Here is a 67,687-nt window from a genome sequence, read left to right on the forward strand (position 1 = left end):
ATAAGGATTGTCCTCTATGGGGATGTTCCCAGCTCTATGGGGAGAGGTACAAAGAGCGTCGGAGAAGCAGGTCGGCCTCCAGGAAAGGAGGGAGCTGCGGACACACTGTAGCCTTACACGTAACGAGACTGAAAGGACAACGGTTATGGACCAGTAACACTCTGCGCTTAGTAACTGTAGCTCACAAAGTCCTACAGGAAACACTGTAACTCGCTTTTCTTTTTCCCTTTTCGCAGTCGCAGGCCGCGGTACAGCTGGATGGAACCGACCGGCCCAGCATCACCTCGATGACAGTTACATTGATTTCTGCGATTCTTCCACTCCCACAATATTGTGAAGGGAGACTCGTGTAAAATGCACTCACACAACAAATGGACGCAGGTTACAGCGCGTGTCTTCTCTCCAGAGAAAAACCATACCATTTTACTTGAAATTCATTTTTTCCCCTATTTCCCCCCGTGTATTTTCTTTCAGAAGTGTAGAAAACCAACGGAATTTGCTGCTGTTGTTTTTTAAAGCTGTCTGGCTCAACCCAATTCTCTCCCTTTCCCAGCTGCCACAGCTGCCCTGCAGCTGCCTGCCATGTCTGGCCCTGATGGCAGCGGCACGGACGGACCCTGCAGTGCTTGTGTTCCTCTCCATCCCTCCATCGCTCCCTTCAGCCTCACTTTGTGCCATGTCCTTTATTCACTTTACTCAGGTTTCAAGGAAAGCTGACATTCGTCCTCCTTATCTGGGCTGTAGGAAGCCATCTTTTCTCCCACAAATTTGCTTAGTTTGTTTTTACTTCTTTGCTATTTTCAGCTATGCTGGTCGGGGTAAAAAAGCAGAAACACAAGTTGTGGGAGGGGAGGAATATGTTTGCATCTGCATTTGATTTTTTAATCAATAGTAGTTAAAGAAATACATCAAGATTGCTCTAAAAGGGCTGGTTTCTCTCATCCGATTTTCACTTAGGCTCAGAAACTTAAAGCATAGTATCATAAAACACCCAGAGTTGGAAGGGACCTGCAGGGGTCACTGAGTGCAACCCCCAGCTCAACACAGAACCGCACACAAATCAGACCCTGTGTTGGAGACCACTGTCCAGAGGCTTCTTGAACTCCTGCCCATCAGGCTGTGGGCACAGCCTTTCCCTCACCTCCACCTGACTCCCATGACAGCTCCATGCTGTTCCCCCAGGCAGAGAGCAGAGCTCAGTGCTGCCTGTTTGTGCCCTGTGGGAGCTGCAGGACCACGAGGGGCTGTAGGACCACCATGAAGAGCTGTAGGCTGCCATGATGGCCACCCGGGCACTCTGTTGGCTCATGTTCAACTTGCTGTCAATCAAAACCCCCAAATCTCCTCCAGCAGGGCTGCCACCCAGCATCTCATCTCTGGTATTCTCAACAGTTTTGGGATTTATGCAGTATTGAACAAAAAACAGAGACAGAAAATATCCTGAGATGGAGGTTCTGCATATTCTAAAGAAATGGTAACCTGTTCCTGAGTTCAGAATTATTCAATATCCCCATTAACAATATAGATAATGAACTAGAGAGCATGCTGGTTAGATTTCCTAGCAAGATATGGTTTGCAGTGGTCACAGGTATGTTGTGAGAGAGAATCAGAACTAAAATCCCCAAAAGCTGGGCATGTAGTTTGAAAGAGCAGGACATAATGCAATCAGAAAGAGCGCAGGCTTTCAGACCGAGCCATGAATCAACAGCTGCATAGACAGACAAAGGAGAAACAGCCACAAGGCTGCTGCAAATATGGAGAAGAGCTACTCTGCATATTCACAGTGCAAGAACTAACAGATTGCAATTTCTCCCAGGAAGATTCAGATATGAAAGAAGAGTACAGCAGTAAAAGTAGAAATGTTCTGGGATATTTTTTCCAACAGGGATGGATTTAAACTCAAAGATGGCAGATTTAGGTTGGATACAAGGAAAAAATCTATTGCAGTGAGGATGGTGAGGCACTGGAACAGGTTGCTCAGATATATGGTTGATGCCCCATCCCTGGAGACTTTCAGGCTGAGGCTGGATCAGGCCCTGAACAACCTGATTCAGCTGTGGTGTCCCTGTTTATACAGGGGAGCTGTATTGAACAGCCTTTGGAGGTCCTTCCCAACCCTAAGGATTCTATGATTCTATGACCTCTATAACTGAAGGTCTTTAGGAAGATGTCAGACAAGCATCTGCTTTGAGTGATGCAGCTGATGCTGATTCTGACGTGGAGCAGGTCAGGTGATGAGCTGATTCCCAATGGTTTCTTTCACCCCATTTGCCCATTTGCCTCCATAAACTGCATGGAATTTAGTGAGACAAAGATGTGACCTTCTCTACCCAGAGTGGTTTGCCTTGATTAGCTTCACAGATCTGCTTCAAAACAAGTGTAAGGTGATCAAAAAGGGTCCCTTAAAGTTTTGGTTGTAGAAAAAGGACACGTATGTGACCGCTGCCAGTTCCCCTTGAAACTTACCAGGTACCATACAGCTCTTATACTGCAGCCTTTCACATTTTCCTTGACCTTCAACTACCATTCTGCATTACTGTCTATAGACATATCACTTCACGTTAGACCTTTCCACTGGGTTCTTAAATCTATTTGCAATGAAGAAATCCAATGAACAATTTGTAGCAAGCATAAAGAAAAAAAGGCTTGAAGTAGAGGCAGTAAAGAATAAATAAAAGTAAAAAAAAAAAAAAAAAAAAAAAAAAAAAAAAAAAAAAAAAAAAAGTTTGTTTTTCTATAGTTTCCAAACGTAACTGCAGAAGTAAGGAGATAATTAAAAACATATGACCTGATTATCGTAAGAGTAATCACAGACAACAGCAGGGAGAAAAAGATCCCTAATAATCTCCATCTACTGCCCCCTAGACCAAAAAAAAAAGGCAGGTACTTTATGGTACCTGATGAGAGTGATGTGTTGGGGTGTGTTTGGTGGCAGCACCATGAAGGATTCACTCACAGTCACAGATGGACCAAACACAGAGGAGGGAATTGCTAGGCCAGTAAGGCTGGTGCTGTATAATCAACAGCAGCCACATCATAGACAGACATTTACTGCACTGCACTTTAAGCCTCGGTCTTATTGGACAACTGCTTAAAAAAAAAAAGATCTCAGAATGACTTTTTAAGTCTGTCTGACTATTTGTCATTTGTTCTTTCATCAACTTTGGCCTTTCTTAAGCCTAACATTTCCAGCTTGGGGCATTCATTTACGGACAGCAGTCACAACCCACACTGTCGCCCTTTGCCAGGCTAAACAAGTGAGGCCCATAGGTGGTCTCTTCAAACAGAAATGCCCACTTCTATCATTTCATCAAGTTTTCTTAAGTCCTGGTTAATCTACCCAGAGCACAGGTAAACAGCACCATACCTATATTCTGAAAGGCACACCTATAGTGGTGTGGCATTGATACTTCTCTTACCAGCACAACCCTCTGTGAAACTTTCCATGATTCACAACCACTTTCCACAACATTATGACAGTGACAACTGCAAATTCCGCTGCAGTACATGTGCAGCAATACACAGGGTTGTTTGTCTCACTGCCATTAGGAAAGCCTTCAGCTCGCAGTGCTGACTGCTGCTACCAGCCCTTTAGAGCACAGCTGTGAGCTGCACTCTCATCAGAGACTGATTTCTGCTTGTTGGTCTTCAGAATCATTCAGTTCAGTGTGATAACTGAGTCTCCTGCTTCAACAGTCCCTGTATAGTTTGCATCAACACTTTTCATTGCTACGCTTCCTGTTATTTGTGCCATGGGTTCTAGTGAAAAATATCAAATGCCATTACAGCAAAGATCATTCCTGAATAGCAAGCAATGCCTTTTGCTTCATTTTTCTTACCTGCCTTGCCATTCTTCTATGATTCCCTGCCTCCTGAATCTCAGCTACGTTTTCAGATAGTGCTGTCTCAAGGGCTTCACTGAAGTCCCGTTAAATAAGACACACTTATTCCTTTTTGCTGAAAATTAGCCAGAAATCCACTAAATTAGTAAACTTACACAACTCTTTTATCCCATTTACCATTTATGTCCTCCTCATGCTCAGTTATTTTATTTTCCCTTAGGATTACAGCAGTGCAACTGCCCAGAGTGTTTTTGCCCATCTGCAACATAGGAAAACAAACTGGATTTCCTCTTTCCTTATTAGGAAAATATATTTTTGAAAGCCCCTTCCGATTAATAATGCTTTGATTATATCCTGGTCTCACTGAAATGGTTTGAAAAGAATCTATAGTTTGAGCAAATCAATAATGAGTAAATACTGAGGGATGCATTCATATACAAAAATATGTGAGACGTGACAATCTTAGGAAGCACAGAGAGACTGCGGGAGGCACATAACCAAAGAAGGAGAACAGAGCAATCTTGGCATACAGTAATAAATTCACCTCTCATTTCAGCTGCACTAGCAGAACAGTTATTAGGTGAATAAAATCACAACAGTCTGGGAGCACAATGGAGCTGAGTGGGATAAGTAATAATAGTAATTATTTTTTAAAAAAATTTTTAAAACAACCAGAAACTCTACTGCTAAACAAGCCTGAGTGACTTTTTAAATTATTTTATTTGGCAAAATAATCACAAAAGTATGAAAAGATTTCCCTTGAGAAAAGTAAATCCTAATCTCGAACAGGACATTATCACAGCAGACATCAACGGCTTCCAGAAACGGCAGCCAGTGGTAAAACAGCAAAAGAAACTTAAATGTATTGCAGGGAAATGTGCCTGAAATCCTGACTGTGAACATACAGCGCACAGTGTCCAAGCAAAATAAAACTTAGGTGAACGGTTATAAGCAAAATGTCACAAATACGATAAGGATGGGTGGAAGACAAGGAGCTGCCAGCAGCTCTGGGCTGTTCTATGCAGCTTTTTGTCTATTTGTTGGGTTTTTTCTTTCTTTCTTTCATTTTTTTTACCATCTTCAAAGATGTAGGAGGAGACATGGGGAAACTTTCACAGCCATTTGGGTCAAAAGACAAAAAAAAAAACCCAAATGACCATTAAAATATTAGGAGATTTTGGCTGGAAAAACACAAGACAGCAGTGGAAGTGAAGGAGCTGCGATACGCCTATAGCAGCAGGTAGGACATTTTCTAAACCTTCCAGCTTTCTGTTCTCCTGGTATATAAATACACTTGAAGTCAGGAATACAGAAATGCCGGGCACAGCTGCTCATGGCACAGTGACACGATTGCAGTGCTCAGGCTGTAGCTGGACAACGTGCTTTCAGATGAGCCTTTTTTTTTTTTTGAGCAACCCAGTGCTGCAAAAGCAGCAAACTGCCGCCTGCAGCACCAGGCAGTGGTTTCCCTCCTTATAATAGGCACGACATGTTGGCAGGCAGCAGCTCACAGCAACAAACTCCATTTGGCAATGAGGTCACTAAGCCGTATAGTAACACGCTGCCTATGCTCCCAAGGGGACGAGGAACATAAATGATGGCACAAGTTAGTTGTAGTAGACCTCAAAAATGCTGGGGTTAGAAGAAGCATTAGTGGAATCCTTCTGGTGTGCAGTGCTTTGCAAAATGAATAATTTACATTGCTTTTGCTAACAATTAGCCGGTAAGGCTCAGATAGAGGTGTTTCTATGTGAACTGCGAGGAGAAGAGCTACCTGCTGTAGGTTATATCACATAATTGTCACAGTTTTCACACTCATGGTAATCAGCTGTGACTCTGGCCCAAGATTTCTTGGTGGTACAGATAAAAGCAGCATGGTCTCTGGCCTTTGCAGTTTACAAATGAAGTTAGTAGATGGAAATAGCAAGAGTGTGCAAAGGGAGAGCAGCAGTCTCCATGACGGGCAGCGGACCCAGCACAGCAGCTGTCTTGCTGTGCTTGTTTTGAATGGCTACCAAGTTCCTTTGCTGCACACCCCATCATCAGCACCTGTTTCCTGACCAATTTATACTCAGCCTGCAACTTGAAACCATAGAAACAACGTGCTTGTGGGGAATTTGGACTGCCCTGCTCTCTCTTGGGAAGCAAGCATGCTTCATTCCTCAGAGTCGCCCCAGTGCTCACATACTTCAGACAAGCTGGACACACTGCACAGCAAGGCCGCTTGTAAAAGCAATAGCAAATACTAAGGAGTAAATATCTGCTAACGTTGTACAGGGGAAGGGATTTACAGTTTTAAGTTGTAAGCTCAAAGATACAAAAAATAGAAAAATATTCCTTTAAATTTCTGTAGCGAAGATCCCAGCCATTAATCTGGAGTATGACACTCACCTAGTCTAAGTATGAAACAAAGTTAAAAACATAGCATAAAGCTGATGTAATGGAAAGTCCGTCGCAAATCCTTCATAAGAAATAAGGGATGAGGGATATTGGAAGAGAAAGAACGCAAGCATAAAAACAACCAGTCATTGGCATTTAGAAAAGCTTCATTTGGTTATAACGTAACTGCTTCCTTTGTTGCTTCATCTGATTTGTCACAACTCTTCCACTTATCCAACTGTTTTAATGCTTTTTTTTTTTTCCTTCAGTTTCTCCACCTCCTACGGACATTGAAGTCCAACTCCTGCCATTGCACATCTCACCACTGCAATCCAATCCTAAAATCCAGTTTTTATGCATCATATATTTGATGACCTCACACCCTCCATGACAGCTTTGCCATGTGCTTATCATGTCACTTAACACCAACAAGTGCTGTAATTCATCAATCACAAATCCTCTTCAGAAACTTCAGCTATAGGCCTACAGCCCCTCCTTGTTATGGCCTTTTTAAAGGCTCTGTTTTTTGCTATTTCCCTCTTTATATGTTAACTTGATTTATCTGTCCACCAGTTCTGTGGATCCTCTTGCATGCTTGTGGGACACAGCTCTGATACTTCAAACCAGAGCCCAGAATACCTTCAGAAAATGACTCCATTGTGTCTGGCAGCTGCTGGACTGTGTGCAATAAAAATAGTTTCTAGCAGTTTCTAATCCTGTAGCAAACTCCCAGCATAAAAATGATGAGGATCCTGACTGCAGCTGGGACCCAAAGACAAAGCATGGAAGAGAACAGGTAGGAGTGAAGTACTTGAGCAGGAGCTGGGAGCAGATGGCCTCCAGAGGTCCCTTCCAACCTCAGCCATTCTGAGACTGTGAATGGTGCATCAGCTGTATGGGTCAGAATTAGCAGGCTGAGGAGCACAGGTAGTTTTATAGTCTGCCACAGAGGCAAACAACCTGAACAGTCCTCATATTTACAGGCCCTTATTCTCATAGGACACATTTACCACCCCAGTATCTGAAGAAGGGACAACACAGAAGGGCACAGGCAGCCAGGGAGGAGCAGTGTGAAGGTCAGGGGCAACCTTGGCTGTGACCAGGAGATGGAGGTGATCAGGAACATGAGTGAATGGAGCAGTGCAGAAAACAGGGTCACAACCCTAGACTTCAGGAGAGCAGACTCTGGCCCTTCTGAAGATCTGATTGGAGGATCAGTGGAGGGCTGCAAAGATGGTGGGGCCAGGGGCAGCACCCCACTATTCACAGCTGACTCCTGGGAGGCTCCAGGATCAGACACCTGACGTGTGGGCTGCCTTTGCTTCAGGTACAATCAAAGAGGAGCCCACAGCCCGCGCTGCTGAGCTCTGCAAAGAGCCTTCCCTGCAAAGCGCTCTGCATATTGCCATGGGAACAGACTCGTGCCTCTGCTGTTGCCGAGGAGACACAGCACAGCACTGAGCCTGGTGAACAGTCCCCAAAGCACTGCAGCATCCCAAAGACCACGAGCAGTTTCACACAAGCACCTCCCTCCCCGTTAACCACATCCATCCTCCTCCCCATTCTCATTTTCCGCCTGCTTTAAGCACTCAGACACAATGTTTCAGCGTCTCCCAAATAATCAGCTTTGATATCAGCTTTTACAATGACATTGCCCACCCGAACACCTCCATGTGCCCGGAGTCTGTCCTCCCCACAACTCCTTCCTTCAGTACAGATCTGCTATTAGCAGCTGGGTGACAAAACCAGCGTCTCTCTCCTCTGTCTCCCCTCACTTTCGCTATTTTTGAACAGAAAATCAAAAGAAAGGTCCAAACCCAAAGGGCTCAGTGAGCACTACAGGCCTCGGTGGGCGCTACAGGCCTCGTGCTGTCCGCGCTGGGCGGAGGGAGGCGCGGACTCCCGCAGTCTCCGAGCTCCGCCTCAGGCCGCGCTCACGGTCCCAGACTGCCGCTGTGTGGCCGCCGGCAGCGCTGACCGCACGACACCGCAGCTCTGCGCGGACGGCCGGGCGGGGGCGGCCCTGCGGCCGGCACGGCGCCCACCGGGCTGGAGCGGGATCGACATCCACATCCTTCCCTCCTCAGACAACATTTACCCGTTCTTTCGGATGGAAGAGAAAAAGGGAAGGCGAAAACAATCCATCCCCAGTAGTCTGCTAGTTGAGAATCGGCAGCTCGGGCAGCGACAAGTGATGTGGGAGCAGCGGGCCCAGCTCTTCCCATATGGGGAGGCAGAACATCTGGAGGCCACGCTCAGAGAGGCAGTGGATGGAATCTCCTTGAAACGTGGGATCTTTGGCAGCAGAAGGGCTTTTTCTCCCTTACAACTGAACTTACAGAATCAGTGCTAACAACAGTCCAGAGGAACGAGCTCCACGCTCCAAGGGAGATCTTAGAGCCCCCCGGGCTGGATCGTGCATTAACACCCTGAGAAAAAGGCAGGTCAGACCATGTCAGACCCACCTGCAGTTACCAAGGCAATACCTGCATGTGAGATTTGCTGTCACCAGAGGTTCGTTGTTGACAGATCCCGATCCAGAATGTTTCAGGAGAGCATTAAGGCTTGTCCAGGCCTTGAACCCACCCTGCCCTCATCCACAAACAGCTGCATTGACTCAGGAGCCCAACAAATCAAGACAATTCTGAGGCAGGTGTGAAGGACCAGGGACCCCAGGTCATCCTCCTGACCTTACAGGTACAGAGGAAGGGTTGGATAGGAGCAGATTTATCTATTTATGCTAAGTGCTATGTGATACGCATTTCAGATCAAGAGCCCGTGCCTTCATAAAACAACACGGCTATTTTCCTCACTGAAGTTCTCCAAAACAAGGACAAAACCCTTCTATCTCTCTCGGGTAAACTAAATATAGTGAGTCCTCGTGGCCACCCACTACAAAACAGCATTAACTACACCTTTAATCTCTTCACATGTCTCTTCTGAACACTTTCATACTCCAGAAGGCTTTTTAAAGTACAGCTATTTGAAATGGAATCTGTATTACTGTAAAATGTGGTCATGTCCCAAGAACGGCACCCTTCTTGGACCCTGTTTTCATTCTTCTATTACCACACTCCTAAAGGCCATTTGCACCTATACAAATTTGTCCTTGTTTATTTCTCACTCTATGATCCTTGCATGTTTCTCCACTAAAAATTGAGCATTAAAAGGAACCCAATGTATAAATCAACTATATAAAGAGTCCACATCGGCTGTTAAAATGCAACCCTACCCAGTATTCACCACTGCACTAATTCTATCATCTTACATATCCTTCCACATACTTCCACCTGCATCCAAGGACTCAGATTACTCCATAACATCAGTGCCAGCACAGCCCTGCTTCTGATCAACTGATGCAGTCTGTAAGCAAGGGTGTGAACCAGCCAAGAAACAGACACCACCCACCTGTGCACTGTGCAGCCCTGTGAGGTCTTCAGGGAGTGCACACAACAGCAGCTTTCCCCAAAGGGAGATCTGAGCCCCTGAGTACCTGAGCCTGTGAAACCTAAAAAATCTTATCACTGTCACTGGCTTTGCACAGAAAGATAAAATCCAGAAGTGGGTGGTAAAGTAAGTGGAAGTGTAACAACAATCTGTACAGTGTGTTGTCACAAGGTGGTACTTTGAGGTAATGCTGGAATGAAATGTGACATGTTGGGCACAGCTATCTGAACCTCACCTGATTTAAACTGAAAACAAAAAGAAACAAAAAACAGCCCACAATCAAAAAGGAAGCAGGAACCACAAATAGCTCGCTAGGAAGACAAGAGCTGGTGCCAAGCTGACAGTGCCTCATTTATGTCCTTACAACAACAAGTCCTGGATTTTAGATTATCTTTCACTATTGCTTCCTTGCTGGGCACCCAAGTGTCTCTGCTTTCAAAACAGAGATAGCATTATCTACCTTCCCTACAAAGACGAAAAGAAAACCTGAAGGGATGGGCATCTCTATTCCTGGCCAGCTGAACTGTGCTTATCAAAATGAACACACAGCATTACAGGAGCCTTAACTCACACCAAGTCTGTGTGACATGATCGCAAGTGTCTACTTAATGGCGTTCAAAGTGAAGGAACTCTTTGTGGGGCAGCGGATATCAAGAGATGATGGTAAGGAAATGCCTTTTAAAGAGAAAGATGCACCCACGCCAGGTGAATTCAAATATTTCTGTTGGAAGTGACCTACAGAGATCACCCAGCCCTGAGTGCTTCAGGGCTAACCAAAGGCTACAGCATATCACTGAAAGCATCACCCATCTGCATCCCGAGCACTGACAGGCATGGGGCACTGACCATCACCCCAGGAAGCCCACTCCGGTGCCTGAGCACCATTACAGCACAGAGATTTTCCTCCTTTTTTCAGGAGCAGAGCCCAAAGCTGCACAGTGCTCAAAGAGTGGCAGCACCTGCACCAAACCCAGCGGGACAGAAGGCTGTGCTGAGTTCAATACAACCCAAAATGCAGTTGGCTCTCCTGGCGGCGAGGGCATGCTGCTGGCCCACAGTGCGGCTGATGGCAGCACAGCCTTCTGAACACTGCCTGCTCCTCCCATAGGATAAACATAGACACAAATATCACACAGTGGTACATGTGCATATGCTCTTTCACTGACCTGAAGTAACATGACTTTCATACACACATATATCCTAAAAATACGAGCAACCATCACAAAAATATGCACAGTACTTTTCTTTAAAGAGCAAAGTGCTCCAAACTGAAAATGCTACATAGTAAGTATTGATAACACTCCCAAGTCACTCACATTTAAAAAGGAAAATGAGAGTAATACAGGGGAGCTCATCAGTCAGGAGCACCTACTGGAAATTAAAAGAAAAAAACACAAAACCACAATAAATAATAACAAAAACATTAAAGATTCTTCTTTTAGAGAGAAAAGTAATGATATAATCAAAGCAGAGGTGAGTAAATAAATAATACAAATGACACTGACAGTGTTCACATTGCAATCTCTGCTATAATTAGATTTCAGTTAAAGTAATTGACTCAAGACCAAAGATAATGCAAAGCTGAAAGCAACAGAAGAGTTTTACACAGCGGTTCAGTAACAGAGATGTCCCAGCAATGATTATGGTTCAGTTCTCATTCAATAGACATGAAAATGTAGGTAGCTGTTGACACTGAGCATTTCTGTTAAGTATTTAGAAATAAGTCACAGGAGATGCTCATGGTTTGTACTGATGACAAAATAAAGAAATGCTGATTAGTACAACTGCTCCTACACAAAGTTGCTCAGAACTCTTCAGGTTGGTGGTGAGGCCCTGGCTCTGCCCTGGAGGTGCCCATGCCATGGATGGGGCCCTGGGCAACCTGAGGGGGTGGGGGACAGCCAGCTCACAGCAGGGGTTGGAATAAATGATCCCGTCCAACCCAGCCCTTCCACAATCCTGTGATCACTGTACAATCCATTCTGTTCTTTATATTACAGAGTGGTGAGCCAAGCTCTCGCTGCAAAAGGAACCCATTGGGAGCAGTTCAGGTGCAGACACCTACAGTCAATCAGACAAACCAGATCTTCTTTATACCCTGGCAATGCAGTGTCAGAATTGAAACTGCAAAAGCATTTTGTGTAACAACTATTTAAGAAGCACAGAAATGCACAGCTGCAAAGCGGGTGGTGTATGAGAGCTGCTGCTCTTCAATTAGCTGCTGTGATAAAAAAAACTGCTGAGCAAATCCCAGGAACGGGGATCAGGTCAAGAGCTGTGCACACTGAGGAACGCTGCCCCGTTGTTTTAGCTGGGCCATTCAAACTGTATTTAACTCAGATTACAAGAATTTCTTCACAAGATGGATGTGACAGAGGAATTCTGTGACAGAACAGTGCTCAGGCTGAGGGCCAGTCTTAGCCTCATAGACAGGTGCCACAGGTGCCTACAGCAAAGCAGTGGAAGGGAGAGAAGCCACCACAAAAACAGGAATGAGCGGCCAGGACAGAGCAGAACTTGTAAAATCATGACTTCAGTGTTTCCAAAGATAGGAAGGAAGCAGAGCAGTTGTAATGATTTACAAACAACAACCGCGAAGAATATTCACAATTAAATTCCCTTCTGACTAGTTGCATTTGCAGACATTTCAAATAAACTAATTTTGATTAATCAGGAAGATTGCTAAACATTGCTAGCTCAGCAATTTACCTTTAGTAAGAGTGAACTGGGGGGTGAGGGAGGAAGAAAAGAAGAAAGGAAAATAAAAGAAAAGGATAAAGAAAGCCCTGGGGACCTTCTCAGAATGTCAGCAGTTCAAACGCCATCCATGTTAGGACACTCGAAGCTCTGAATCAAGGCCAGGTTGGATGGGGCCCTGGGCAACTTGATCTGCTGTGGGGCAACCAGACTATGGCAGGAGGTTGGAACTGCATGATTTTTAAGGTCCCTTCCAGCCTCAAGCACACTGTGATTCTAGATGAGGACTGCTCCAAAACTAATGTCTCCTATCTTATTACATTGGCCCACAGTATCAGAGGTGGAAGTTGATGGTATGGCAGTAGAGGGTGAGCCTTCCCACTCATATTCTGTGACATTCTTTTGCTGTGTGACAGATGGCAGCAGAAGGGCATCCTGATAAGATGGCATCAGGCATGGAAGTCCATATGAAGCAGAAGTGTGTCATGCAGAAACAACAGCACCCATGAACATTCATCAACACTCGTGAACATTTATGGAGATGACGGTGGATGTGAGCACAGTGAAGGGTGGGTGGCATTTCAGCAGTGAACATGGTGGCAGTGAGGCACTTCCACTGGTGCATATTGTTATGAGTGCGGCACACACAAGTCCTCATTCATCACTGGCAAAAATGCACAGCTAATTGGAGTGTCTGTGCTGAAAAACAGTAACCTGTAGCTGAGAACGTGCTCCATCAAACATGGAAAAATACAGAGCGATTTCATGAAGCTGCGGCAGGGGAGATTCAGGCTGGACATTAGAAATATTGCTTCTTGGAAAGGGTGGCCAGGCACTGGAATGGACTGCCCAGGGAGGTGGTGGAGACACCGACCCTGGGGGTGTTAAGGAACGACTGGATGTTGTGTGGAGGGACATGGTTTAGTGGGAGCTATTGGTAATGGGTGAGCAGTTGGACTGGATGATCTTTTAGGTTTTTCCAACATTGGTGATTATGATTCTATGAAAAAAATAGAAGGAATTACTTCTGGAGCAACTACATGCATTGTCGAGGTATCCTGCTGCACTCTGTCATTTTTATTAATGAGATAGTCAATCTTTTACAAAAACAATATAGCACATACTTAACATGTGTCAAAAGAGAACAAACCCTGAATAACAACAGCTAAACAAAGAGGTACGTGGAAATCATTCTGTACTTGCTTTATTTTCCTCTTCTTTTTTTTCCCTAATTCCATTACAGGATGCAGTCTGAGTGCATCACAGCTCTTTGGTTCATGTAAACCACACTCAGTAAACTACTACGAGTATCTCTCTGGGCCAGCCTTTACCAGCTCAGCCAGCAGCAAAGAGCCACACACTGCAGGCACCAGGCAGAGCCCATAACCGTGCTGCAGCAAGCTGAGCAACATGGTTGTTAACAGGCCAAACCAGACAGTGACTACAAGCCCGATGTCTCTTAAAACCAAAAAGTTATGAGCCAAGCTATTTAATTCCAGGACAAAACAGACTGCATTTTCTCACTTTACCAGCGGCATCTTTACTAGTGAAATGAGCTGTGCAGGCTGTAAAAGACAAAAAGGCACTGAATCTTATAGGCATCCTGCATCACTGACTGAGAATGGATGCAGCTGGGCACTTATAACTGGAAGCAACGAGAGCAGAGGAACTAATGCTAGAAACCCAGAGACCTGAGAAAGGGGGTTTGTGAACCTTATGATGGAGATGACCAATACCTTCCAACAGTAGCACCGGGGAAGCCTAACAGCTAGGAGTTAAACATGTTAATTTAAACATGCTGCGAAAAGCAGTGCAGTCCTGCAAATCAATGACTACCACATGAACTAATCACATTTACTGGTAACAACTGAAGCAGTAAACCACCACAAGGAACATTTGCTATCATTATTCCTCATTCCGCTCTTAGCACTGCATTCCCTAACATCACTTGCTCTGCAGTTCACTCTGCCTATCATCGCCTTCCCTGACAGCACCAGCAGAAACTATCAGAGCAAGAGCTGTGCAACAAGAAGAATGGCTGAGGGCAAGAGCAGCAAGCAAGTGGTTCAGGGCTTATTTCACAAACACCAGTATTTTCCAGATATCCAAAGCAATATATCTTCCACACCCAATGCTCACCACAAGCACAGTCTTCCCAGCTGGAACAGGTTACTTTTTAAAGGACTGACACCTACCTGTGCCAGACTAGGCAGATGGTGAACACCTAGAGTCACATGTGTGCAGACCAAGAGGAAACAACAACCTTATCCACAGCAGAATGGGGCAGGAAACCAGATACGGTATCATGATGAATGAGCAGCAGACATTCTAATTGAACTGAAGCAGGAGCAGCTCTAAGAGAGCACGTGGAGGACACACTTGGATCCAGCTCTGAAAAGAGAAGGTCAAACAGTGAGTGAGAGAGAAGAAATATACATTATAAATAAAAGCTTCCTAGAACAGACCAACTTACGTGACACTTCACAAGCAACACACCTTGAAAGGAAGGATGCAACTGACCATGACTAAAGCCCCCCCTGCACATCCATGTTGCCTGTAAAGTACTTCTGCCCAGGCACTACACCACACCTGAATAGCTTGTAAGCCAGTCAGCCGTCAGTCTGTAGCCAGCTTGTGTTCGAGGAGGTTGGAGGTAAGATGAAGTATACCTCCCTGTAATCTGTTGCCATGTTGAGGCTTACTCCGGTAAGAATCACAACATGGTAAAGTTTGGAAGACATCCCTGGACTGGTCTCAGTTGTATTTCTGCCATAGGACATCTCTGGAGAGCAGTTCCAGTTTGGGAACGTTACCCAACCAGCCTGCTTCATGCTTCAAAAAGGAGCTCTAAAGGCTCTCAGCCTTCAGGACATTCCCACAGGAGCTACTGGCTGCCCTGGCAGGTTGGTCAGTGCTTCAGAGAGGAAAACAGTGACCCCACAGGGAACAGTCAGGCAGCATCAGTGGCTGCACGTTCACAACAAGGACCAGAGTCGATGGGCCTGGCTAAGGAGGAAAAGGCCACTCCTTGGAAAGGAACATACAAGAGCATGATTTTGTTTTGTAACAACCTAACAGCCCTTCGCTGCAGGTGATGAAGGGCAGAAGCATTACAGCATAACAAATGTGCACCCACAGCACTCACAGGTGTAAGCTCACACCCAGCCATGCAGTTAGAAGCAGCTGTTCAGAGAACAGACAGACAAGAACGGAAACATGAGCATCGTGGTGCCAGGCTGGGCAGCCCAGGGCAGCAGAAGAGCAGACAACCCCAGCAGGGCAGTAAGGGCTCTCAGCTCTGCAGGGTCAAAACAAGGCAGGAACAAAGGGCAGAAAGACTGTGGTGAACTGTGCCAAAATAGAGTTAAAGTCAAAGAAGGACGAGGTCTGGGACAGCAGTGGCTGAGTGCAACAAAGCAACAGAGGCAGTGCAGGTCAGACGGACTGGGCCAAGAGAGCAAAGAGCCAGAGCATGAGGTACAGAAACAGCCCTGCCATGCTGAACAACAGGAGATACCTGAGGCTGACAGCACTGAAGTCTCACCCTCATCGTGCCCAAGGAGTGAGGCCAGGCTGGGAATTCCTTCCCTAGTGCTGAAGGGCAGGAATCCTGCTTGGAAAGACCTAGTTCCTCACGGCAGTGTCCCTGTGGTGAACAGTTGGGTGTTGATTGCTACTGAGGCAGCACCAAGAAACTGGTTCTTTTCAGAAGGTTCACGACTCCTCCGGGCACGTCGTACTTTGAAGTCATTCTGCAAGAAGGGCACAACTGACAACCCAAAGCACAGTCTGAGACTGGACTGGTCGCTGGTCTCACTGCCAAGCAGACAGCGCAGAGCAGCAGCTTCCCCAGGAAACTGGGCAAATCCTGCAGGACCTGGCAAAGGGGACGTCATCCCCTCCGGAGTCCTCTCCTGAGGGGGGTAAATGTCCTTCCCAAAGGGGAATGGAAGCAGCTCCTCATCCCCACCATCCTGCAGAAGGGCAGCCGTGCAGATGGGTTCTTTGCAGGTTGGATGGTGGTATCTTCCAGAAGAAAGTTTGAGGAGCAGATGGGCCCCTGTGGGGTATAACCGCCTGCATGAGGCAGGAGATGGTCAGAATCACCATTCACCCCAGGATGGGGTGCTGGGAGGATCCACCTCTGATGAGGAATCTTGGGTTCTCATCAGCACAGATGGATCTGGAAGGTCAGCAGGAAACCAGCTCCAGGGGTGGGTGTAAACTACCACCAGAAAACCGGGAAACAAGTCTCCAGAGCTCGAGAGCTGGTGAAGCACCTCACCTCCTCGACACTCACATCTAATCTGTGCCGGTCTTTCCCAGCAACGTGACCCCAGGGTCCCCCCACAGGTGGTGCTGAGAGAGGAACCGGAGGAGAGAGCTCAGGATGCAGAGACCGGGATGGACGGAGGGAGAACCGTCTGCAAAGCATCGTGGCACGGCCCGCACCGAGCGGCGGTCAGACGGGGAGCACTTTGTGCTCATTGAGCACCCGGGGCGCCGCGCCTCCCCTCCGAGAGCACAGCGGGGTGCAGCCCGGGAGCAGCGCTGGGTGCAGCCCGGGAGCAGCGCTGTGTGCAGCATCCGGCCGCGAGGCAGCACCGGGTGATCAGGGCGAAGAGACGGTGCCGTTCCCCCCCGGAGCCGTCAGACGAGCGCTCCACGCCCCCGGGAAGCTCATCCCACGCGGCAGGACGGGCTCCCGGCGGCTCCCGCACCCACACGTGGGGCGGCATCCCGGCATCCCGGCACGGCGCTCCCCGCTCCGCCCGCCTCAGCGCGACGCGCAGCGGGACCACCGCGACCCGCCCCGGGGTGTGTGGGGTGCGCTGAGAAACGGCGGGGGCCGAACGGGCGGCACGAGGGGGCAGCGCCCGCGGGAAACGGCGCGGGGGGGGCGGCCCGGGGTCGTTCCCGGCCGGGAGCAGCGCCGGGGCGGAGCCGTCCCGGGGCGGGGGGGGCGGCGGACGCGGGGCGCGGCGCTCACCGTCCCGGCCATTCTCCTCCCGCTGCGCCGCTCTCCCGCTCGCACCGGAGCCGCCGTCCCAGCGCTGGGCGCCTGCGCGACGCTGCGGAAAGCGGCGCAGGGACCGTCTGCAAAGTGCGCACCGCGCGCAGGGCGGCGGAGCGGAGCGGTACAGAGCGGTGCCGGTACGGAGCGGTACGGAGCGGAGCGGCCCACCCGCAGCGCACGGTCCGCCGGGGGGAGGCTCCGCGCGGGGGCGGCCGCTGCCGCCGCTCGTGGTTTAGCGGCGCTTCGGCGGCTGGAAGCGGCCGCCCCTGGGTCCCTGCGAGAGCCCCGGGCCGCCTCCTGGAGGCGGGGAAGGGGCCGCACGTCTCGGAGCCCCGAGGCGCCCTGCGGACCGGTCCCGCCCGCCGCGGGGCTTTGAGGCGGCCCCGGGTAACGTTTGGCCGCGCCGCCTCCTCCGCCGAGTCCCGGCACCTCGGAGCCCCGCGCTCAGCGCTGCGGCATCTCCTCGTGCACCGACACCGCAGCCCCCGCGGCTGCCCGCACAGCCCCGCACCGCGCTGCTGTCGCCGCCCCCCCCCCCGTACCTGGAGCCGACGCAGCCGATACAGCGGCGCAGCCCCTCCGCCCGCCGCGCCCCGCCCGTCCGCGAACCCACCTGGTAGCGGGGCTGGGGCCGGAGCTGGGGCTGACGTGGTGCCGCCCGCGTGCCGGGTACGGAGCGGCGCTCCCCAGCGCCAGCAGCAGCCGACGGAGCGCTCAGAACCCATCCCTGCCCGGTGGCACTGCGGGTACAATCGGTTACCACGGCTCAGACAGACATCTGGTGCTGCCGAGACACCAAATACAGTCATATTCTAACAGTGAACATGAGAAGATAATGGCTTTGAATCGGGTCTAATACTTGGAATTCAAAACCAGTCTCTGCCAAGAGTTGTTGTCCCAAATTTGCTATTCCTCTTCGTGCCGGCCCTTAAGCAGCTCTGGGGTGTGAGGATGCTCAGGGCTGCGGGTCTGACCCACTGTGCCAGGCACGATGGGAAAGACAAGAGATGTTCAGTGAGAATCCAGTGGCAGGTATTTACCCAGTGCACTTTCAAAGGATAATTTGAGTAAGCACTGAGTGTGTCTGGTGCAGGTTAAATAAGCACCAGGAACAATGAGGGATGTGTGTTGCTATGGAAGGTGCACTAACGGTGGTAGCTGCGTGATGCACTGAGGGGCTGCGAGGGGGGTGAAGGCAAACAGCTCAGGTTAAGAGGGATAACAGGCGAGCAAAGATAAGCTGTTCTTCCAAAGATAAGCTTGTTCTGTTGTCTTCTGCACCCAGACATCTGATCTTGGCCAACATTAACCCCAGACCTTGTCTTTGGGACATCCCAGACGATCTGCACACCATTTTATTGCACCCCCTGAACGCAATTGGCTGTGAATCACTTTGGAGTGAGAAAACTCAGCACTGTTGGCTGTGACGGATACCTGCAGTCACCCTGGGGCTGGTACATGCACAGCTGAGCTGCTCAGAGGCACACGGTGCTGGTGAATTGGGCTGCACACGGAAAGGTCACATTGTTTATATTCCAGCAGAACCTCAGAGAAGGTTGATGGACACCTCAATCATTTGCATTGTTTTTCACAACATTTGCATCTTAAAAAACAAACAAATCTCATTAGTTAAGAGCAGAGCGGTAGCGCCTCCACAGCTGAGGAGGTGAGGACTATTTCCTTCTGTTTCTTGAAGCCAATAGCACAGCTGGGACAAAAGCTTCCTGTGTTTGTAACATATTTTGCACATTTTTTCTCTGTGATCAGAAATAAACTGTTTCAACAGGATAAGGGTTAAGGAATCCTGCCCAGATCCAGGAGGGTGAATTACCTGTTACAATAAAAGACAAGAAAGAATATCCAAGTGCATGGAGCCAGCAGGAACTGTAGCACATCTTAGGTTGGAAGGGACTTTAAAGATCCAGTTCCAACTCTGTATTAGTAAACAGTCTGATTGCAACCTGTGAGTTCTGCTTGTTTTTTCCCCCACCTCCCATCCCACTGGGAACGGGGGGAGCAATGACCGTGTGACGCTGAGCCACCTGCCAGGTTAAGACAACAGTCAATTCAGTGCCCAGCTTGTCAGAGGGATTGGTGTGAGCACAGGGATTGGTGTGAGCACAGGGACTGGTGTGAGCACAGGGACTGGTGTGAGCACAGGGACTGGTGTGAGCACAGGGACTGGTGTGAGCACAGGGGACTGGTGTGAGCACAGGGGACTGGTGTGAGCACAGGGGATCGGTGTGAGCACGGGGATTGGTGTGAGCACAGGGACTGGTGTGAGCACAGGGACTGGTGTGAGCACAGGGGACTGGTGTGAGCACAGGGGACTGGTGTGAGCACAGGGGATCGGCGTGAGCACAGGGACTGGTGTGAGGGTTGTGGCACCTGCAGGACCCATCAGAAGGGTCAGAGTAACCACAGGGTCTGTCAAAAAGGTCAGAGCAACTGCGGGACCTGTGACAGAGCTGGGAGCAGCCACAGGGCTGGTCATTGGAGCTGGAGCAGCTGCAGAGTTCACAGCAGTAGTTGGAACAACCACAAGGCCCACTGCAGGAGTCACAAAGGACCATTGATTCTGAATGATCACTTCATGTGTGCACACATAGAATCACCAAGGTTGGAAAAGACCTGAAAGATCATCCAGTCCAACCACTCACCCATTGCCAATAGCTCCCACTAAACCATGTCCCTCAACACAACATCCAGTCATTCCTTGAACACCCCCATGGTCGGTGACTCCACCACCTCCCTGGGCAGTGCATTCCAGTGCCTGGCCACCCTTTCTGAGAAGTAATATTTCCTAATGTCCAGCCTGAACCTCTCCTGCCGCAGCTTGAAACCATTCCCTCTAGTTCTATCAGTAATGACATGAGAGAAGAGGCCGACCCCCAGCTCACTGCAACCTCCCTTCAGGAAGTTATAGAGAGCAATGAGGTCTCCCCTGAGTCTCCTCTTCTCCAGGCTGAACAATCCCAGCCCCTTCAGCCTCTCCTCATATGGCCCCATTGTGCTCCAGACCCCTCACCAGCTTACACTTACTAGCAAATCACCAGTTACAGCATCAAAGACACTGGTGGCAAAGCTGTCCCCCGTGACCTAACCAGAAGTGCCCAAATCCAACCAACAGCTTTTATCTGACACACCCATCAGTTCTTTACTCACCCGATTAATTTGCTGCTATATAACTTGGTAGAATGACTTCTGGGTCCATTTGTTCCAACGTTGCTCCAACAAGGACACCCAGAACAGTCCCAGACCAAACCCAGGCAGCTTCTTAAGTTCTCCACATAGGAGGCTCCACAGCCTGTACCTGTACAAGAAACCCACACCGGGGCTCCATCACAGACACAGCACAGAAGTGCTTCCTGATGCTCAGGGGAACCTCTGACCTTACTGCTGAACAGTTAAAGCAGCACATTAAATCCAATGGCTGTCAGGTCCGTAACAGCCATCTGATCATCCTCAGCTTGACTTGTAAATGCAAAGACTTGTCAACAGTGCAGCTTATTTACTATGCAACTACCCTCACTAGTATCAGTTATATGGCAATGCCAGCTACACTAAGCTGATCAGCCAGCATTTCTGATTTCGATTGCTTATAGTCTTATAATAGGAATCAGAACAGACTAATAAACCTTCTTCCTGTTTTATGTGACACAGGATCAATTCATTCAACTCTTTCTTCCTTTCTTCATTACGTCATTTGCCTTATTGCGTTTTTAATTTACTATTCCCAATCTGATCCAGTTAGAGCTTAACTGTGAAGGCTGACCTGCCTGCCTAGGAGATGCAGTAACTTTCATTAAACCCAATCTCACCTTGGAATGCAGACATTTGACAAACAAGCCAGAATTTGCAGGTTATGGACTCAGGAGCCTGCTGGCAGACTTACCCCCCCACACACAAAATGCAGCTCCCAGCTTCCTTCAGTTTCCTAAGCCAGGAGCTGCTCTTAAGAGTTTCTAGGTCTGTGTACTTGCTCATCATGATTCCCAAAACACAGCGATGCTGGCAGCAATGTGTCACATAACAATCCCTTCAATTTTTTGGTTTGTCTCCTCATTTTGCTTACTGTGCTGTGCTCACCTGTCCAGCAAGGCCCTCAGGACAACGTTGTGCTGCACAAAATCCTCATCCTTGGCTCCAGCTCAGCAGCAAGTTGTGACAGAGGCAGCTGCAGGCAGCTCCCACTCATAGTGCTTCATACCACCTGTGAGGCCTTGACTTTGACTAAAAGAAACTCATTAAAATCTCCCTTCTATCGGTCAGGAGGAATGATGAATATGGGTGTAGTGGCTTCCTGCTGTTTGCTTTTCTTGTGTGCGTGAGAGAGAACACTCTAATAGCTGTAACTGCCACGATGGAGGAATCTATTCTATGGATGAGATCTACTTGGTGTGCTGCAGGTGGACTGGAGGCTCATTCAGTGCTGTACTACTCACTGCTCACAGTACCTAATGGAATATAAGAAGATACTATACTGTTCTCTTAGCTCTAATGCACAGTATTTTAAATATTATTTCACACTGTCTCCTACTGGGATCATACAGCACCAGCAAAACAGCAATTACTGTAAAGGAATCACAACGATGAGGTTTCCATCAACTTCTTTTGATCTCACTCTGAGGGCTCTGCATGAGTAGCCATGAACAAGGGCAGTCATCCTCACTGGCTCAACACAGTGAAATTGTGATTGCTCCCAGTCCTAGAAGAACCCAGTATAACACTGCGGTGCTCTACAGGCTTCCTGTTTGACAAAGGAGTTTTCAGTTCCTTTATCTTCCCTGATTATCTAACAAAATGAGCGCTCTGCAGTTGCAAGCACAGCAAAGTGGAAGCACACTGAACAGTTCTGTCCAGCAGCAAACTAAGTAAACTGTGTTTGTGACTCCTCAGAATTGAGGGCATGAAAAGCTCAAGACAGTGCAATGACAGCACTGAGGGTGGCAAGGTCAACACAGCCTTGTTCCAGAAAGCACCACGTATTCTGTCTCCACAGCACTCATCAGAATTGCATGGCTCAAAGAAAGGTCACCTGAACAGCTCTTCTTACACCCCTCATTCCAGAGCCAATGAAGTTCACAAGCATTCACATCACTCTGCTTGGAAAGAGATCTATTTGTTTAAAAAACAAACAAACCAACAAAAATCAACCCCAACCCACACAAAAGCAAAAAAACGAAACTCCACAAAAACAGCCTCTCCACAGCCCCTGCTTGTGCTGCAGAGCAAGGCTGGGAAAGCCTTTCTCCTCCCTTGACCTCACATGCCCTTCAACCATGGCCAGGCTCGGAAGGGGATGGAAAGTGCCAAGTGTTAAGGTGCAGCGCAGCTCCTGATGCTTCCAGTCTCTCAAGTACTGTTGGCCTGTTCCTGCTCAAAGAGGGCCATGGCTAAATGCGAGCGGGACGCAAGCCCTTCCAAGTTACTGAGGACACAGCGGTGGTATAACTCCTCACTGAGCCGGGGGTTGCAGCTCCTCAGTGCATATTTCTGCACTAACCCTGGCTCCACAGCCCGAAATAAGTGCAAACCTGAATAATGGAGGAAGACATCGAATACCTCCATGCCCTCCAGCACTTCATCTCGATCTAGGATATCAGCTGCTAGCTTGGTACGTGCTGTCATATAGTCAGAGTTATAGAAGCAGGCCTCAGCAAAGGAATGTCTGTCAAAATGTCCATCCCTCAGGAAGTCAGTGCTGGAGGAAGCAGCCTGCTCACCGCGGTACACCAAGGCAGGGTTGAACTCCTGAAAGTGCACTGGGAAAAAGACCTGCCAATTGCTGATAGTATTCATGCGGCAGCGGTTCAGGAACTCCATGTTGATTTCTGTCCAGACACTGGCCAAGAAGAACAAGGTGTCCACGGGGTGCTTCTTTGAGACTATATCCATGAGTTTCACTTGTGATGGCACCTCAGTTTTGACACTAATCCAGGGGATTTTAACTTCTGTGTAGCGTTTCTCCAGCTCTCCGACCATGGCCTTGACTCCAGCAAATACATCGACCTGACTGACTCGCTGGGCATCATACGGATGGTAAATGAAAAGCAAAGTCAGCAAGGCATTATCGTGTGTGTCTAGCGTGTTCATAGCATACATATCCAGGAAGTTCGATACAAAATCCAAGTCCTGTACTGTCAATGGAAGCACCAGTTGCACACGTGTGGCCTCTGTTACATACGGCATGGGAATAATTTCTACCTTACTTAAGGGCCGCACCAAGCTCACTCGTTTAACTAGGACATGACTGTGTCCCTTCTGGGTCACTGCCTCCAGCAGTAGGTCCAGCGTGTATTCCATTCCTCGGGTGGGGTCAAAACGCCGGTAGCCATTCAGCAACTGTCGCTTGCTGAACCGGAGCAAGGGCTGGTAGCGGCTGTTAAGTTGCTCAAGTGCTGACTCAATAATGTCACTGACATCTGCTTTGCTGGCTCCAGAGAGCTCACACTTGGGGGAGCCATCGAGGCAGGAGAAGAGGTACTGCTCAGTGAAGTAGTCCCAGCTGATTACCTCAAAACGTGACTTTGGAAGAAATGGGGAATTGATCCCCACAGGCCACGTCAAGCTTGCCTCGCCTGCAGGAGTCAGCGATGTCAGATTCCTGATCTGCATCTGTGCAAAGAGAACACACTGATCAGCAACTTCTCAAAGGTAAAGTCCATGTCTCGCCCAGACCTGCTTTACCATTAGAGCTGGATCTCGGTAGCAACGCACCAGAAGTTTCTGATTTCAGAGTGCTAAGCCTGAGACACAGGGTATCTCTAGTGTTTGGCTGATTGTCATATACAAATAGAAACAATACCCTTCTATGACAACGCTGAAAGAAAAGGAAACCTGTCTGGACAACAGCCTTTGCAGATTCCCCTTGCCACATACCTGCAGCTCCTGGATCTCCTGGTAGGCTCTCTCCAGCTGGATCCTGCTGAAGTGCTTGTGCAGCCGGTACATCGTGGTCATGTCAGAAACAGGGTGCACGGCAATGGCTGCTTGGAACTCCTCCTCTTCCTCCTTCTCTGGATCAGCATTTTTAGCAAGTTCATACGTATGGTAATGCTGACCCTGAGGAGGACAAAAGCCAGAAAGACTGGCATGCAATGCTACCATTCACAGTGAAGCCTTCCCTCACCCCAGACATGCATCCTCCCCTCTCTCTAAGCTGACTGCAGAACCCAGAGGTAAGAACACAACACAACAGATCTCATTCCAAATGCTACCTCTATCTACGAGCCTGTTTACTTAGCGCTGCCACACAAGACAGCTCTCTGCTCCTCTATCTTACATCAGAATCCAGCAGAAAAGCCCCTTTACCGTGCAGCAGGGACTACTACTAAGGGCATGGGTTCCATCCAGCTTAGCTAACACAAAACCTTCAGGAGAGAGGTAGTACCTGGAGCTGGGAGACACAAGTGATGCCAAGGAAATCGATGATGCAACGCCCCAGCCACTCATCGGGGCGCACACTGAGGATCTCATTGCGGCAGCTGTCCAGGTGTGGATGAAGTTTCAGTAGCAGGCTGCGGGACAGCAGGTACCCAAAGCCACCATGGCAATAGCGAGCCTGCTCATCTCCACCAATGAACTCCTCTGCTCGTCCCAGGTAGACATCTTGGTTAATACTGAGATGTGTCACCAGAGCCTTGATTTGTTCAGCCTGGGCATAGGTGTCATCCTGCATGATGTAGAACCAGTCGTAGTCAGAACCGAAGTGCTGGTGGATATAGTACATGGTCTCATACATCAGCCAGATGGGCCGCTCGTCCCCGTGTGCCACCAGCACCATGCCATGGGGCACTTTGGCGCTGCGCAGCCCCGTGAAGTACAGCAGGCGGGAGAAGTGATGAGCCACGGTCTTGTTCACAGCCACCGCCAGCGTGTTCAGCGTAGCCCTGGAAGTCAGCACCGCCACAAACAGCCTCTCGTGGAATCCCAGCTCTGTCTGGATGTAGCGAGTTCTGTAAAGGAAGGACAGAACCACATTGCAAAGTATTGGGTGACAAAACCCAAATGACTCAGTTGACTTGGTGTCAGAATGTCCCAACTGCTGTCAGGACAGATCACAGAATAACCTGGGCTGGAAGGGACCTCAAGGATTGTGAAGTTCCAACCCCCCACCTGGCAGGGCCATGATACCCCTGTAACCACCCCTAACGCTGGGATAAATCCTGCACTGCTGGGACTTAGAAACGGTGAAAAAAGGCACCTTAAAGGTGGAGCTTTAAGAGCAGCCTCAGCAGGAAGGATCCCTGTTAATAACGACACGCTTCCTCCTATGTTGCAGCGTGTGGCCAAAGTAGTGCAGGCCAAACCGCCACTAGAGCCACAAAAGCGGCTCACACAGCTCACAGCTTCACAACGAATGTTTCTAAGAGCAGCTTGTTGGGCTGTTTTCCTCCGAGCGCAGCGTGCCCCCATAGCAGCCGTTACCTGAGCACCTTCTTGTACGGCTTGTTGGGGTCCCGGTAGTACGGCACGATGCGCGGCCGGAACTCCTCGTGTCCGTGCCCGTCCCCGCCGTGTCCCGCCCGGTCCCGCTCCCCGCCGTGCAGCTCGGCCCGTCCGTCCGCCCGCACACACGGCTCCTCGGCGCCGGCCCGGCCCCACGATGCGCGGAGCAGACTGAGGCTGCAGCCCAGGGACAGGCCCAGCACCAGCGGCAGCGCCGCCCGCAGCGCCCCGAGCAGCGCGGACACACGCATCGTCACGGCGGGCGGGGTCGGGTCAGCGCGGTACCGTCACGGCCGGGCTGCGAGCACCGGGCCCCGGGACATGGCGGGTACGGGACCGGGATCGGGCGGCGCTGCAGCCCCCGGCTCGGGCCGCTCAGCCCCGCGGCGCTGCCGGCTGCGGGCGGGACGGGGCGGCGGCGGGGAGGCCCCGGAGGAGCCCGGCACGGACAGCACAGGGAGCACAGACCGAGCGCGGAGCGGGGCCCGCCCCGCCGCGATGCCACCGCGGCCACCTCCACCGCATCATCGCCCCGCAGCGCTTCCGCTTCCGCTTTTCTCTCTATGGTTCCCAGTAGCCGCTCTACCCGCCGGCTGCGTCACCTCTATGGTAGCGCCTCTATGGCAGCGCACTATGGCGTCACCTCTATGGCAGCGCGAGGCCCGGCTCGCACGGCGCATCCGGGGCGGGGCCGGACGGTGGCGGCGCGGTGCACGCCGGGACACAACACGCGGTGCACGCCGGGACACGCTGCCCGCAGCGGCGCTGGTGACGTTTCAGTCGCTGATTGGTCGCCGTGCCGGGGCCGGGCCGTGCGCACGCGGTATCGGAGCGGTGTGTCCTGCGGCACAAGGGAGCGCGGAGCCGAACGGGCGGTGCGGGACCGGGGGAACGGGGCGGGGCGGGAAGGAACGGCCGGGAGGAACGGGAAGGAACGGCCGGGCGCGGGGGGCGCGGGTCGGGCTGGGCGCTGCCGGGCGGTTCTCGGTCCCGGTGCGGTGTCGCGCCGCGTGCTGCGGGACGGAGCGGAGCCCGGCGCGGCCTAACGGGCTGTGTCCCGCCGCAGCTCCCGCCCCGCCCCGCGATGCCGTCGGACCTGGCGGCCAAGAAGAAGGAGGCGGCCAAGGCCCGGCAACGGCCCCGCCGCGCCCCGGACGAGAACGGAGATGGCGGGACGGAGCCGCAGGAGGTGCGAGCACCGGAGGCCAACGGGACGGTAATGCCAGGTGAGCAGGGACCGACACCAACCGGCGGGATTGACCGGCTGCGGAGCGACCGGCCGGGACCGGGAACAGCGCGGGGCCGGAGCAGCGCGGGCCGGGCCGTGACTTGGCGCTGCCCCGTGCGGCCGCTGCGCTCCGCGAACCGGCGGGACTCGGTAACCGGCTCCGTGCGGCTCCGGGCCGTTCCCCGGGGCCTCGTTCGGAGCTGCCGGCACCTCGTGCTGCCGCCGTCCCCATCTCTCCCCATCTCCCGGCCCTGCTGTCCGCTCCCGCTGTTGTGTCCCCGTTCTCACCGTTGATCGGTCGGTGCTGCTCGTTCCTCTCCCCGTTGGTTTCCCGGCGCTGTGTCCGGTGCATCGTACCGGGGCGGCGCTGCGGCTGCCGGTGACCCGCGGATAACGCGGGCACGTGTGTTTCCTGGGAGCGCTCCGGGCCGAGCTCCCGGTGCGGTGCTTCGCGGGGTCTGTATTGTGGGACCCCGGGCCGGCACAGCCCCCATCCCATCCCCCCGGTATCCCCCGTTATCCCGTTTCTCTGCCGCCCCCCCCGTGCTGCCCCGAGCCGCCGCTGGGGGCGGGGCCTGGCCGACAACCGTTCCCGGGCCGCCAATCACCATCGATTATCGTGGCTCAATTGTATGTCGCGCCCCTATTGGTGGCGGGGCCGGGGAAGGGTCGTGTTAGTGCCGCTCCGACCTGCCCCGTTAGTTACTGCCCCAAGTCCCTGAGCCCAGCCGTGTCCTTACACCGGCCGCCTGAAGCCTTTTCTCCATCTCAGCCCTTTGTGCCCAGGATCACAGAACGCGACCTGAAGGCTCATGAAGCTCCGGGGCTCCTCAGTTCAGTGTGTCTGTAGAGGTGTTGGTGCTGCTCACTGTGCTCGTCCTGCTCTCGTTGGTTCAGGGGCTCCCCGTGTGTTCATAAGTCACAGCACTTCTGGTTCTGGTTCTTCTCTCCGTACAGAAGTGGACGCCCTTACAAAGGAGCTGGAGGACTTTGAGCTGAAGAAAGCTGCTGCTCGCGCAGTGACAGGAGTGCTGGCGTCCCACCCCAACAGCACCGACGTGCACATCATCAACCTGTCCCTCACCTTCCACGGCCAAGAGCTGCTGAGCGACACTAAACTGGAGCTGAACTCTGGGAGGAGATACGGCCTCATTGGCCTCAATGGGATCGGTATGTTGTGGGGCAGGGTGGTGATATGGGCCTCTGGGAACACAGTGAGGGTTGTGTCCTGCTGGGGAGCTGGGCAGGTGCACGTGGTTAATGCTGGAAACCAGAAAAGCAGCTGGTAGCTGTGGGTGGGACACGGCATCGTCACCTCCCTGTGTTCCTCCATAGAGCAGGAGCCATTGCTGGTAGGGTGTGAGGGCACCTCCTGGCTTTGGACTGTGAGTTTGGACTCTAGTGATGAGTGTAATGTTTTCCTCTGCATTAGAAGTCTATGGAGGCTGGTAATGTACGTTAGACCTGGTTAGATGGCAAGTATACAGCAAAGATAGACCTCCCAACATCTGTGCAAGTGCTGAACTGCCGAGGTGCTGCTGTCTCTCTGATTTCTCATGGGCGAGAAGTTCCCAAGGATTGTCTTGAGTTGTAAAGGGAGAGGGTAATGAGCTTTGACTGTATCTCACCTGGGGGCTGTGGGGTTTTTGTGGCATATCTTACTGAATTCAGCAGATAACTGGAGCGTCTGTCTGCACACAGGGAAATCCATGCTTCTGTCAGCCATTGGGAAACGAGAAGTGCCCATTCCAGAGCACATTGACATCTATCACCTGACCCGAGAGATGCCTCCCAGTGACAAGACCCCTCTACAGTGTGTGATGGAGGTGGATACGGAGAGGTCCATGTTGGAACGAGAAGCAGAGCGTCTGGCTCACGAAGATGGTAAAGCTTCTCAGAGTCCCTGTGGACAAGGGGCACTTAGTCCACTTTCCCTTCCCATTGAAGGAAAGGTCTCACCCGGGTTCCTTGGCAGTTCTTGCAGTACCTCTTTTTCCCAACTGCCCTGTACTAGTTGAAAAGTCTTGTAGGATTCCACATTTGTAGATAAATTATCCTAGGCAGCTTCTTGAGAAGTATCTAAGGTGTGTGAGTGGTGGGGGCTGAATAGTGGTGAAGCAGATGGACTGTGAACTTTCTCAGCTGTACATACATGCAGCTGAGAGCCCATTACTGTTGGAAGTGCTGACAGGTTTTTTTTCAGCGGAGTGTGAGAAACTCATGGAGTTGTATGAACGTCTGGAGGAGCTGGACGCTGACAAGGCAGAAGCGCGGGCCTCTCGTATCCTACACGGCTTGGGGTTTACGCCAGCCATGCAGAGGAAGAAGCTGAAGGACTTTAGTGGTGGCTGGAGAATGAGGGTGGCTCTTGCAAGGTGAGTGGTACAGTGCCTGCTGCCTCCTGGGAGAATGTCTGTCTGTTCCTCAGGCTCCAAACCACATCACAGTTCTAAGAACTTAGAGCTGAGTTCAGAGGCTTTGGGTGCCCACATTTACCTTGTGCTGTCATCTCCCCTCTCCTTTTAGAGCACTCTTCATTCGGCCATTCATGCTACTGCTAGATGAACCCACGAACCACCTTGACCTGGATGCCTGCGTGTGGTTGGAAGAAGAACTTAAAACGTAAGTATGGAGGAGTGTCCAGCTTCCACGGGTTGTCATTTTCTGCACGTGAAGCAAATGCTACAGAAATAATTGTCTGTAGTTGTTGTGGCTACGTGACTATATTGCAATACCAGTTATACACTCGTATAGCTTGCTGCTATGTGTTTTTTACAGAGGGGTCTTGACACAAGGGCGATAATTTCAAGATAAGCCTCTCTTTCTCAGTGAAGAAATGAGAAATACTGGTTTATACTTACCTACAGGTTAAACCTTCTTCCTGGAGGCCAGGAGCAGCCCTGGCTGCTCTTCTACCAGTGCTGCATACTGTACCAGTAGTGTGAGCTTTCCAGACCTAGCTTATATATAGCTCACCTTTCTGCATGTTGGTTTTCTGTTTTCACCAGCTGTAGGGTTTGAGTCTCAGTTTAATCTTGTTACAGTATATCGAGGTAACTGGGTTTTGTAACCAGAGATAAAATGTTAATGGTTGGGCACAATATTTAGGAATAGCCATGAAATTTGATATCTGCATTTTGCATTAAAAAAGATTGTGAATGGAAACTTGTGAGAAGGGCTTTTCTTTTGCAGAGGTTATTCCATCAGCTCTGTCAGTTGAACCTTTTGCACATCTGTTTGATAGGTCAAATGTTTTAGGAAAGTAATTAGAACCTCTCTTGTTGGGAGGATGCATTTACCGGTCATTGCGCAGATTTGGAGTGGAGTCTGTCTTAATGTACCTAAGGGGTAGTATTCTGTAACGAGGCAAAAATGACAAGCAAAGGTCGAAATTTCTAAGTGTAATACCAGTGGAGTTCTGCATAAGTAGCACTGCTAATCCACCACACAGGTTAGCCAGCTTTTAACTCTTCATGAGTATGGGAGACGAGTTCTGCACAGTGGAGGGCACCTTACTTACAAAGCTGGATGTAGCTACTTACTGCAAAATTCCTGCACCATCTCTAAGGCTGATAACTTCTTGCTCTTTGTATGACTGTAGACAGGAGAGGTTTGGTACACGTAAATCCTTTGTCACCATCAGGGCCAACGAGCAGTTCTTTGTATTAAGTTTTGTGGTGTCACAGGTTCAAGCGGATCCTTGTGCTGATATCCCACTCCCAGGACTTCTTGAATGGCATCTGCACCAACATAATCCACATGCATAATCGCAAACTGAAGTACTATACGGTGAGTGAATGTGCAGCTAACAAAAACGGGGATGCTGTGCTGTCCTTTGGGGTGTGTCTGATGTTCTGTGGTCCATCTCTTCAGGGGAATTATGATCAGTATGTAAAAACTCGCCTGGAACTGGAAGAAAATCAAATGAAGCGTTTCCACTGGGAACAAGATCAGATCGCCCACATGAAGGTATCTGCCCACCTGCATGAACATCTTTCTGCCCATGCCTGTAGGCAGCCCTGTACCACGTCAGCCTTTTTGTCATGGCTTTTGGCTAACTTTCTATTTTGTTGCAGAATTATATTGCACGATTTGGTCACGGTAGTGCAAAGCTGGCCAGGCAAGCTCAGAGCAAGGAGAAGACTCTTCAAAAAATGATGGCTTCTGGCTTGACAGAGAGAGTGGTAAATGATAAGGTGAGATCTCTATTGGGGTTGCATCTAGAGATCAGTATAGGAAACTTGAGCTGGATAAGCAGAGTGAACTTTATCTGACAGCAGGAATGGCTGACACAGCGGAGAGCAAGAATGGAATCCCCTTCTTGATGCCAGAAGGTTAAATTTACTGAAGTTAGTGTAATGTTGAGGAGTGTAATGAGGAGATTTGGTTTTCTCCTGTTGAGAGAAGCAGATTTGTGACACCAGTAGGGCTCTTTTGCAGACGTGGAAATGAATGTCTAAAAAATTGGAGATCTGGGAGGATGCTCAGAGTAACTGCTGCTTATTTGAAGAATTTAACCCCCCAGTTGCTTCAAGGGGAAAGAAACAGGGAATTCTTAGCCAGCAGATGAGCTCACATGAGTTGTTACAGGGCTCTTAAAAAGGTTGTTTTGTTACTTTCTTTTGAGGATGTTGCCTGTAGTGAGGCGTGGTTGTACTGGAATAATGGGGCTACCTTGTTCTCCTGGTTGTCTAACAAGTGGTTATTCTTTGTTGACAGACTTTGTCATTCTATTTCCCACCCTGTGGAAAAATCCCCCCTCCTGTCATCATGGTGCAGAACGTCAGCTTCAAATACACAAAGGATGGGGTAAGTATAGAAAGTGTGCATGAGTTATATGGAAATTATGTGTGTCTGTGCCTTGTTTGGAAGTGTGAGGCTTTTCGGATCAGACTTCTTGGCAGTGTTGATACTGAGTCTGCTGGGGACGTAGCTGTACAGTTACGTGGAGATTCTGGGTAATAGTGGAAAGGCATATTGTGTATAATAATTTATGTGGCTTGCAGCCATGGATCTATAATAACCTGGAGTTTGGGATTGACCTGGATACCCGTGTTGCTCTTGTTGGACCCAATGGAGCTGGAAAGTCAACACTGCTGAAACTGCTCACAGGAGAGGTACGCTTACAGCACCATCTTCCCTGTTGTGGCCCTTTATTCTTTGGGAGGTCTTCAGTGGGCCTGCACTTATTTACCAGAGTTCTCCATCAGACTTCAGAATTTCCAAGGGGCTTTCCCTGTCACACTGTATATTCAGACTGCATCTTCTGTACTGGGGAGGAGATGGATAGATTCTGTTCATTCTGGCATAGAGTAAAAGGAGGGATTTCATGGTGAAATACTTTTATCTTCCCCTTCTAGTTGCTGCCCACAGATGGGATGATTCGCAAGCATTCACATGTGAAGATTGGTAGATACCACCAGGTAATCCCTGTGGCAACCACCAGGAACATGAAATACTGGGGAAGAAGCTGCCAGGAATGAGGAACATTTATCCTCTATTCCTGCTTCTAAGGCCCATCTCGCTGCTGCTCTTCTGTGCCTTGAGCTTGGGGAGGAAATTTCTGCTGGTGGAGTTGGTTCTACCCAATGTTCTTGTCCCAGAAAGAATCTTGCTGTGGTTCTTTCTGTTTAGCCTCCCACCTTGTACAGGAGAGATGGTTGCCTTGTGCTTGATACTGGACAAGTCTGCTATTCTGAAGCAGTACGCTGCTCCTGCAAAGGAGACTCCTTCCCTAACAGTTCAGCGCAGTGAATACACTGGGTGTCAGATTATCATCTCTTGTGTTCTGCTGCCAAGCTGGTCGCAGAGGGATGTAAGGGGGGGAGCTACTTCTGACCAGGAGCTGGGTGGCGAGCACAAGCTGAAGCTGTCTCTTCTTTGACAGCACTTGCAAGAGCAGTTGGACTTAGATCTCTCACCCCTGGAATACATGATGAAATGCTACCCAGAAATCAAGGAGAAGGAGGAGATGAGAAAAATCATTGGCAGATATGGTCTGACAGGGAAACAGCAGGTGAATATAAGTTTTCTTTACTCACTGGGGAATTAGAGCTGCCGCATTTTCTGTTGCTCTACTGCTGTCTGTCAGTGTGATGCAGTACGGAGCATGGCCTGTCACAGCATCTGAATGCTTTTAAAGTTGGAGGAAAGTAACTCATGGCTTACAGGGACTTTGTTAGTTGTCTTAATTTCAGCCAGGATGGAATTGTTTTCTTCAGAGGTCTGGTGTGATGCTGTGTTTTGGCTCTGGGAGAAAAACAACACTGTTAACGCTATGATGTTCATAGTTGCTGCTAAACACTGTTGCACAGAGCCAAGGCTGTTCTCAGCAGAGGGTCCCAGGAGCTTGGAGGGAATGGAATCAGGACAACTGACTTAAACTGCCTAAGGGATATGCTGTACTGTATGACATCAAGCAGACAGAGTTTTGAAGGGGGTGGGAGTTCATCGCTCTCTTCTTTTTCTTGGGGGCTAGTTGGGCATTGGCTGGGGGTTGGTGAGCAATTGCTTGTGTATCACTTTTTATTTGCATTTTTTGGTGTATGTATTTGTTATTATCCTTTTTCTTCTCTCTCTCTTAACTATTTTATCTCAACCCATGAGTTCTACAAATGACTGTGTAGTGCTCAGTCACCTGCTGAGTTAAACCACATTTATGTTGAAGTGATGTGTTTTTGTGTTGGAGTGGGTGACCCTCCTCAGTCTGGGTTGAGGCACAAGGGCAGGTTGTGGCACAGTGCTGGCCTCAAGCGTATTTCAACTGTAGCTTGAACTACCTTACTTATCTGTATTTCCGAGATGAATGCCAGTAGGAAAGGCAAAAGTAAGTTTAGGCTTGTGTCAGGGTGGAATGAAGAAACAGAGCTCATCGAACTGCCCTCTGGTCCTCTAATAGAAGCTGAATCCTGCTGTGGATGCTCCTTTTTCAGAAGCCCCTGGAATTCCTTTGTTTTGCTGATTAAGGCGGCCTAGTTTAGGTGTAGTCCTGATATGTTTGTCCTCTCGTGCCATACATCTGCTGCAAACATGATTTAAGATGTGAATGTTTTCTGGTCAGCGTGGCAGTTTAGGAACTGTTGCTATTAAGTTTCCTTGCAGAGCTTCAGACGGTGTCTTTGTCTGTCAGGTGAGCCCCATTCGGAACCTCTCTGATGGGCAGAAGTGTCGTGTGTGCTTCGCATGGCTGGCTTGGCAGAATCCCCACATGCTTTTCCTGGATGAGCCCACCAACCACTTGGACATAGAAACAATAGATGCTCTGGCAGATGCGATCAATGACTTTGAAGGAGGAATGATGCTTGTCAGCCACGACTTCAGACTCATCCAGCAGGTAAATAGAGCAGAGATTTGTCAGTAAGTTGAACTGTGATTTTATTTTTCAGTGCAGCAAATCCAAATAATTCATGCCAAGAACCACCTTTCTTCAATTCCCAGTTTAGCAGGAAATGAATTTCTTTTTCATCTACATACAAACAAAAAAGAAATGTTGGGGAGTCAAAAACTGTTAGTTCTAATATCTTATATCTGTCGCTCAGAAAACACCAGGTAGATATTTCCCTGCAGATATTTTTCTTTGGAAATTGATGAAACCCAATAGACGTTTTCCTCATCATACTTCAAAGAATAGGTTTTAGTTAATTTTATCATGTTGGTAAAAATTAGAGATTGCTGTGCTATAACCTCTCCTCCCTCTCCCTGTGTGCTTCTTTCAGGTTGCTCAGGAGATCTGGGTCTGTGAGAAGCAGACAATCACCAAGTGGCAGGGTGACATCCTCGCTTATAAGGAGCATCTCAAGTCCAAGCTGGTGGATGAGGATCCGCAGCTCACCAAGAAGACCCATAATGTGTGAGCTCGGAGCAGCTGGCCAGGTGCACTCCATGCAGACTGACAGTGGCCAACGTGACTCGCTCACCTGTTGACTGGAGTGGGACTGCTGCTATCTGTGGCTGTGTTCTAGGATTGCTGCAATACTGCTTCCCCTTGACTTGCCTTGCACCTCTGTATCTGGACAGATCTCTCCTAATCTGGCTTAATTTGGGCAGCCATTTCCCATATTTAGATGATGTCCCATCTGAGCCAGGCCTTGGAATCCAGTGGCCTGTGTTGTGGCAGTTAGGGTGTCTGAGTTGCAGTGATACAGAAGTGGAGACCCCGGCCCAGCTTATCCTGCATCTTCCTCCCCAGTTTCTGCTTCAGTTTATAGATACTTCACTTCCAACTCCTCTGGCCTCGGTTTGTTTTTAACTATTATTTAACAGTGTAATTACAAGATCTGCCTGAGAATCCACCAGTCAATAAAGAGGGAAGAACAGTCTCGTTTTGTGAGCTGTGGTAGTTCCTGGGGCACGCTGGGGCTCATCAGCCTGTACTGGGCTTTACCAAAGCTCACTGTTGCCAAAGTTCTCTTGTTATGACCAGAAATTGTGCCATATGTGAAAGGGTGAGTACAGAGCTCTGGTGTTGTACACAGCAGAGCAGAATCCACTGATGGAGTACGGGGTCTTCTGGATAATGACAGAAGGGGGAGCAAGCTACACATGCTTTTTTTGTTGTTGTTAATAGATACAGCTTGAAAGGTTTTCCAAAGATTGGGAAGTAGAGGTGAAATGTAGACCTATAGAATACCAGTGTGTGTGTGCTCCGCAACAGAGCAGCTTTGATGCATGTTTTTCCTTTCACCTTGAGTTTAATGGGGCTCATCTCAATAAATCGGGATTTTTGGGCTATGAATTATTTATTTGTTCCTAATGGGTTTAACTGAACAACATTAATCAGCTGAACTTGGCCGAACCTCTATTTTTGTTCTGAATAACAAATCCTGATAAAACCTGAAGTTTAAGCTGTACCTTCTGCCAGAGCGACTTGAGTAATTTCTTGAATAAAACACCTTTCTCGTGTATTTTTAAAACAATGAAAAGACCCAAAAAACTCCCATCCTTTATGATCACAACTTATCATTTAATTGTTACACGTGAGAATGGCAGCACAAGGCACACAGAAGGCTCTGTAGCCCAGTACCGTGTTCCTGCACCACAATGTGGCTGTACTTCTCTGGAGTGCTTTCTCATCTACCAGCTGTCTGTGGCTTCCAGCAAAGCATTTCCTTCCTTTATTGAAAGACCATGGAAGCTGTGGATGGCTGCTATGGATGGAAGCACTATGTCACCCATGGGAGAAGTGTCATGGAGAGAGCTGCAGATCATCAGGACTTGTCAGTCATTTTAGCAAAGTTCTGACAGGAGATAAAGCATTTGCTAAGAAAATAATGCAGGTTAATGTAAATGCTGCTCAAGTTCCTTAGAAAAGTCTGAATTGCACTGAAAAGTCACTTAAATGAAAAGTGATTTAAGGTCACTATGCAGTGCAGTACTTGGAATTTAACAGAGGCAGTGATGGAGTAAAAGCCACAAGCGAGTAATTAACAGGTTAAGACCTGACTGGTGTCACAGAACTTGAACCAAGAACAAATAAATGAATGTCTTCATTAGTTCTGCTCTCCTGGTTTCCAGAAGGTGCTGGTGAGCTGGAAAGGTGGCTGTGAGCAGGACGAGGTCTGGAAATCCTGCCTGGGGCTGAAGCTGCTTGTTCTTAGTAAAGACACAGCAGTGATGCCACACTTGAGATCTGGTGGCAGACCTGGTGAAACTGTGTGTCACGTACATGGGAGTGCAAGGAAGAAGGTGTTAATTCCCTGAAATGGGAATGGAAATGTGGCTGCGCTGCTCCATCCTCACTGTGTGACATCTTGTGCTCAGGGCAGGCAGTGCCGCTGCAGGGCTTCCTTCTAACTAAGCGTTTTGTCAGAAATGCTGTACAATACAAACAACAACAACTAAACAACCCAACAATGAAACCACACATAACTGCCAGCACCAGGCATAGCTGCATCTGTGTCACAGCAGCTAACAGCTCCATTAGCAGTAGGGAGCATTTATGTGTTCTGACCGATGGAAAAGCAGCTCCTGGCACAGAGCACGGCCCCCAGCACAAGGAGAATCTCTGCTATTTACAGCTTGGTGTGTGGGGGGTGGATGTACCTTAGAATCTTAGAGTCATAGAATTACCCAGGTTGGAAAAGACCTCAAAGATCATCAAGTCCAACCGCAGCCTAACCATAGTACCCTAACTCTAACAACCCTCTGTTATATCGTATCTCTGAGCACCACGTTCCAAGCCCTTCACGAGCCTCATTGCCCTTCTCTGGACCTGCTCCAGTTCCTCCATGTCTTTTTTGTACTGAGGTGCACAAAGCTGAACACAGCACTCGAGGTGAGGCCTCACCAATGCTGGGTACAGGGGCAGGATGACTTCCCTGGTCCTGCTCACCACACTATTCTTGATACAAGCCAGGATTCCATTGGCCCTCTTGGCCACCTGGGCACGCTGCTTGCTTATATTCAGCCCACTGTCCATCAGCACACCAAGGTTCCTTTCCATCAGGCAGATGGAAATGCTTGTGCTGTACCCAGCCAGAGTGGCTGAGGGAGCTGGGATTGTTCAGGCTGGGGGAGACTAAGGGGAGACCTTGTGGCTCTCTACAGCTGCCTGAAAGGAGGTGGTGGTGAGCCAGGAGATAGAACGAGAGGGAACGGCCTCAAGTTGCATCAGGGGCGGTTCAGGTTGGATGATAGGAGTAATTTCTTCTCCAAAAGAACAGTCAGGTACAGGAACAGGCTGCCCAGGGAGGTGGTGGAGTGGCTGACCCTGGAAAGAAGGGAAAGAAACACTGAGATGTTGTATGAGGGACATGGGTTAGTGGGAAATGGTGGTGGGTGGATGGTTGGACCGAATGATCTCGAAGGTCTTTTCCAACCTTAGTGGTTATATGACTCTATGAATGCTGGTTGTTGGGATGTTTATAACGCTCTCACTCCGTTAGAAGCCCAGTGTTCCCTCCATTTACTGACCATCTGCTGACTTCATCACCTGTTCCATGTCATAACAGTGTCCCAACATATTTGACTGTGGGAGCAGCGTCTCCAGTGCTCTGATCCACACCCTTCCACTAAAGCAGGAATCCTTTCCTCTAAGCCCCTGGGTAGTCCCAGAAGCAGACCCAGTATGGCTGCCCATGTGAAAAGGTACTGCCACTCTTACCTGTGTCTTTGCCCATGTTACCCTCAGGCTTCTCAGCCCTGAAAGTAAGTTCAGTTCAGTTCAGTTCAGTTCAGTTCCGTTCAGTCAGCAACTTCCAAGCTCCTCACAGACCAGCTTTCTGCCTGGGGGAATAATCAGTTACAGATGTGCACCCTTGAGGGCTGCACCTGGGGCTGGTGAGGGGCTGCAGCCCTCCTATAAAAGCAGCCCAACGGCAGTAAGTGGATGTTCTGCTTGGGCTTGTGTAGGGAGAGGCTGAAATGAGTGTAGAAAGTGGGAGGATGCCTGGTCGTGCTTCCTCCTCTAGCAACAAGAAGTCCAAGAGGAAGCCTAAGAGAAAGGAAACTTATTCAGTCTATATCTACAAAGTACTGAAGCAGGTGAGTATTTACCTTCTATTGAGGGCTGCTTCATGTGTGTAGTTAATTCTGTCTATTGCATTTAATTCTATAAAGGGGAAGAAAAGAAGAACTGCTTTTAAATGAGCTTAAAAAGAGAGGGTACAGCAGAATCATAGATGAATCTAATGTGGGGATATTCTAGTGGGTGATGACAGTGTTCTAGATCAGAGGAGGTTCCCAGTGCATAATTCTGCTTAAGGCAGTAACTGAGCAGAGCCACTGGGGCAGGAGGAGCTGCTGCTGGCCCCGTGGGCTGGAAAACTTCAGTCTTTTTTTTTTTAACTGTTGTTTTTGGGGGCTGTGAGAGTGGACGGATTCTGTTGGGTAGAGGAGGAGAGACATGTGAGAGGTGGCTGTGACTCGGAGCAGGGTGGTATTTCCCCCTGCCATTGCAGGTTTGTTTCCCCTGAGGGCCTGTGCAGAGTCTCTTATCAGTGCAATGCACAGGGCATCTCTTTAGCCTAAAGGGACTGGCCACCTGCATGAGATGCATGGTCACAACTGGTTCTCCCTGGAGATATAAGGGGTGGCCCCATTCTTATTAGTGGGGAATGTATGTAGATGTATGTGACAGTACTTCATTACAGTGGAAGTTTAGTGGCCCTGCAAGGCAGGGGGTTTGGAGCCTCATGATCCTTGAGGTCCCTTCCAATGCGGGCCATTCTGTGATTAATACCTTGCAGGTGCACCCTGACATTGGAATCTCCTCCAAGGCCATGAGCATCATGAACTCATTTGTCAATGACATCTTTGAGCGGCTGGCAGTGGAGGCATCGCGCCTGGTGCAGTACAACCACCACTCCACCATCACCAGCAGAGAGGTGCAGACAGCCGTGCGGCTCCTGCTGCCCGGTGAGCTGGCCAAGCACGCTGTGTCCGAAGGCACCAAGGCTGTCACCAAGTACACCAGCAGCAAGTGAGGCTGCATTGCAATAAAGCCTTCCTGCATTGACTGCACTCTGTCTGTTCTGGTGACATGAGGACAGTGTAGTTGCTGTTCAGTGTTTCCAAAATAGAAATAGCTAGGCCTAACCAGAGCAGGAGGGGTGATGGTGTTCAGGATGGTGAAGCATGATTTTAAAGTGCTGCCATCTACTCTGAGAGGAGTTGAGTGGAACCTGGTCTGCTGGAGGGTGCCCCTTAATGGAAATCCAGAGAGAGGATGGAGCACGCATCTCCCATAGCTCATCCCACAAGTACTGATTGAATTGGTTTTTCATGTGCTTCTCATTAATATGTGGAAACCTCAGTGTGGGGAGTGCAGCTGGGACGCTGGTCAAAGCCAATGAAGTTACTGTCACACCTGAATGTGCTGCAGTATCTTCTGTGGCTCAAATAATTTATCTGGTCTCACCCCACACAGTGCACAAGGATGAACCCCCTGGGCTTGGCAGTTGGCTGCTCTTTAAGGGTTTGTCCTTATCGTAGGCATGATGAGCAGATGGGGAAAGCTTGTGCTGGTATCACATTTAGCAGGAGGAAAATTGTAAGTCATGTTTTCTACCAAGTTAGTAGTGAGGAAGGAAGGCTACTTCAGGTTTCTGGGAGCTTGTCCACTGTTCATAGTGTTGGCTTCTGCTGATGAAGGGCAACAAAAAGCTGCTCTGAGAATCAAACCTGGTTCAGAGGAACCTGCATTGAGGGTTGGTAGGAGAAGTAACTTAAAAGTAATGCAGATGGCAGATAGGAAATGCTGACTGTCAGCATGAAGTTTAAACTTCTGTAGGTGGTAAATGAATATGGGATCATCCAAATAAGGAGCAAAAAAATAATCGTGAGATGACAGAGCAAGCAGTGCATGAAGGAAGTCAGACATTTATTACAGGCTTTTCTTCTATTTAATGAAATCTTGTGGTTTTAATTTAACAAACAACGAAAATCCAAGAACTCCTTCTAACCCGTAAGAAAGATGTCAAAGAGCAGTTAATGTGGCAAACACTTCAAGGTCAGTGTGTCCATAACTTCTGATAAATGCCAGCAGAACAGTGACCCCTTCAAACAGGTGGACAACTGCAAACAGAGCAGAAACGTTACGTAACAGAACATGTTACATAAAGACTTCTAACTGAACTTTCTTGCTCAAAGAGGAAGTGTTTCACTCTGGAAAGGGATGATAGCATGGGTAGGTGTGGGTCAGTTATCCTGGTGCTCCTTCCAGCCAAAATAAATACTGCTTTAAGACTTGCATGATAACAAACTAAGGGATTGGAATGTGTGTAATTGAAGTGGTTTATGGAAAGACAATCTTACCAAATTGTGATGGATAATGGCAGAAGCTTGTTGACTTTGATTTGTGGTTTGCTCTGTATTTCATCTAGAGCAGCCGGTAGCAGGTGGGTGTCCCTTGGCTCCCCACGTCTCAGGGAGTTATCACAGGTTGTTGATGGAGGTTCCTCAGTGCAGACATTGGGATTCAGTTTGATGTAACAATAAAAGCAAAACCTGCGATTAGACTTGTAAAAACGCAGATAATGCCTTTAACCTTTTCATCATAGTTTTGGGGGCAGTTTGACCTGCGTTCATCATTCATGGAGCTTGGAAGGAACTAAAACAAACCAGAAGAAGCTGCTTGGCTTACATGCAGAAAGTTGGGATCACTCTGGGAAGCAAGATGGGTTCTTCTGCAGTTCTTCAAGCTCCTTATTTCAGTTTCTTGTGTTCCTGATTGCAAAAACTTGTTGCCTTTAAGATTCCTCTTGCTCAACTGCTTCTTTCCTATGCTGGGCCTCCTTGCATCAGCCCAAGTTACCAGAGGAGCCTTCATCCTCTTGTAGCAGATGGAGCATGGACAGAATCCCTCTGTGTCACTTGGGCAGTTTGCAGTGGGTAGAGTCACCTGGGTGCAGTGAAGGTTTGGTGGAACTGGTTGCTCCTATTCCAAGATCTTCCAGTTGTAGGAAAAAATGGAGGCTGGAGCATCAGGGGGAAGCAGAGCTGTGATGGAGCTGAGGTGATGGTGTGTGGGACAGTTCTGGACTTCACAAAGTTTGTGAATGATGAGCCTCGTGAGCTGTGTGCCATAGCAGTACTAGTCCTGGTGTCTGCTCTGCGCAGCTGGGGCAGAGCGGTGTAACTGGGCTGTCTGCAGTGCAGGCCCATGGGGAGACCCAGCACCCAAAGCAGGTTGGCAGCATCCAGCCAAAGAGCTGCATGGTGAGGTTCCATTTCCCGTCTCAAGGTGAGCGGCGCCTCTCATTGCACGGGATGTGATGTTCTGCTGCTTCCTATGCCGCAGTGTCTGCATCTCTGCAGCAGCACTTTTGTTTCCCTGGCCCCGGACTTTGCAGTTCAGCTCGTTGATGACCGGCTCGGAGCTGCAGTTCTGCTCCTGCCCTGGAGGTGACTCTCTCTGCCTGCTCGATCTCGGAGATGCTCCTGCAGCGCGGGCAGGATGTCGGGGCTGCGCTGCTCCCAGCGGTCGCCCGTGGCTGTAACTTTCCGGCCGCCTCAGAATTAACTGATCGCGGTGGGTACGGAGGTGTCAGATGGAGCTCAGCACTGAGTGAGGCTTTACTGGTGTCAGTTGTCCCGCACTGATCTGTGCAGACCCCAACCCTGCTGTTTGGTTGGTTGAGTTTCCTTCATAGATGCTGAGGAGGATGGCTTTGGTGTTGGGCCCATGTCCCTTCTACATCTGTCTCCTCACAGATCTGGAAGGGGCTACAGCACAGATGCTCCAAGCTCAGAAGGCAGAGGGAGATGGTTGATCCTGGAGCGGTGAGCTCTGCTCCAAGCCTCCATGTGTTTTCTGCATTCCCTACCTGGAGTAGATTCACGTTTTGCCATGCAGGGAGATGCTGTTTAACCACAGAACAGCCACGTAGGGCTGCCTTGATAAACCTGCACAAGATGTTGTAGATCCCCCTCTCCTCCCATGTGCTTTTCAGGGGCTTTTGTGAGCCCAGCTTCACGGCTCAGCTTCCTACAGACTGGACTTGCAGCTCTATGCCTGTTTGTGCCCTGGTGCTCGTTTGCATCAGGTGAGGTCTGAATGAAGTTTCTATGGGAGGAGTGAGTAAGCTGTTCCAACCAGCAGGGGAAACTGGTCATAGTAACAATGAGCCAGAAGCTGGTAAAAAACATACCTTAGCTTGGAGCCCTGCAGGTGCTCTTCCAAAGAGCCTCGGGACCACTTCAGCTCATAGAACAGTCTCCTTCCAAGTTCACCTGTATCGTTTCAAGTCTCCCCACGAGCTCTCAGTGCTGCAGTGGAATGCTGTCACGTTGCACATCCCTGGCCTCACGTCCAACTGCTTTGTTCATATCAAACAACACACGCCTGTGAGCCAGAAGCAACATCTTTAGGGAAGGAGACCATGGGGCACAGCATCTCTTTGGTCTGTAATGGGTGGTGCAGGTTTGGAGGGAGATAACTTTTTGGACAGTGGAGGCTGCCTGTAATCTGCAGGCCTCTGTGCATCTCTCTTCCCATGTTATTGTGTCCCTTGGCAGCAGTGCTGCCAGGTGGCTGCTCTGGTGCATCATTAGACACTGTTCCAAATGGCATAGGCAGGAATGGTTCAGCACTCAGAGGAAAACAAGCAGGTGATGGATAGCTCTGGTGATGCCAAAGCTGTTAAAATATGAACCTCTGAAGAGCAGCCAGGGTTTCAGCACAGCAAGGGACGGTGACACTCATCCACGCTGTGCTCAGCTGCTGGAGATGGAGCGTGGAGCTGGTGCTGGTCTGTGTCCCTTCCCTTCTCTGCTTTGGTATGAGACAGGCTGTTGTCTCTGAATAATGGCGAGTCTTTAACTTGTTGTGGCCCAGAATTCCTGCCAGAGAATGGGAGACGAAAGATGATTGAAGGGCAGACAGACGCTCCCCCATGAGCACGCGTTTCTGTCTGAGGCTTTGTTGTGCCTGATGCTGCCCTGTAAAGGGACTGAGGAGCTGTGGCTCCCTTGGTGCTGCTCTGCAGCTTTGCTCTCCCCAGCAAGGATTGTTGCGAGTAGTTTATTTGCTTCTTTGTTGTCTCTCTTCATGTTCCATTCACTCTGGAGTCTTGGATGCAGCAGCAGTGATGTTACTTTGTACATCTCCCCTGCCCAGGAGGGGGGTGGACAGTTATTCACAAGTTAATTTTCTTGAAAAGTAAATATTATCCAATATCTGTAATTCCATGGCAAGATAATGACATGGGACAGGAGGTATCCCTGTTCTAATGGCCCTTTCAAGCCCCACGTTGCCTCCTACCAGACATGCAGGACTACTGAGAGACTGCTCTCTGGTTACATCCTGATGCGTACCGAGATGTGGCCAGAAATGTAGGGCTTCAGTGGTGACCCAGTGCCATGGCCCTGGTATGGAAGAGCCTGGGACTGGGCAGTGCTTCTCTGCAGCCTCAGGATGGGAATGGGAGCACTGGATGTCGGTACCCTGCATGGCCTCTGGGTGGGAGGGAGGGGGATGCTCCCCATGGCCCCATGCGGGGTGTAGGACTGGAGGAGAGGATGACACTGGCAGAGTGGCCCCATGAGGAATGGCTGCTGCAGGCCACACGCGGTTTTCCCATTAGCGAGTGTTTAGTTCAGCGTTTTAAATAATTGTGTCCTCAGAATGATATTTAAAATCCATTTGGGAGGCAATGAGGCGGGAAAGTGCCTATGCCATTGTGATGACGCTGCGCAGGCCATGCCACACATGCATATTACAAACTCGTTACAAGCTCGTTTACACGCGCACTGCTCGCTCCCCACACAACCTCTTTCTGATGCTCCTAATGGTTCTCGTTCCCACCATGGCTGCTTCCACCTGGCAAAAGGGAGAAAAGCGTTTGGTAAGGCTGCCCAGTGTCACCTGCAGCAGGAGGAGCAGGGGGGTGGCCAGGTGCTGGCCTTTGGGTGGGCTCTCTGCTGGTGGCACTGTCTCCCAGCTGTCCCGTCCTTCATGGCCAGTCCAAAGCTGTGCCTGCTCTCTATGAGCCTTCACACCTGAGTTCTGCCGGCATCAGGCCCTGCAGCTCCCAGGTGTGCTGCTTTGCTGTGGGGGAAGAGCTGCAGTTCCTGCAGCGGGATGGCTATGGGGCTGAGCACCAGCACACACCATTGGATGTCCATGGGAGTCTGTGGGTGGAGGGGCCAAGCACGAGGAGCAGATGGAGCATCAGCAGAGGCTTCCTGAGCACTGCTGGGTGGCTGAAAGGGAGCATGGCCTCACTCCTTTCTATTGTAATTCATCTGCTGGATGGGCACCCCTAACTGTCCTCCCAAGCTGCGCAAAACAAAGGTCCTGTGTTGTGCTACAAGGCTCCTGGTGCTGCTTTGTCCTTGTCCCCCTGTCCTATTCCTCCTGATCGTTTTCAGTACTAGGATGTTCCAGCTGTGACTGTTTGGTGCCACCTTAGGTCCAAACTTAGTGGGATGATTACCAAGGTCCCCATGTGTACTCAAATGCAGGCTGGATTCTGGCATCTGTATCCTCCGAATAGTGACCTCTCTGGCTTCTTCCCAGACTGTCCTGAATAGGAAACAGGTGACTACAGCATCCTGTTTTCAGAAAAGACCCCTGTGCAGCTTCCAGGGCAGAAGCAAAGTGGGGGTGGGGGCAGAAGCTGTCAAACCAGAAGACGACAGGACACAAAATGGGGTCTTTTCATGGTTGAGGTTTCAGATGGTCTCAGAAGGTGGGACTGCTTCCCCCATCCTGTCCCAAGGCTGCTGTTCCTGAATTTCCAGGGCAGTGGATGTGGGTCACTGGCTTATGCTGAAGAGGTGCAAACTCTGCTGTAACCCGAGGCAGTGTTTTACACTGAGCATGGATGTGTTACTGGGCCCTGTGAGATCACTCATACTGCCCCTGACTGTTAGGGACACCCTGCTTTCCTGCTCTGCCTTGTGCATAGCAACCAGAAATTTATGGGGAATAGTTCCTTTGTGCATGGGGCTTTTGTGGGTGAAGGTGAGCTGGGCAAAATGGAAACTGAGAAAGGAGAGAGAAAGAGAAAGAGAAAGAGAAAGAGAAAGGGAAGGAAGAGAAGGAAATAAAATAAGAATGGCTACTACTACTCCTTCATAGCAGCAGCTATTATGAAGTGTGCAAAGAAACATGCACCATCTCAGCTCAAGGTCTATGAAACTTCCTGAATGTGGATGTCTGGAGCCCTTAGTTCTGCACAGCAGCCAGACTGTCCCTCTGCGCCCCTTTCTGGATGGCTGTAGGCTGTGTGAATAGCTCTGAAGGTGGATGCTGTGCCTAAGCCCACAGCTGGGGGAAGCGTGACCTCATTGCTTCCAGTTGCTGCAGCAGCAGGAGTAGGAGAGACAGACTGGAAAAGAGCTAGAGAGTGGTAAGTGAAGATAGTGCTGGGTAAAAGGTGTCTCCCAGTAGTGCAAGAGACAGCAGAAGTGAAGGGGATGAAGGGGAAGGAGAAGAAAAATAGAACAAATAGTTGTGATTGGGTCTGTACCTAACGCCCTGGGACAGGACCTCTGCTGGGCAATTCAAGCCATGGTCTGTCTGCAGAGTGGGGAGAAGGTTTGGGGAATGTGTGTCTGCACTGAAGGAAAATGAGAGTACTGTGCACTGTGTGCAGATCTGCACACAAACGTGATGGGTTCTGTGGTGTGGTGAGCACAGAGAAATTGGGTGAGTCTGGAGAGTTCTGGAGGTAAGCCAAAGTTTACATGGAAATCCTTGCAGCAGCAGTTGTCTGCTGGCGTTCTTAGCGGCTGAGCTGATCTGGCAGTTCCTGATCCAGCTCTGAGCTTGCTGTGTGAATGGGACAAGGGAAGAGGAGCACTAGGAGGAACTACTGGGTGCCCCCTCTGCCCGGTTCCTCAGATGGTGAAGGCTGGGAGATACTTGCTGGGCCAATGTGGTGGTTTTTAACAGAACCTCTCTCTGCAGTGGGACAGTGTGGTCCAGGAGGTCAGCGAGTCTGTGCAGCACTCCCAGCTGAGAAGTGCTCTGTGGGCAGAGCCTCCAGCAACGTCTCGCTGTGCTGCCCAGCTCCCCGGGCTCTGGTCTGTCATAGGACTGGGCTGAGCACAGATCACCCTGCTCTGTGGGGTGGCTGATGTTCCTGCAGCAGCTGATGACACTCACAGCCTGCCCAGCTGGAAGGTTATGTTGACAGGGCACAGCAATTAACAGTTTAGTAATCTGAGATTAAAAACATTTCACGGGTCCTGAACCTATGTCAAGCCACCACAACATCATGGCTAACAAGATCTGCCCTCTCTCTCACCACAAGCCTCAATGGCTGCATCTGGGCATCCAAAATATGACTGTTGGGTCTGGAGGTGCATAGCACATCTGGATGCAACCTCCCCAGAGACCCAAAGGCATTACCAACATCCTGAGGTTCCCACAGGAGTCTGTCTGCTGCAGTGCCAGGGAATTAGGCTGACCCTTCTCTGGCTTAGCCTGTGCTCATTGGGGTGTAGGCTTCCTCACTGCCCTGATGTTTACTGGAGTTCCCAGAGCAGCACATGTGCCTTGGGAGGGCTTTTTCAGTCCTTATGGATTGACCTGAAGGGAATTACCTCAGTACTCAGCCCCACTCACCCTCCCTACCACCTTTGCACCCTTGTCTGTGCTCCTTTGCTTCCAAGGTGGGGGCACAGTGCAGGGCAGAGATTCTGTAGATTGAACCAGAAAGTATGGAAGGAAGTCTGAGGCTGCTTCTGTCCCGTGCCCAGCCCAGTCTATGCTGGTGACTGCATCCAGCAGCTGAAAATAAACTCGTGGAAGGTCATGGGGGGCTGCCAAGCAGGACTATTTATACAGGGGTGAGTTAAGCCTGTGCCCAAACCCAGCCTGGTGCTGGGAGGCTGCAAACTGGGAGCAACCTGCACAGGACGCAGCCTGAGACGAGAAACTCTTGGCTGCAGCAGTTCTGTTGCAAGGTTTGGAGTTGTCCTCTGTGCTGCCCATCATGGACTGCTCCTTTCCCTTCAGCTCTGCCACACAGTGCATGCTGCAGCAGGACAAGGAGCAGCTAGATCAGCAGAGGTGCTCTCAGCCCCAGTCCCACCGCACTGGGCACAATGTGGCTGCCCAGAGGCCCTGGGTCGGCCGCATGGAGCCCCTGCAGTGCCGGGACCTGCTGGTGCAGAACGCGCTCTTCAGCGGGGACCTGGAGATGGTTCGGAAGTACTTCACCAGGAGCACAGCCATCAACCTCATCATTGAGAGCAGGGGCGAGGAGCTGCGCTGGACCAGCAGGAAGTTTGGTGGGTGTGCAGAGTGGGAACGCCGAGGGGAGGCTGTTGGTAACTGCCTGTGCTGGGGGGGAGAGGCTGAGGATGAAGGCTGCCTTGCGGAGGCATGGGCTCTTCTCAAGCATCCTGGCACAAGGCTGCAGACCATATTGACCAAGATGGGTTTTGCGGGGCTCCATGCCAGCAAGAGGCAGCAGGAGGGGTGAGCTTTCAGATGCAGGTGCTGGATGCTTTTTGAATGGTCAAGGTTGCTTAGATGCAGGATTTTTATAATCGTGTTCTGTATTGCTACAGTCTACTCAGGGAGAAAAGTACAGATGTTATTTCCCTTTGTGGAACTGAAGCCACTTATCAGAAAGCCGTTAACTGCACGCTTTTAGTCCTGCCTGTGCTGGGCTGGCAGGCACTTCAGCAGCTCCCTTATGAAGTCTGTGTCCCAGAGAAAACAGAGCAGCCTCTGTAAAACAACATCACCCAGATGTGGATCTTATCACCAAAGATTCAAAATGTGAAAAACCCAGCCAACAAGTCCATCCATCAAGCCCAGGCCAAAGACGTAACGCAGAACGCAGCAGACACACCTGAGTCCTTGGCCGTGTGTCTCTGAACTGCACAAACAGGTGCTGAAACGTGCCAAACCATGACCTAAAATTAGAGCCCAATGACCTGGCATTACTGAGGTTCCTCCCCACTGATACTTTGAGCAGCCCTGAGGAGGTGTCAGTGTGCAGTGATACTGATATTGAGTCACGCCGCCTTTTGTCTCCCCAACAGTGCTTTTAGAACTGCGGAACTCAGGCTCTTATTGGCCCTTGTTTATGTCTTTGGGGATATTGCAGATCCCACAAGGTGAGGCAGTGCGCCAAGGGCTTCCCTCTTGCTGCTCTTTCATGCACTGCATTGTGCCTGGGCTGTTGGTGGTGAATGTGAATGCACAGACACACCAAACGATGCTTTAGGATATCAGGATAGAGCACGGTCATTTATTTCCATTATCGAGGTGGGTAAGGTTTCCCATTTATGCTCTTCTCTGGGTCTCCTGTGTCATTGCTGGTGTCAGTTAGTTTGCTGTAGCTGCGTGATCTGACTGGCGTGACACAAAATTAAACCGTTTGAGAAGTTTGGAGTGTTTGTTAGAATGTGCTCTGAACAAACCATGGTAACAAGAACTGTGAGCAAAGTGCTGCTCTGAAACCAGCGAGGGGGCAGGATGGGTTTGTGCAGTCAGTGGGGAAGGGAAAGTGCAGTCAGTCTTAGGGTGAAAGGACTGCAGTGAGGAATACCCAGTGAAGGGACTGTCAGAGGATGGGAAAAAACGGGACTTAAATGGTAGGAGCTCTCAGCAAGGCTGGATTTCAAGGAAATGTAGGAGGAAATCTGAAGGACAATCCCATTCTATGTTTTCACTTGGCTTGGAATGCATCATTCCCCATCCTTGATCTACTTCTAACGCTGCTTTGGCTTTGAGCTTTGATAAGAAGTAACTTTCCTGTTGCTTGTTTAAAAACCTGCCTGGTGCCACTGACTTGGTTGGAGCCAGCAAAGAGGGGTGAGTGCAGCGCTGGATGGGGCCAGCAGCGTGGCAGCTGCATGCTGTGAGCACAGTCAGCTACGGGGTGCTGCAGTGGCACAGGCAGCAATGGGGTGACAGCAGGCACTGCTCCCTTCTTGTCCTGTCAGCAATGTCCTGCCTCCTCCTCTCCCCCACATGCTGCAGTGCAGTGCTGTGGGGGTTCCCTGCACAGCAGCAATGCAAAAACACTGCTGCCTGGTGGGAGGTCCTTCCCTGCCCCCTGGTGCTACTGCGGGGTCACAAGGGTTCCCAAAATAGTAGAGTGATCTGAGCCATTCCCAGCCGGAGCCAAGCAGGGCTGTGACATGTCCCTGCACCCAGACAGGCGGTGTGGGGCACGGGGTGCTGGTGGGGCTGTGCCTCAGGCGGTGGAGGCAGCAGGTCCAGCCGTGGCTCCTTCTGCAGGCTGGGTTCTGCATCATGGGCAGTCCCGTGGGCAGAGGGGATGAGCGGCGGGAGCCCATCTGCACACGGAAGGCAGAGGGCCCAGCACAGGCATTCTGGCAGGCACTGCTGGCTGGGGAGCAGGGGGTTGTGGCCGACCTCCTCAGCCACCCTCAGCACCAGCTCAGTCCCCGCACGGTGTTTGACACCAGTGACCTGGAGGAGTGGAGGAACTACCGCTTCAATTTCCGTGGGCTGAGTATGCAGGGCAGCAGGCAGCGCAGCGGGGCTGCTGGGCGGGCACTCAGGGCTTTGCTTCTGCTGCAGGGCATAGAACTGTGTGCTATGGATTCTGCTTTGGCTGTGGAGGGGTTGGGATGGGAGTGAGCACTGGGATGTGGCGGGGTGCCCCTGTGTGCATGTGGCTGGCAGTGTGAGGTGTGCTCTGGGTACCTGGCCCTTGTTTCCAGGTTTCCTCTCTGGACACAGGAATTCAGGCTCCAGGTTGCACTCCCATAACTTGCTTTCATGTCCCTGTGCTGTCCGTGCAGCTGAGCTGGCTGCAAGCTACTGTGGATAAGGAACTGCCACAGCTCTGTGCTGGGTCCTCGGGATGGTTCTGTTGGAACCCAGTCCTACAAAAACAGCTGAGTGCATGCTGTCTCTGCAAGAAGAGGTAAGAGGGAAGCAGTCCTGAGCAATCGTGTGGCCTGGATCAGGACAGAGCCCTGTAGCTCTGTATGGAGAGGCAGCAGGAAACATGATTGAAGGAGAGCTTCTCCTTAACAGCTGCAGGCTGTGTGCCTGCAGGCTGCACCAGCTCAGCAGTGGTTCCAGCTGGGTCAGCATCTTTAGGAACTGGCAGCTTTCAGCTGCTGTTCTGCCACGGGCCCTGGATGACCATCTCTGCTGAGCCTTGCTTGCCTGTGCCACACTCAGGGCTTTTCTGTGTAAGTGACAGCCTGCTCCAGCAACCATTTGTTTTGCTGCCCGGTCCTTCTTTGGTGGTGCTTCATGAATGCTGTTCTCCCCAGCCATGCTGTTGCTCTCAGCCCTGCCTTTGCCCAAAGTCTCCTCACTCACTGTGCTCCTGCCAGCAGAAGTCTTGTGCTGCTCAAGCGAGCTGCAGATGGAGAAGCCCAGCTCTGGGAAAGGCTTGGGCCCTGGGGCTCCTCCTGCTCCTTGGGGCAGCATGGCATGCAGCCTCAGCCAGATCCCAGCTGTCCTGTGCCCTCAGCAGGCCAGGCCCAAGGCAGAGACTTTGGTAACTGGCAGGAAGAGAGCCCCTGGAGGAAAATCCCTGTTTCTGGACCCAGGGCTGGATGTGGGTCCCTGATTCCCCTTTCTCTGCAGGACTGTGGTCTCTGAGCTACGAGCAAGAGCTCACCACACCACTACACATCACAGCCAGCCGGGGCTACACAGACTGCCTGCATCTCCTGCTGCTCAGGGGTGCTGCCGTCAACTTTGCACCGGGGGGTAAGACTGCCCTGCACGAGGCTTGTGTGGCAGCCAGCGCTGACTGCGTGCGCCTGCTGCTCAGCTTTGGCGCTGATCCTGAGGCTGTCTCTGAGGATGGCTACAGGCCTCTGCATCTCTGCAAGAGCCCAGACTCCATCAAGTGAGTTCTGCCCAAGGGACATAGGGGGTCTCCCCTGCTTGAGCCTCACTTTGTGCAGAAGGGATCCTCCCACACACGTGCAGGTGGGATGGTGGATGCAGCCAGTTGGCTGATGCATAGGGTGGCTTGGCTGCATATTCCTGGGCCAGAGCCATCTCTGATGCCTGCCAGATGACTGCAGGCTGCAGTTCTCAGAGCTGATGCAGCTGAACATGGTACTGCTGCCCTGCTGCCTGCTGGCAGCATAGAGATGATGGGTGATGCTGTAAAACTCGAGGCATGCAGGTGCCGATGGACGTGGATGCACACCCAGGGTGCACTGAAACTCATCATGCACCTGTAGAAAGAAATGGGGCTGGGTGAGGGCAACAGAGTCTCTGCTGCCCAGCTGTCCTGGCTTAAACCTGCTGATCCAGGCATGAGGAGCTGGGGTTTGGGGGTACCTGGGAGCAGTGAAAGCCATGCGGTGGTGCAGACAGGAAGATGTGGGGGTTGTGGGTAGGATAGGAGCTGTAGAGGAGGGGCTGTCACTGAGTGTGCTTGGTCTTCACAGGTGTGTTCAGCAGCTGCTGAAGCACGGTGCCCATGTAAACAGCCGGACAGAGGAGGAGGAGGACACGGTGCTGCACGTGGCAGCACGGCACGGCCTCATCGATCATGTCCAGCTGCTGCTGCAGCACGGGGCAGAGCTGGAGGCGAGGAACGAGGAGGGGCAGACACCGCTGAATGCTGCCTGTGCGCAGCCCCACTCAGCCCAGGACATGGAGCGCTACTACAGGGTGTGCCAGCTGCTGGTGCAGAGCGGTGCCAGCGTCAATGCTGCTGACAGGGACCATCAGCACCCCCTGCACTTGGCCTGCAAGAACGCCAACGCTCAGATAGCAGAGCTGCTGCTGGCCCAGGGTGCAAACGTCAACATCATGAACTACAGCGGCAACACAGCCCTGCACAACATCCTGCAGGCAGCTGCCTACAAGCTGGAGCACCATCCCGAGCTTGTGGTGCGGACCCTGCTCAACTACGGGGCCATCCGCATCTGGCCTGGCTCCCTCCTCAAGGTGTGTGCAGCTGGGTGTGCAGCGGGGAGGGCAGACAGTGACCTGGGGACCCCAGTGGGAGCGAGGGTTGTCCTGACACAGCAGGTTGTGCTCTGGGCTTGCTGACCTGGCTGCTTCCTCCCAGGGCTGGGGAGAGAAGGAAAGGCCACTATTGGTAAGGGATTCCCTGAAGCTTTCTCCCTGGGGCATGTTCTCCTGTAGGCTTCTCCCATCTGCTCAGCTGTACGGACAGTCCCTGCCAAGTTTCCATAACTACTTGCCTCAGGAAGCGCTGCCCTCCTTCTTCTCAGGTGCTGGTTCTTCTCCCTGGGGTGTATCCTTCAGCTCATGCTTCCTCTGCAAGACACCAGCAAATGAAGAGTTAAGTTCCTGTCTTAATTTCTGAGCAGTGCAATAATTACCCAGCCCGGAGATCAGCAGATTGCTCTCCCCTTTGGGAAAATACAGGAAAATCAACAATTAACACTAATTAATCTCCTATTAACGCCAGATAATGAGGATCACTCTTACAGCCGGAATAGACTCTGACAGCGGCTGCTGGCCTGGGCCATAGGGAGTGGGAACCCAGAGCTGTGGGGCTGTGCTGGGTACAGCCACGTGTGGGTGCTGCGTGTTCCCAAGACCATGCTGGTGTAAGAGAAACCATCACAAGTGTGTCTCTTGCACTTCTGGGTGCTGTGAAAACACGGGCATGGCGCACACCAGAGATTTGTGTCGCACCAATGGCACATGGTCCCTTTCTGGGGCTCACAGGAGCACGGTGGACTCAAATTACACACAACACAGGCATGGGATGTCTGCAGCCTCACCCAGCACAGTGCAGCCCTGAGAGCCCCACGGAGCTCCCATGAGAAGGGCTGTGCTTTGGTCCTGCTGCACGCAGGATGGTGTCAGTCCCTGCCCCGTGTCTGCCCACACATCTGACCAGAAGTGTGCAGAAAGCAGCCAGGCACACGGCATGGGGCGGAAGAGCCAAGGCTCCCAGCGGGTGCAGCTTTCTGAGGGGTGAGGGTGTGACCCACAGGACCGTGGGTCCATCCATGGGCTGCCTCCCCTGCACAGGTGCTGCGGTACTGCAATGCCTGCCCGCGAGCCATCGAGGCCCTGATGAACTGCTATGACCACGTGCGCGTGTCCGAGGAGTGGGTGTCGGCGGTGCCAGCAGAGGTTGTGCAGGTGAGGGGCAGGAGGTCTGGGAACGGGGCTGGGAGACCCTGCAGGGTGAGAGGGGTGCAGCCGGGTGACGGGGCAGTGGGATCGTCCATTCCGTGTGTCTGACCCTCCGTTCTCTCCCTGCAGAAGTATCCCCGCTTCTACCAGTCGCTGTTCTCCCTGGAGCACAGGCCCCGCTCCCTGCAGCACTTGGCCCGCTGCACGCTCAGGGCCTTCCTGGAGGGACGGCTGCTCCCGGTGCTCTCCCAGCTGCACCTGCCCAGTGCCCTGCAGCGCTTCCTGCTGCTCAGCTTCGAGGACGTTCTCTATTGAGCGAGCAGCCCTGCATCCCACCGCGTCTTTCTGTGCAGATGTTACATCCTTCCTGCTGATCCCTTCCCTCTTGCTGCACTATGCCAGCCCCTCTGCTGTCCCTGCCATCCCTGTGTGCTGCCTCCTGCGCCTATGGAGCACTCCATGCACCCACATGATCTAGGACAAGCTCCAGACTCACCAAGGAAAGCACGAGATGAGCATCGGGGCATTTTGTGGATCGGGGAAATGTGCTGGACTGATCTCAGCTTTGTTGTAGGCTATCAGCCCTCCTACCCCAAACCTACAAACTCTAATCAGACCCAGGCGGCTCTGCTGTCGCGGACATCTGTTGGGATCTTATCTTTTGTCATGTTTACAGTTTGTACACAAGGCTGTTTGGAATAAACACTAATAAATGCCAGCCTACAACTTCTGCCCTGCCTTGCAGACTGCGTGTCCCAGCTCAGTGTGACAGCTGTGCACAGCAGCACATATGCACAGACCTATGCGTCCATCTGCTCCTCTGAGGACCAGGGACGAAGGGTGGTGGGCACGGAGCTGAGGCCTCCTGAATGCACTCTTCCAGTGCAGGTTCAGTATCCGGATTTGCCTGGTCATGCAGCTTAGAGCAGGAACTGTTCCAGCTCCAGAGCTGTGGGGTGACGAGGAAGTGTGCCCTGGGAGCACCGTTCTCCTGGGCACAGAGCAGCCTGCCCCTGTGCCCCCAGCCAGCATCTGATGGCCCAACGCAGGGCCATGCACTGCGCTGCACTGTGAGAAAGATAAAGGGGAGCATCTGCTTCTGTGATTTAAAGTCAGCGCTGTGAAGGCTAAGCAGCCTTTAGCTATTTGCTGGAAGTGAACCCCATCCTGTTGCTGCCTCAGGCAGTGCCTGGGCTGCTGCTGCCTGTCAAAGGATCTGCTCACACAGCTCTGTGTTCATTCTGCTCTGTGCAGTGATCTTCTGAAGCCTCTCAATACTCAGCCTGGCACCAGGGCAAAGGGACACGCAGAGCTGAAGGCTGAGCAGTGGGACATACCCCGGGTTTCTGACTCTGCCTGGGCACAGAGTGTAGCTCTGCTCCTCCTGTTACTGCTGCCTTGTACAGCCAGTCCACGCTGCTCTGAAGTAGTGAGCCTGACATAGCTGTGAGTTGTGGTGTGCCATTCCTTGTGTATTTGCACCAGGGATGCATCGCACACAGCACGGCTGCTAATGGGATACAATATGGATGTGTGCTCTTAGGCTGCAGCAGTCTGCATGTCCAGGTAGTATGACCACTGCATAGAGATGATGTAACCCAAAAAGGACTGACAGCTTGCTTTATGGCATCCATGGGCAGGGAGGGGAGGTGATGTCCCACAACTGCCTGCAGAACAGCAGGAGGAGAGCAAGGGATTGAGAGCTTTTGAATACATGGGGAAGCAGCCCCTGCTTGTAGCACGCTTCAGGAGTGCGTCTGCTGGAACCAGAGCTGGAACCCAGCATGAAGTCACCACCTCCCTGCTGGCTGTGCTCACGTGGCTGCTCAGGGTGATTTGTTTATGGGAACAAGTCCCTAATTGTTGCAATTCAAACCACTTTGTATAGTGTTTGCTTTTTGGTATGTTGCATCTGTGGTTGGAGGAAGGATGAAATAGGAAGGTTTGTCTCATGGTGATGGCGTGGATTTGGGTTGCCTTAAGCTGGCTGGACACCCTTGGTGTGGGGGCAGCCCACAGAGCAGTGCATGAGGGGTCTTTCCAGTGCTATCCTGCAGTAATGTATGTTCAGTATTGAGTACTGAGCTACTGAGATAACATCATTTCTGTGAGGACAGGGGAGGACCGAATTTGATTGTTCTGCTTTGTCACTTGTATTACTAACAGCTGTTGGACTTCAGGCCCAGCCCCAGACCCATTTCTGCTGGTGCTGGGGTCTGCCCTGCGTTTCAGTGCTAAGGGCAGTGCAGTCTGAAAGAAGTCAACCAACAGAATCTCTGTGTTTCTGCAACCAGAAGAGCACACAGTGCCCCTGCACACGCGGACAGCCCGATTCCAGGAGCAGCCTGTGCCTCTTTGGACAGGCTTTGATGCAGCTGGGCACCCGCTGTGATGCAGGAGCTGCACTGAAACTGCAGGTGGAACTCTGAGAGCTGCTGGTTTTGCAGTCATAGGTGTCAGATATGGGGAGGGCAGATGGCAGGCAGAGGGAGAAGGGTAATTTATTGCAGGACTCAGCCTCCACCGGCTGGAAGGGACTCACGTGGCACATCAAGACCAACTCCACAATCACGATCAGAGTTTAACTCAGCCTTGCTGATCAATAAGCAACTGATCTTTTTGAAAGAATCTACAATAGCAGAATTTAATGTTTAATGTTCCTGAGCATATTTTTGCAATACAAAAAGCTGTTCTCCTTTTTCTCAGGCCTTTAAAGGGGCAGTTTCCAATGCAGCATTGAATGTTGCTGGTGGGGCAGGAGCTGTGCCTGGAGGTGAGGGCTGTGGTCTGAACTGAGGATGGGGACATTGTTGGAGCAGGTGCATGTGGCTCGAATCTGTTGTCAGTGTCACAGGGAGCTGCTGACTGCGGCTGTGCCCAAGTGCCAGGGATGCCTCCCAGGCACATGCTGTTGTTCAGCTTCGGCATTTGCCTGTACTTTTGGGCAGAGCAAAGGGAGGTGTCCTCGTGACTGGCAGAGGTAATGTGAGCCCATGGCTGTGTCCAGGAACAAAGCTGCCCCATTTCATTTCCATCCCAGCTGCAGCTGCTGGGTGTCACTCTGCCCCTCTCTCAAAACATTGCCTATCCCTTCTTCCAAAGTGTCCCCTTCCTTTAGCTGAAGGCTCAGCTTCCACTGACATCAGCTCTGGTGGGGCTGTACCTCAGGTATGGCGTTGTCTGGTTCTGGGCCCCTCACAGCCAGGCAGACATGGAGGCTCTGCAGTGTGTGCAGAGAAGGGCAGTGGAGCTGTGGGGTCAGGAATGTAAATCTCGTAGGGAACAGCTGAGCATTATGATACCCTTCTGCCAAGAGGCTCTGAACTAAGTTGCTCACTGTGCTCATCGTCTCCTCCCGTTTGTCCTCATGCTGTCACCTTGTTTCAAGGGATACCTTTCAACTCTTGCCTTCAAAAAATCTGTGGGCATCTGTGGCCTGTTCTGCATCGGCTACTCGAGATCTTACAGATCACTGTCTCTTCCCTCCTTAATCAGCCAGAATTCCACCTGGTTGCATCACTCCATGTGTAGAAGCTGTCACCCACCCCTTAACCACACGCACAGACCTTCCCAGCTCACTGCTGTCCACAGTGTGATCTCTGTATTAAAATGAAGCCTACATTCTTCATGCTTCTATGTTTTGCCTGGAACCTGGATGCACTGAAGCCAGTTTTTCAGGAACCTGCCATTCCTGCAGTGCAGATCAGGTTGTTCTGGCCAGACACCACCCGACACCTTCACCATCCCAACGTTCCATTTTTAACCACCTCAACTGTTCTACCAAAAATGTCTTTTCCTTTTCTCCCTGCTTGCTAATAACACACAGCACTGATATGTGAATGGAATGCAGCTAGGAGTGTACCCGTCAGAGTTACATGGAGTTACATGGAATAACTGCTCTGTTACCCAGCTTCCTCAACTCAGTTAATACTGGTCACATCGCCTATAGCAGACAGCTAATATTTCTCACTAGAATGTTGTATAGAAACAAATCAAGTGACCTACAGGAGTCCAGGCATGTTGTATGTATGTAGTCAGCCCTGTTGAGTGCTTGCAGGCTTACAAACTAAGGAAAAAAACAGCAAATAAACAAAACCCCAAACATTTGTAAGTAACCCTTTTGCTTAGAAAGAACGAATGCTGCTATTGGCGGCTCTGGCTTTCACTGATTTACCCTGAGTGTCCCTTGGCTGTTTACCTGGGACTGCTGGGATCTATGCTGAAGTAACTGCTCTCTATTTCTTGGATATCTGTGAACTCGTTAGCCAATTAAAAACCCTCAGATGCAAGTTACCTTCCGACAGACTACAGCGACTGTTACTTCATTCCTCTTCAGTGTCTTCCCTAATCACTGACAGAATAGGTGGTGTACCACTGCCACTGTGAAACATGCGTATCATCCATTGCTATTGCCCCAAAAACAGACCAAGAAGATGGACCAGCTTCTTGTTTTCACACCCGGCATCCTGTGGAGGTGCCCAGACACTGTGAGCATTTGTTACCCTGGAGTCTGTATTTAAAAAGATAAAGCAGAAAGGAATTGGTGAGTGTTCAGAGAAGAGCCGTGAGCAGATGCTGGATTGCCAGCAACGCACGGCAGTGCAGATCTGGGCAGGGTGGTGGGTTACACGTCACGGTCAACTCCTGGGGGCCTGTGTGCAGTCCTGGGCACTGCAGGCAGAGATGTGATGGTGCTCTGCCAGCACAGCCCCACTACACCTCCTGGTGGCACGGGGAGTGTGGGGCAGGTGCGGATCTTCAGCATCGCCAGCCCTTCTAACTGGCACTTGGAGATAAGACGAGGTCCAATGCTGGAAATGGAAGCTGGGCAAAAAAAAAAACAGATTAGAAATGAGGCAGGTTTTAATAGTGAGGATAATTAATCTGCTCGCTAATTGCCTCTTAGAATAGCTTATCGTGCTGGATGTAGATTTCTAACCTCTGTCATCTTTCAAACCACCACCAGTCCTGTCCTCACCCAGGACAGGCTTCATCCTGTGCAGTGCTCAGCCCAGGTCCCAGGGTGATCAGAGTGCTTAATTACAGCACTGTAATCCATGGTTCTTCATTCCCACACTGGTCTGCCGCTGGTCTCCACTGCAGCTGGGACTGCATCTGACCCTGGGGTGATTAAACAGCTCCACACTTCCACCGAGAGCTCTGCTCATGGATACCTCACCTGATGCCTCTAACTCCCCCTTAGCTCCCTGCACTGTATGAATGCTGGTTGGCACTGGCTCTGTTGAATTCCTTGCTCTGGATGTGCTGCACATCTTGGATTCTGAAAAAGACATTCTGAAATAAAAGGTGATGGTAGCTTACACTCCTGGTTAAATATCTTTTCTTGCTCAGTTCCGCTCATAGACTTTGGCTTTGAGGCTTCAGCCCCTTTGGAGCTCTGTGGATGCATCACCCTGTGGAACAGGGCAGTGTCTGTGGAGCCCCAGAGGATCTCATGATGAGGTGTGATATGCATGAGGCTGCTGTCATGAGTTTCTAATGGGACTCACCCGAGGAGGTTATCCATGATGCTCAGACTTCCCAAGGGCCTTTACCACATGGCAGCAGAACCCTCAGCTTTGCCCTGAGCTGCAGCCCCACACTGCAAAGCAGCCACAGGCAGAGCTCTTTGCTGACCTTACCATGTCAGCTTTGGTCCTGCCACAGCTCTCTGTTATGTATCCTCAGGGACATCTGAGGGCAGCCCTGCAGAGAGGGACCTGGGGGTCCTGGTGGATGAGAAGCTGGATATGAGCCGGCAGTGTGTGCTTGCAGCCCGGAAGGCCAACTGTGTGCTGGGCTGCATTTAAAAGGGGTGGCCTGCAGGGAGAGGGAGGTGATTGTCCCCCTCTACTCAGCTCTTGTGAGGCCCCATCTGCAGTGCTGCTTGCAGGCCTGGGGCCCCCAATACAGGAAGGATGTGGAGCTGTTGGGGTGGGTCCAGAGGAGGGCCACTGTGATGATCAGAGGGCTGGAGCAGCTCTCCTATGAGGAAAGGTGGAGGGACCTGGGCTTGTTTAGCTTAGAGAAGAGAAGGTTCCAGGGAGACCTCATTGCGGTCTTCCAGTACTTGAAGAGAGCATTTAAACAGGAGGGGGAACGGCTGTTTACGAGGGTGGATAGTGATAGGACAAGGGGGAATGGTTTTAAACTGAGATAGGGGAGGTTTAGTTTAGAGATTAGAAGAAAGTTTTTCACCCTGAGGGTGGTGACGCATTGGAACAGGTTGCCCAAGGAGGCTGTGGATGCCCCATCCCTGCAGGCATTCAAGGCCAGGCTGGATGTGGCTCTGGGCAGCCCGGGCTGCTGGTTGGCAGCCTTGCACATGGCAGGGGGGCTGAAACAAGATGATCATTGTGGTTCTTTCCAACCCAGGCCATTCTATGATTCTATGATTTCCAGGGCTGACTTCCTCCCAGGATGCCTTACCTATGCTGAGCAGTTTGAAGCCATGTCAAAGTCTCTGTGTTGACCACACAGATCGTTAGACCACCCTCAGCAGTGACACTGAGTCAATCTGTGCAGGCCTGAGCAGCAGGACACTGCCCAGTTCTGCCCGCTGACCTCAGAAATGCAGGGATGCTGGCTGTCCTGCACCCACCCGCCTGCAGCAAGAAACAGAGAGGGGCAGGATGGAGCTCAGAAGTCCTCATGCTGAGAGCAGCCAGGAAGAGGGGTAGGAAGCAGAGACAGGCTGAAGGAAGTCCAGGTCAGGCAATGATATGCCCAAGGGGTGAAACTGTTATCTGTAAGTGAAGGGCACTACCCCACTGAATTCGGTGCTCATGTCCCAGTACTGGGAGACCAAAGGCCAAGTGGTGAGGCTGACAAATATAGGCTGGTAATGCAGCAGGTTCTGAAGAGATGGTAGACAGCAGGGCTCCTCCTGAAATCCCATTTCAGTGCCTGGTAATGTGAGGCTCTGGGGGCTGTCAGGAGTGCAGTGGGACCGAGAGCTTTACAAAATGCACATGCAATTAATATTTCTCATGTTCCTGGTGTGCTGGCCAGAGTACCTTCAGGGGTGTGTAGGGAACACACCAGATACCTGCAAAGTGGGGGATGGAGCCTGATAAAATGGAATAGAGTGGCTCCCCGCAGTTAAAGCGTGTGGGGAGAGAGAAACAGGGAGGGAGAGCGCTGAACAGCGGAGGTCTGAGCCTCAAGTGGAAGCCATGGAAACTGCGTTTGTGTCAGACAGAAGCTGAGGGAGATCAGAGGTGGGATGAAGGAACGGGGAAAGCCCTTGGAAGTCCCAGCAGTGTTAGAGTTATAGCAGGCAGCTCAGACCCTCACTCTGCCACTCTGGCTCACCTGCAAGGGTGGCATTGTAGGAAATCTCAAACTGTGCCTTGTTCAATGTACACACTTGTATACGGCATTTGATTTATTTTGCTTGCAAACCTTTTATTTCCAGTCCTCAACTGTTTCTTCTCTGCTTCTTTGCTTTATTATTCAGCAAATGAACTTCTACCTTCCCTTACTCTAAAGTCTCACAAGACAAAGTGAGCCAGAGTGTGCAGTAAGTGTGGGAAGGCTGAGAAGTTGGAACTCCTCTCTTCTGGGGGAGGGAGCTCTCTGGAGTCACGGTCTGTGATGGACTGAGAATCAGTGACTGAAGGACACAGTTAATGCAAGTGTGTGATCAGATAAGCAGCATCTCCTACCTGGTGACATATTTAGGGACTTGCAGGGTGCAGGATATTGATTTGCAGGGGGCAGTATAGGAGCTTGTATTACTGGCCTTGGCAGCCACTGCTCCTGGTGGAGCTACGGTTCATTTGCAGCCCTCTGTGTTTCCCCAGCAAGGTGACAAATACAGCATTCCCCAACTGATCTCAGCCCTTGCAAACTTTCAGGGCAGTGAGAGCTCAAAGATCACACAGAAAATATTCATTCAACAAATGGCCAAAGTGGAGTTGCTGAGGAGTAGGAACTTGCTTGAAATTCTTGATGTGGAGCTCAGGGCTTGAGATCCAGTCACACGTGGTTACACTTCCATGTTCTCCATTGTCTAATGTGTCTTGGTAGCAGTGGAATGAACACATGTTCCACATGGGAAGATGACTCCAGCCTGAGGGATCCTTTCCCACAGAAATGTTTGGTGGATGAAAGAAAGAGCTGGGGCACGGATAGCTAAAGGATGGGTGCTGACCTGCAGAACATGACTGCCTTCCTTCTGGTGCCACCACTGACCCCTGAGGCAGGATTCATAGCAGTGCCAGTCACTGCCAGCCTCCTGCCCAGCCAAGAACCTGGGCTCTTGCTCTAGGAAAGGGGCCAGATTGTCCTACAAGCACTTACTTCTCCTCCTTGGTGATCCAAGAGCCATCAGTCAGAGGTGTTTCCTTGAGAACTGTGAGGATAAACTACAGGGAAAGGTACAGAACTATGCAGAAAGGGAAAGCTCTGTGCAGGGATTTAGGTTGTACCCGGTTAGCAGAGGAAAGCTGAGGACCCAGCAGTCAGTCTGCTGGACCCATTCACCCTCATTTACGTGCTCCACACAGAATTCTAGCATCCATTCACAGAACACATCGCTGAGGGCTGCGGGAAGGCAGTGAGCCAGGAAGAATCCGTGCATTCCTTCAGATGTCGCTGCCACCGGGGACCTCAGGGAGCCCAGCAGCCGCAGGGACTGCACCTCTCAGCAGAGGCTGAGCACGGGGACACACAGGGCGCTGAGGGGGAACTACCTGGGGGACGGTGGCTGCTCGGAGCGTCGCTGTGCCACAGAAAACGCCTTCAGGGTGCGCTTAGACACGACTTCAGCTCTGGCATTTTTCTGTTTCTGAGTGCTTCAGGAGGTAATCCTGATGCTGATATTCTTTTGCAGCAGGGCCTCGGTTGGACAGCGTTTGACACATTACATACCCGGGGACAGGTAGGAGCACCGCGCAGGTGTCAGGAGCAGTAAGTGCTGTGGCACAGGGACGGCCCCCAGGGCGCACAGCGGGGAAGGGCAGAGCTGCGGAGCCCTCTGCAGTTCTCTCGCCTCCCACCGGTTTCACCGGCTCCGTAACTGCGCGCAGAAGCGCCCGTCGGCGCTCAGTCCGCAGCTGCATCAGTCCCGCGCTCCGGGGTCTTTGTGCAGCGCAGCCCGGCACATTATAACCCCGGTCCTGGGGCGTTCCTGCAGCTCGGGGAGGGCTGCTGCCTCCCTCGTACCTCCCCCCACCCCGGCCCGGCTGCCCCCGACGGAGCGGAGGGCCGGGATCCGTCCCGCGGCGCACGGAGGGCAGAGCGGAGGGGCGGGGGGACCCTCAGACCCACCGTAAATCCGCCCGTCTCGCTCCCACCCTACACCGGGCGGGACCGCGTCTCCAGAACCGCCCCCGCCGCCCGCCCCGCCGAGATCCGCTCCAAGCGCCGGCGGCGGCCGGTCCCACGGCGCAGCGCGGCGGGTGGCCGCGAAGCGGCGGGGCCGGACCCGGAGCGTGGCGAGGAGCGCTCCGTCGGGGCCCTCGGGCTCAGCCGTTAAGAGCCGCTACCGCCGTCAGAGCGTCGGGCCGGGCCGAGCCGCGGGCCCGGAGCGGAGCGGGGCCGGTTCGCCCCGTCCGTCGTCCCAGACTCGGGGGAGGCCGGGATGCGCCGCGCGGCACGGACCCGTCCCGTCCCCACAAAAGCGCCCTTGTGCTGGCCCCATAATTGCTAATCATCAATCACCATTAATAACAGCTGATGAGGCGGGAGGGGGAGGTGCCTTCCCAGGGGCCGGCCGCGCCGGGGGGAGCCGGGGAGCTCTGCCCCGCCGGAGCGGGCGCTGAAGGAGGAACTCGACCGTGATGTGCGGAAGATGGATGAGAGCAGAGGGCGACATCCCCGCCCGCCTTCCCACCCCACCCCTCCCCTCCCCTCCGCAGCCCGGCCCGGCCCCCCCGCAGCGGGGCGGGCGGGCGGCTCCGAGCGCGTCTCCACTCCGCCGCGCCGAGGCAGCGAGCGGGCGGGCGGGCGGCAGCTCTCGCCGGGCGCCGGAGCCCACGGGAGGCGGCGGGGGCGGGGGCCGGGGCCGCGGCGGGGCCCGGGGGTGCGGCGAGTTGGCGGCGGCCCGAGCTCGCCGGAAAGTTGGTGCCGGCTGAGCCGGCGGCGCCCGCTCGCCATGCAGAGACCCGGCGGCCAGGGGACCGCCTTCTCCATCGACTCGCTCATCGGGACGCCGCCGCCGCGCTCCGGGCACCTGCTGTACACCGGGTACCCCATGTTCATGCCGTACCGGCCGCTGGTGCTGCCGCAGGCTCTGTCCCACGCGCCGCTGCAGTCGGGGCTGCCGCCGCTCGCGCCGCTGGCCTCTTTCGCCGGCCGCCTCACCAACACGTTCTGCGCCAGCCTGGGCCAGGCCGTGCCCTCCATGGTGGCCCTCACCACGGCGCTGCCCAGCTTCTCCGAGCCCCCCGACGGCTTCTACCCGCCGCAGGAGCTGCCCCCGCCGCGCGCCACCCCCGACGCCGGCTGCCGACGGGGCGTCGAGGGCCTGGAACCGGAGGAGCTGCCCCCGGGGCGCGACAAAGGGCCGCCCGAGCCGCCGCTGCACTTCCCGGACCCGTTCCCGGGCCTGGCAGGTAAGAGGGGTGACGCCGGGAGCCCCGCGGTGGGCAGCGCCGCCCGCTCGCCCCTTCCTTGGGCTGGGTCCGCGCCCTCGGCTCCGGCTGCGGACGGACGAGCGGCACCGCCGGCAACGAGCTGCCCGGGGCGGGACTCCTGACGGCGGGGCGCCGGGCGCGGGGTGCGGCGGGGCCGCTCTCGAGGGCCGCTCTCCGCTGCGTTTCCGCTCCGTCCCGTCGTGCCCAGCGGGGGGACCGGGCCCGCTGCCCTCCGCCCCGGGCCGGTCTGCGCCGCCCGCGACTCCGGCGGCTCGGACACACACTGCCCGTTCTCCGGTACCGGAGCACGAACTGCACGGGGCCGCAGCGCGGGGCGGGACGGGGCGGCGCGGAGCTCTCCGAGGTGCTGCCGTCGCGGCCGCTCGGTCCCGTCCCGGTGCCGGTCGCAGCTCCCCGTGGGGCCGCGCTGTTTAACTCGCACGGTTCCGGCCGAGCCCTCGCTCTCCCGCAGCTCGGAGCGCTCCGGGTCCCGCTTCCATCCCGGTCCCGCTTCCATCCCGGTCCCGCTTCCATCCCGGTCCCGCTTCCATCCCGGTCCCGCTCCGCCGAGGCGATGCTCGGGGCAGCCCCGTGGCCGTCGGCGGCCCCACGCCGAGCGCAGCCCCGCTCACCTTCGCTCCGGTTCGCCGCGGCCCCGGCTCTACCCGACGGAGCGGGCAGGCGGCGGCTCCTCTCCGGGCTCCCGCTCGTCGCTTCCCTGAGGCTGCTCCCACCGCGGCCCTCGCCTTTGTGAACATCCCCGGGTGCGCAGATCCCGCCCGGTGACTTGTTGCGCTGTTTCTCTGCCGGCTGCGGCTCTCGCTCTCTTCCACCTCTGCTCTCGCAGCGCGGGGATGGAGCTTCTCTGCAGCGCGGCTGAGACAAACCGAACGCTGCCTTTCTCTGGCACGGCCTGTCCTGAGCTCTGCCTCCTCCCCACAGCTCCGACATCCACCTTTGTCTCACAGTCTTCCCGGTGTGGATCCGTTCTGAGCAGCCTCTGCAGCTTCTTGCAGGGCTTGGCTGTGCTCTGTCCTCCCGTTACACTCCTGGGTAAGCCCGGCCGCTCTCCTTGCCCTGACTTGTTCTTGCTCAGAAGGCCGTGGCACACGTGCAGGTAACCCCTGAAGCCACTCTCTGGTTTAGGACAGCTGAGGCGTTTTGCCTCTCCTTTATTTCTTACTGAGCTTTGTTGATCCCTAAGCGCTCCGTGCTGGGTCAAACACCCACAGCAGTCCCACTTTTGTTTTCAAAGTCTCCTCAGGAACAGAACTGCCGTGGCCAAAACCTGCATCTGTGTGATCACATCTCCCACTCTATAGGGATATATATGAGCTGCACTGTGGCTCCTCTGTACCTGAGCTCAACGTGTTGTCCTCCTGAGGGACTCACATGAGCTGTTCTGAAAATTGGACGTTTTTGATATTGAGAAATTGTGTCTCTGAGGCTCACCCTGTTGTGGCTGTTCTGATGATGGAAGCGAATGTGTCTTACTGCTGCTGTTCACTCGCTGCTGCCTGTTAGCAGCACTCAGCGCTGTTCCTGCTCTGGAGTCATGAAGGATGCTTCCCTCTCTGCCCATGAGAAGCCACGTGGGCACCTCTGCCCAGGTCCGAGAGGATTCCAGTATGTGATTTTTCTCTTGACTGTACCTGTCAGGGCCCACGGAGGCAGACAGCAGGGCTTGTTTTACCTACCGGGTCATATGGAAACCATGATGGTCGCTGGGGGCTTTTTCTGTGATCAAGAAATTGAGGGAAATACGATTCCCAACAGTAACGCAGTTTTCTGTAGAATCCTGCCCATGGCCCCGGCCAAAAGCAGTTGTCCAGGGACGAGCAAGAGAGCATCATCCAGTGCAATACTTCCTACAGCAGCCTCCTGACACTGCACCTCAATGGCTGTCGTTGCTGTGTATGTATCAACCTTTGACCAATTCTTTTTCTGTGTTCTTACTTAGTCTCCTCAGGAGCTCACCAGAAAGGAGACAAAGCTGACATTATCTACAAGGTGTTGTGCAGATCTCTTATCTGTAGGAGAACCGTGCTAAGGGTCTCCTTTTGTCTGTCTGCTGACATGGAGTGAATTGCACTCTAAAGATTTAGATGCTTTCTGTCCCCAGCCTCCATTAGTGCTGGGGAGTCACTGCTCCATTTTAGGATCGCTCTCTGCACCTACTGTGTTTCAGGCTTCCAGTTGTGGTCACACTTACTGAGAGGGGAGAGGAGTGTAGGGAAAGTGGTGGTAGGAAGCAGTGAATCCTGGGGGCTGCTTTGCTGCTACAGCTGCAAGGAAGATTGATGCCCAGGAAATGGCCCTCAGTGCACCCTTCACTTGTGTCCTGAGGGTGCATTTCTTCCTGAGCTGCAGAGATCTCCACCTACATCCAGCCTCTCTTGGGCCCATGCAGTAAATTCACGTTCAGTTAGGTCTGAGAATAATTCGGGTGGGGAAGTATTGTGTTGTTCCCTATAAATAAGCATGACAAGGAGCTCTTGAGTGTTTAGCAACGCAGGGCTCTTCTGGCTCTCACAGCACCCATTTTTGAGCCAGATTCTCCTGACCCTGCTCAAACAACTTTGCCACCTGTACATCCATATCAAATCCATAGTGAGGGAAATGACAAACTGGGATTTTGAGAAGAGGGAAGAGACGGACCAATCCTCTTCTGGGTCTGTCTGCTGTCGTGTTGGTTTCTCAGTCACTACACTTTGCTTTGTGCCAACTTCACTACCTGTCTGAGGGCCTTGGAAAGCCTCAGCTCCAAAGGGATGGGCTCCACTGCCTCCATACTTCCTCCCTGAGGACATACCAGGTAGTAAATGGACCAACATACCAATTTTCTTTGTAAAACCATCTGATTTACAGACCACCGTGTAGTCTGAGTTCCTTCCTGCTTGCTCATCCCTTTTATAAGATACAGACCAGTTGGTGTCTTTAAAACCTGTGCTCTGGCTGTGCATTCAGACAGCAGCTGCTTCATGAGCTGATGTGTTGCAGTTGGCAGCTCAGACTTTCTCCCATCTCCTGGTGCTCCATTTGCACCTACAGCAGCAAATCCCATCTCAGCAGCATCTTGTGGTGCACTGCTGGCCCTGTCCTCCATCAGTGCGGACAGGCAGAGTCCAAGCAGAGCTATGAGCACTCTTGGAGGAGGCAGCGATGTCCTCGTAAGAGCTTTCTCATCTTGTCAGGCTTTATGTGCCCACAGACAGGGCAAGAGCACAGAAATGGAAGCCCTCCTTCTTTTTGGGCAGAGCAGTGCTTGCATGAGGCCATGCATGGGCAGCCAGGTGCTTTGTGTCATCAGCCCACGGCACAAAGTTTCCAGGTCATACATTTCCATGACCACAGGAGACCACTCCCCGCTCTCAGCCGTCATGAAGGAAGCGCTGTCTATTCTCCCACATCAGAGCAGAGATAACGGTGTTTCTTTATTGCTGCACAAAACAGGAGAAGCAGAGACAGTTTCAGATCTCCAAAGTCGCTGACCTGCTCTTGGGCAGCCTTGGGCAGGACTGACAAGAGCCGTGGGAGCCCCACAACAACCCGGCTCGTAAGAACGTCTCCTGG

The 67,687-nt window shown here is 51.8% G+C and overlaps 5 protein-coding genes and 2 long non-coding RNA genes across 12 annotated transcripts in view; 5 read left to right on the forward strand and 2 right to left on the reverse strand.

Annotated features, from left to right (window-relative positions):
- The window catches only part of LOC107308716, a 2,988-nt gene extending 2,498 nt beyond the window's left edge, over positions 1-490 (forward strand). For both annotated transcript variants that reach the window (XR_004306249.1, XR_001552876.2), the window contains exon 2: positions 237-490. This is a non-coding gene — a long non-coding RNA (uncharacterized LOC107308716). The remainder of the gene's footprint in view (positions 1-236) is intronic.
- A 4,053-nt stretch (positions 491-4,543) lies between these two features.
- Positions 4,544-17,130, reverse strand: LOC107308715. Its single transcript, XR_001552875.2, has 3 exons — positions 15,883-17,130; positions 14,561-14,756; positions 4,544-13,064 (listed from the first exon to the last, which is right to left on the reverse strand). It is a non-coding gene; the product is annotated as an uncharacterized LOC107308715 (long non-coding RNA).
- Positions 17,131-22,479: 5,349 nt separating this feature from the next.
- On the reverse strand, positions 22,480-27,974 carry CHPF2 (chondroitin polymerizing factor 2). Of its 2 annotated transcripts, none has more exons than XM_015852796.2 (4): positions 27,350-27,974; positions 24,776-25,340; positions 24,265-24,447; positions 22,480-24,000 (listed from the first exon to the last, which is right to left on the reverse strand). In XM_015852796.2, exons 1-4 carry the CDS (start codon positions 27,670-27,672, stop codon positions 22,738-22,740), a joined length of 2,334 nt encoding a protein of 777 aa, XP_015708282.2. In that variant the 5' UTR covers positions 27,673-27,974; the 3' UTR covers positions 22,480-22,737. The 2 variants fall into 2 exon arrangements, with proteins under 2 accessions (XP_015708282.2, XP_015708281.1); XM_015852795.2 differs by lacking the exon at positions 27,350-27,974 and adding an exon at positions 25,813-26,457.
- LOC107308712 (ATP-binding cassette sub-family F member 2) lies at positions 26,598-35,795 on the forward strand. Its single transcript, XM_015852797.2, has 15 exons — positions 26,598-26,708; positions 26,900-27,059; positions 28,019-28,231; positions 28,763-28,945; positions 29,265-29,436; positions 29,588-29,683; positions 30,748-30,850; positions 30,935-31,030; positions 31,138-31,257; positions 31,781-31,870; positions 32,068-32,178; positions 32,422-32,484; positions 32,949-33,077; positions 34,191-34,394; positions 34,777-35,795. Exons 2-15 carry the CDS (start codon positions 26,918-26,920, stop codon positions 34,912-34,914), a joined length of 1,860 nt encoding a protein of 619 aa, XP_015708283.1. The 5' UTR covers positions 26,598-26,708; positions 26,900-26,917; the 3' UTR covers positions 34,915-35,795.
- Positions 35,796-38,374: 2,579 nt separating this feature from the next.
- On the forward strand, positions 38,375-39,516 carry LOC107308713 (late histone H2B.L4). Its single transcript, XM_015852798.2, has 2 exons — positions 38,375-38,542; positions 39,247-39,516. Exons 1-2 carry the CDS (start codon positions 38,423-38,425, stop codon positions 39,481-39,483), a joined length of 357 nt encoding a protein of 118 aa, XP_015708284.1. The 5' UTR covers positions 38,375-38,422; the 3' UTR covers positions 39,484-39,516.
- Positions 39,517-47,328: 7,812 nt separating this feature from the next.
- ASB10 (ankyrin repeat and SOCS box containing 10) lies at positions 47,329-58,375 on the forward strand. 4 transcript variants are annotated; one of them, XR_001552881.2, is made up of 6 exons: positions 47,329-47,740; positions 51,039-51,306; positions 51,860-52,364; positions 52,655-52,724; positions 53,427-53,540; positions 53,664-53,775. XR_001552881.2 is itself a non-coding variant. In XM_015852803.2 (5 exons), exons 1-5 carry the CDS (start codon positions 47,443-47,445, stop codon positions 53,847-53,849), a joined length of 1,371 nt encoding a protein of 456 aa, XP_015708289.1. In that variant the 5' UTR covers positions 47,329-47,442; the 3' UTR covers positions 53,850-58,375. The 4 variants fall into 4 exon arrangements, 3 of the variants coding, with proteins under 3 accessions (XP_015708289.1, XP_015708291.1, XP_015708290.1); XM_015852803.2 differs by lacking the exon at positions 52,655-52,724 and having other exon boundaries at positions 53,664-58,375; XM_015852804.2 differs by lacking the exons at positions 47,329-47,740; positions 52,655-52,724 and adding an exon at positions 49,068-49,944 and having other exon boundaries at positions 53,664-58,375.
- A 5,187-nt stretch (positions 58,376-63,562) lies between these two features.
- The window catches only part of GBX1 (gastrulation brain homeobox 1), a 6,024-nt gene continuing 1,899 nt past the window's right edge, over positions 63,563-67,687 (forward strand). The window contains exon 1 of the mRNA XM_015852690.2: positions 63,563-64,093. Within this exon, the coding sequence (XP_015708176.1) occupies positions 63,634-64,093 (460 nt within the window). The 5' untranslated portion in view covers positions 63,563-63,633. The remainder of the gene's footprint in view (positions 64,094-67,687) is intronic.

This window comes from Coturnix japonica, chromosome 2 (assembly GCF_001577835.2).
Source record: "Coturnix japonica isolate 7356 chromosome 2, Coturnix japonica 2.1, whole genome shotgun sequence".
In the NCBI taxonomy this organism is placed as follows: Eukaryota; Metazoa; Chordata; class Aves; order Galliformes; family Phasianidae; genus Coturnix; species Coturnix japonica.

What these genes read in the sequence shown, in the direction of transcription:
- CHPF2 (XM_015852796.2), bottom strand. Translation starts at nt 27,672, where the DNA reads ATGGTGATTGGCGGCCCGGGAACGGTTGTCGGCCAGGCCCCGCCCCCA. An exon ending in CTTGTGTCTCCCAGCTCCAG is followed by an intron (nt 24,448 to 24,775) that starts GTACTACCTCTC and finishes TGTCCTCCTCAG; the next exon opens with GGTCAGCATTACCATACGTA. An exon ending in AGGAGATCCAGGAGCTGCAG is followed by an intron (nt 24,001 to 24,264) that starts GTATGTGGCAAG and finishes CTCTTTGCACAG; the next exon opens with ATGCAGATCAGGAATCTGAC.
- ASB10 (XM_015852803.2), top strand. Translation starts at nt 47,443, where the DNA reads ATGGACTGCTCCTTTCCCTTCAGCTCTGCCACACAGTGCATGCTGCAG. An exon ending in CTGGACCAGCAGGAAGTTTG is followed by an intron (nt 47,741 to 51,038) that starts GTGGGTGTGCAG and finishes CTTTCTCTGCAG; the next exon opens with GACTGTGGTCTCTGAGCTAC. An exon ending in GGCCTGGCTCCCTCCTCAAG is followed by an intron (nt 52,365 to 53,426) that starts GTGTGTGCAGCT and finishes TCCCCTGCACAG; the next exon opens with GTGCTGCGGTACTGCAATGC.
- LOC107308713 (XM_015852798.2), top strand. Translation starts at nt 38,423, where the DNA reads ATGAGTGTAGAAAGTGGGAGGATGCCTGGTCGTGCTTCCTCCTCTAGC. An exon ending in TCTACAAAGTACTGAAGCAG is followed by an intron (nt 38,543 to 39,246) that starts GTGAGTATTTAC and finishes AATACCTTGCAG; the next exon opens with GTGCACCCTGACATTGGAAT.
- LOC107308712 (XM_015852797.2), top strand. Translation starts at nt 26,918, where the DNA reads ATGCCGTCGGACCTGGCGGCCAAGAAGAAGGAGGCGGCCAAGGCCCGG. An exon ending in CATTGGCCTCAATGGGATCG is followed by an intron (nt 28,232 to 28,762) that starts GTATGTTGTGGG and finishes GTCTGCACACAG; the next exon opens with GGAAATCCATGCTTCTGTCA. An exon ending in TGAAACTGCTCACAGGAGAG is followed by an intron (nt 32,179 to 32,421) that starts GTACGCTTACAG and finishes TTCCCCTTCTAG; the next exon opens with TTGCTGCCCACAGATGGGAT.